The sequence below is a fragment of the Rhamphochromis longiceps genome, linkage group LG2, assembly GCF_057381845.1.
Source record: "Rhamphochromis longiceps isolate RC_006_pf linkage group LG2, R_longiceps_female_GT1.1, whole genome shotgun sequence".
In the NCBI taxonomy this organism is placed as follows: Eukaryota; Metazoa; Chordata; class Actinopteri; order Cichliformes; family Cichlidae; genus Rhamphochromis; species Rhamphochromis longiceps.
This window is the reverse complement of record NC_140558.1, coordinates 10,250,316-10,322,404: the sequence shown is the minus strand read 5'-3', so window position 1 is coordinate 10,322,404 and position 72,089 is coordinate 10,250,316. Positions and strand designations below refer to the sequence as shown.

At 42.1% G+C, this 72,089-nt stretch overlaps 1 protein-coding gene and 2 long non-coding RNA genes across 5 annotated transcripts; 2 read left to right on the top strand and 1 right to left on the bottom strand.

Moving 5' to 3' along the window:
* The first annotated feature begins 12,386 nt into the window (after positions 1-12,386).
* LOC146676997 (uncharacterized) lies at positions 12,387-20,065 on the top strand. Its single transcript, XR_014907312.1, has 3 exons — positions 12,387-13,632; positions 17,723-17,836; positions 17,958-20,065. It is a non-coding gene; the product is annotated as an uncharacterized LOC146676997 (long non-coding RNA).
* Positions 20,066-29,242: 9,177 nt separating this feature from the next.
* LOC146676995 (TBC1 domain family member 2A-like) lies at positions 29,243-62,524 on the top strand. 3 transcript variants are annotated; one of them, XM_085417392.1, is made up of 18 exons: positions 29,243-29,508; positions 29,870-29,959; positions 35,196-36,201; positions 36,287-36,401; positions 44,562-44,682; positions 44,789-44,904; positions 47,965-48,224; positions 48,307-48,576; positions 50,084-50,212; positions 50,408-50,518; positions 50,646-50,818; positions 50,996-51,107; positions 59,393-59,593; positions 59,704-59,891; positions 59,979-60,099; positions 60,184-60,369; positions 60,994-61,115; positions 61,624-62,524. In XM_085417392.1, the coding sequence occupies exons 2-18, from the start codon at positions 29,928-29,930 to the stop codon at positions 61,823-61,825; spliced, it is 3,465 nt and encodes a 1,154-aa protein (XP_085273518.1). In that variant the 5' UTR covers positions 29,243-29,508; positions 29,870-29,927; the 3' UTR covers positions 61,826-62,524. The 3 variants fall into 3 exon arrangements, with proteins under 3 accessions (XP_085273518.1, XP_085273519.1, XP_085273520.1); XM_085417393.1 differs by lacking the exon at positions 29,870-29,959 and having other exon boundaries at positions 61,624-62,523; XM_085417394.1 differs by lacking the exons at positions 60,994-61,115; positions 61,624-62,524 and having other exon boundaries at positions 60,188-60,333.
* On the bottom strand, positions 37,607-38,418 carry LOC146676996 (uncharacterized). The gene is made up of 3 exons (XR_014913135.1): positions 38,069-38,418; positions 37,865-37,982; positions 37,607-37,733 (listed from the first exon to the last, which is right to left on the bottom strand). It is a non-coding gene; the product is annotated as an uncharacterized LOC146676996 (long non-coding RNA).
* Positions 62,525-72,089: the final 9,565 nt, after the last annotated feature.

Here is a 72,089-nt window from a genome sequence, read left to right as displayed (position 1 = left end):
AGACTTGCAGATGCTGGAAAGTATAATCCTGGCCTGAGCTGAAGGTGTTGGGGATACTGTGTTGAGAGCTCAGAGTCTATCGGAGATGAGCGTCCTTCTGTTCATCCCTGCTTTTATAACATTGCTGCTCAAATTCGTGACAATCCAAAATTACCCTCAAGCCACCAGGAAATGTCCTGATTGGCCAGCCTGCCACTGAAGATGACTTACCTGTTTGAATTTTTCATGTTCCCAACGGTTACTTGGCTTGCCAGCTCTTGAAGTCGCTAAACTTCACTGACGTGTCACAGTCTCTGGTTGCATCACTGCCGATCGTTTCTTCCTGACCACAGAAGGTCTCGTTTTTTGAAAGTCTCTTTTCCTGTCACAAATCCATCCACTGAAAGCATCACAGCTACAATCCAAAAGTGTTTTTTTAATTTTAAGTGTTTAAGCTCTCTGGATTTTTGTTTCCTTTGTAAAGCTTCGACCCATCCACATTGATCAACTTTCATATTAATGCACTTGTAGCTAGATTTAGAAATAAAGACTTGAGTTATAGAGAGGATAACATCCTTCATGCAACTGCCTGACTGACGAGGAAAAACTGTCCTGGTAGTGCAGGACCCAGGTGGGAAGACAGGTGAACAGGTGGATGGATTTCTGGTTTCTGTGCAGTGAATTGTAGGATTTTCTTTGGATTGGATTCTTTGCATAATTAGCAGGTGTTTTTAACTTTGCACTCCATCTTGTTGTGGACATGGTCACTTCTGCCTTAAAAAAGAAAGCAGTTCAGAGGTGGCCAACGTCACAATTCAAGCTTCACAAACCAATGGATGGCTTCATCCATCTTTTATATACAGTCTGTGCTCATGACCCCTTCTTTCCCTCTTGTGATTCCTTGTCCTTTTAATGCTTCCCTAAAGTTCTTCTTCCTCTCACAGGGACAGTAACGATGCCATTAAGATGCATTTTAATGGTGGGAGTGATTGTTAAATTGAGGATTTAAATGAGCTAACATGTTAGTTACATGGGTGCGTATCCTCCTCCTCCTCCTCGGTCTGTAAACCGCTCTGACTCTGCTTCTCGTCCTCTAACAGCCAGTTAAAAAGCTTCGACACACTTGAAGCTTCTCAGTATCCTCAGTGAGGAGTTAACAAGCTGACCCCCCACCCTCCTCGGCCTGAAAGGAGGAGAGTCTGTCGGTTCGAGTGCTCCCTCTTTATCCTCCGTCCTTCCACTGATCACTGGAGTGTGATGTCAGCAGGACGTCGCCTGCGCTCATTGTGTGGGACACTTTTTTTTATTGGATAAGTGGAGCGGCTTCCTTTGTGCCTTGGAGCCTGAGGTGGCCTGTTGGGCTCTTAATCACCGGCCCTCTGAGGTGCGCTGCGTTCAGGGGGCAGCAGATAAAGGAGTGCCGCCTCATTCAGGCCGAGCTGTTGATCTACCAGCTCATTGTCCTCTCCTCCACACCTCGGCCGGCCAAAGGTAAACAAATGGCAAACAAAAGGCGGAGCTTCAGAGCCCAGCCGCCGCTGAGGGAGCCCCCCATGGCTACGAGTTCCCTTGAGTCTACTTTCAGAAGTTCTGTTTCTCTCCTTTGTTCATTTTGAATCCTTTTAAAGGTAGAAAACACAAAGCTCAACGGCCGTCTTTGGATTCCTGCTTATCGAGTCTTTGTTGTGAAGCCGAGCAGCGCTCTGATGTCAGCACAACCTCCACTTAGCACGTTCTGCTAAAACAGTCCTGTTTGCAGGAAAGACTTAAGCCTTCAAACTGCCTCTGCATCACCTCTTCTGGACTTTGACTATCAGAGTCACACACGTTTAACTGATATCACTTTGAAATGAGGTGAGGAGGTCTCAGTTGGTTAAAATGCCTGTTGCCTCATCTCCTCTCTTCTCGTGGCTCGTCCTCCTTTCAGATCTTTAGGAGGAACAAACGTGAAGAGAGGAGGCAAGGACACAAATGGAGGATGTATGAACTGAGAAATGAGAGAAACTAGCTACAGTTACAGAGAGGGAGAGAAGAGGCAGACCAGCTCTGCGGGAAAGCACCTGATGCCCACCTGATGAATCTCCTTAGTGACACCTCTCTGTCTTTACCCCCCAAACCTTCTCCTCCATCTGTCTGCCTTACTCTTCCTGGCAACAATAACACACTCAGAGCTTAACTTCATTATAAATCAATGTTTCGTTCATACATTGTTACTACAAACCAGTTTGTTGTAGACACTTTAGATTCAAAGTTCACAAAATAGTTTCTAATTCAATGAAAACATTTAGACTTAAATTTAATTTTTAATTACAAGGCATTCAGCTTCTCACAGTGTTTCAACCAAAGGGTTACGACCCAACTTGGGGTCAGCTGATAAACAAAAAGGGTCCTGCCTGCTTTCTAGTATGTTGATAGCTGCTTTAAAAACTTGAACCTGTCACTTTGGTTTGGGCTTTTTCTCGTTTTTAATCATCATTTGACCCCTGGGATTATTGTGGGACCTTCAGGGGGGTCCTGACCCCAAAGCTGGGATCCATGGATCTAAAGAGTTTGAGAGGATTAACTCAAATCCTGGCAAGACTTTATCTCCTTTTTCTCTCTCCTTCTGTCTTTTTTGTTGTTTTCCTGCTTTTCTTTGTTTACTTCTTCACCTGCTCATTAAAAAAATATTTAACATGTTGAACTAACCAGTCTCTCTGTGGACTTTGCTTCACCTGAGCACATTTTACAGCATCTTTAGTTTAGTTTTTACATTTTTTTCTCATTTGTTGCATCTTTTTTTCCCTGTTGAATCTTTCCAAACTTTCCCAGACATCTAATTTCTTTCTCATTCTGTGTATTTAAAACCAGATTCGCCCCCCTCACCCTCTCTTCTCACCCCTACATGCCTTTAATCCCCTCTCTATAGTCTCCCCACACTCCCTCTCTTTAACTCTATTCTTTCTCAGCCTCGCTTACTCTTTGGGGATCGGATCAGATTAGCGGTGTGATGATGAGCCATCGCTGCCGTCGTGTGACCAAACTGCAGCTTTGCTGTCGGATCGTGTGTTTAATTCAACAAGTCACATTTCTATGTTTGAAAGGTTAAAGACATTTAAAGTATCCTGATTCGACACCTTCACCTTCTGTAGCCAACAGAATACATTTTCTTTCATTGAGTAATTGCTGACTTTTGGGTCTTGCTGCTGGGAACTATTTATTGTAACTCTGATTAATTTGGAAGAGGAAAGTTTCATTTATGTGTGCTGGGATTAATAACATTTTCATCAAACGTGACTTCACTTTCAAAGAATGTAAAGTAGCAGAAATATTGATGAAAATTATCTGGCAATTCAAATATTAGTTGTCGTGTTGTTTGTAACTGGAGGAAACTATTTGTCTCAAATGTATGTGCTTGTCTTGTGTGATTGTTTTTCTTCACAGCTGTGACACTGACTTTTGTAACACAAACTAGTATTTCCTCCCCCCCCCCCCCCCCCCCCCCCCGGTCTCACTTCTGTACAGATGTGATATTTGATGTTTATTATTGTTGGTTTGTGTCACAGTATGCAGAAGCAGACTGTATGAATTGTGAATAGTAGACCCAAATGCAGACACAAAAGAATGAGGCAGCATGAGGTAATGAGGCAGATTTTTAAAAAGTGCAATCAAAAGGCAAGCAAACTGATGCAAAACTAAACATTAACCTAAACTGGGAGAACTAAAAAAACAATATGAAGAACCTGGACGAACCTGGACATGAAACTTGGAAACATGGCAAGAAACAACAGACAACCTGACAAGGAATGAATGAAAACAAACAGACTAAATACAGTGGGGCAAAAAAGTATTTAGTCAGCCACCGATTGTGCAAGTTCCCCCACTTAAAATGATGACAGAGGTCAGTAATTTGCACCAGAGGTACACTTCAACTGTGAGAGACAGAATGTGAAAAAAAAATCCATGAATCCACATGGTAGGATTTGTAAAGAATTTATTCGTAAATTAGGGTGGAAAATAAGTATTTGGTCACCTCAAACAAGGAAAATCTCTGGCTCTCACAGACCTGTAACGTCTTCTGTAAGAAGCTTTTCTGTCCCCCACTCGTTACCTGTATGAATGGCACCTGTTTGAACTCATCATCTGTATAAAAGACACCTGTCCACAGCCTCAAACAGTCAGACCCCAAACTCCGCCATGGCCAAGACCAAAGAGCTTTCGAAGGACACCAGGAAAAGTATTGTAGACCTGCACCAGACTGGGAAGAGTGAATCTACAATAGGCAAGCAGCTTGGTGTGAAAAAATCAACTGTGGGAGCAATCATCAGAAAATGGAAGACATACAAGACCACTGATAATCTCCCTCGATCTGGGGCTCCACGCAAGATCTCATCCCGTGGGGTCAAAATGATCATGAGAACGGTGAGCAAAGATCCCAGAACCACACGGGGGGACCTGGTGAATGACCTGCAGAGAGCTGGGACCAAAGTAACAAAGGTCACCATCAGTAACACACTACAACGGCAGGGAATCAAATCCCGCAGTGCCAGACGTGTTCCGCTGCTGAAGCCAGTGCATGTCCAGGCCCGTCTGAAGTTTGCCAGAGAGCACATGGATGATACAGCAGAGGATTGGGAGAATGTCATGTGGTCAGATGAAACCAAAGTAGAACTTTTTGGTATAAACTCAACTCGTCGTGTTTGGAGGAAGAAGAATACTGAGTTGCATCCCAAGAACACCATACCTACTGTGAAGCATGGGGGTGGAAACATCATGCTATGGGGCTGTTTTTCTGCCAAGGGGACAGGACGACTGATCCGTGTTAAGGACAGAATGAATGGGGCCATGTATCGTGAGATTTTGAGCCAAAACCTCCTTCCATCAGTGAGAACTTTGAAGATGAAACGAGGCTGGGTCTTCCAACATGACAATGATCCAAAACACACCGCCCGGGCAACAAAGGAGTGGCTCCGTAAGAAGCATTTGAAAGTCCTGGAGTGGCCTAGCCAGTCTCCAGACCTCAGCCCCATAGAAAATCTGTGGCGGGAGTTGAAAGTCCGTGTTGCTCGGCGACAGCCCCAAAGCATCACTGCTCTCAAGAAGATCTGCATGGAGGAATGGGCCAAAATACCAGCTACTGTGTGTGCAAACCTGGTAAAGACCTATAGTAAACGTTTGACCTCTGTTATTGCCAACAAAGGTTATGTTACAAAGTATTGAGTTGTATTTTTGTTATTGACCAAATACTTATTTTCCACCCTGATTTACGAATAAATTCTTTACAAATCCTACCATGTGGATTCATGGATTTTTTTTTTCACATTCTGTCTCTCACAGTTGAAGTGTACCTCTGGTGCAAATTACTGACCTCTGTCATCATTTTAAGTGGGGGAACTTGCACAATCGGTGGCTGACTAAATACTTTTTTGCCCCACTGTACACACAGGAGGTGATCAGCGGAAGTAGAAACACATGGTGAAACAGCTGACACAAATGAACATGAAAACGTCACCGGGGAAGAGTAAAACTAAACACAGAAACACAAGACTTTCAAAATATAACAGGAAACATGGAGCGATGAAGACACGACAAACAAGTTTGATAACATGAAACACGCAGACAAGAAACACGACATATTGACACTGAGAAGACAAGAGAAAGACTTATAAATCAGGAGTTATAAAAGTAGTAAAATTAGAATGAAACTAACAGTGGCAACACAAGAACTCAACATATTTCCAACAATATCAGGAAACAGAAATACAAAACAAACTGAAACTGCTGTGTCCCAGCCCCTGACAGATTTGTGTCTGCTGAATAAAATTAACTGCAGATAAACATGTTTGGAAAAAAGACAAAGAAATATATTTTTAAAAAAAAACTGATTTAAAGACATTCACATGAGGCACGTCAGGCAGCTGGTGAGTGCTGAGACTCTTTCAGAGTCATCGGGTAGAACAGCAATGGAAATAACTATTTCACATTTCACTGCATGTATCTCTTGGGTATTAATGTCTCAGTTTTAGATGGGAGTTGTTTCAAAACCAGGTGTATTCCAAACTAATAGTATGTGGCACCTATGATGAATTAAAACAAAGATAATAATGACCAAAAATGATTCCCACACTCATGATTATGTAAGCTATTGTATGTGGAATATACATAATGTGCCTAAATCAAAGACAGGTAAACAAATATAAGCTTGTGACACGAACATTTCAGTGGTTTGTGTCCAAATGATGAGTTTCTGATCTCTTAATTCATCACAGAGTACATACTAGAGATGGACCGATCCGATATTACGTATCGGTATGGGTCCGATACTGACCTAAATTACTGGATCGGATATCGGAGAAAAATAAAAAATGTAATCCGATCCATTAAATATCACGAAAGCACCTCACAAAACTTGCAACACGCCGTAACTCGCCTCAGAACGTTAGCACGTCGGAGCAGTATGCATCACGTGATAGAGCGGCTGTGGCATGCGGGACCTGTCGGTGGTCTGGATAGCATGTGGAGCTTCGCTAGCAGCCCGGCATTTCATCTCCGACAAAGTTATCCCGAGAGAAGTAAAGCAAGTGTGTAAGTCCATCTCTGAATGTTTGTAAAGCATTCCTGCGTTAAGCTTAACAAACGATATATGGAGCGACTGCCTCTTCTTGCAGCTACTTCATTCATGAAACTGCTTAACGATCAGCTGATCGGCTTTTCTGTCACGAGTCCGTCTGTCTTGTTTGTTTTTGGCCCACTTTGCACCAGAAAGAGGAAACCAGTGGATAAACAACAGCAGCACGTTTAAGCTTGATAAGCTGTTATTAGCATTTATTTAATATTAATTTCTACACCAGGATCTTTTTCTACGTAGCTGACGCTGGTAACTGTGCAGGGGCGGATCTAGCAAAGTTTAGCCAGGGGGGCCGATAGGGCATTAACAGGGAAAAGGGGGCACAAAGACATACTTTTCTTTCTTATTCTCATTTAAAATGTCTAGCTTTTAATAAATAATTATCTGACACCCAAAGTTTTAATTTGATGTAAAATATATAGAAGTCCATTACTGTATATAGTAACTATTAAGTCTAATATATATACCTAACTAATATATAAGCTATAGTACTAATATGTAAGCTATAGTACTTTTTCCTTTGGGAAGGTACCATCTGTGCAGTCTGCAATTTTGTTGAAGAAAGATGTTGAATCTATTTAATATTTTAATATATTGAAAAATAATTGATTTCTGTGCATTTTTTTTCACACTGCATCAAATTAAGGTTGATTACGTCGATTAAGCATCATGAGGTGGAGCGTGAGGGGTGGTTCCCTATTTTTTATTTATTTATTTTTGTTGCTGGGAGTTGGAACCCTATTAGTTAGGTTGCTTAATATTTACACTAAGTACTCTTCAAAATACCAGAATAGGGAGGATGGTGTAGGTTTGAGTTTATTAGATTGATCAGTATTGCTGAACTATGAAATTTTTTTTTGCATACAGGTATAACAGAATAGCTTTAGTGTAGTTGTTGTTTTAAACTTGAGTATGAACTTATACAAAATGCAGCAAGATATTTAAAAAACAGTTTTGTTGATTAAAAAAACACTATATCGGATTCATATCGGTATCGGCAGATATCCAAATTTATGATATCGGTATCGGACATAAAAAAGTGGTATCGTGCCATCTCTAATACATACTATTGAAAGTTAACTGGTACATTTATATTATTTGGCTAATAACAACAACAAAACTGCATTAATACTGTGTAAAAAATGTTTTATGAGCACCTTTGTCCTGCAGCTGTTATTCTGTTACACTAAGTGAACTTTAGACAACATTCATTCATCTTCAGGCTCAGAACATTCAGTCAAAACAAAACAGAGATTACACCAAAGAACTGTTTCAATTCAGCACATGCATGAATGCAGAAGAGTACAATAATATTGAATGGGTTGCATTGTTGTATTTTGTCATGTTTCTCAGGTCTTTGTCTGAATTTCTACGAACATTATTGCTAAGGATTGTCTTATTGCATTGGAGTCACACTGGGTTAAATATGTACACTTGGGTTTTAAGGGGTATTTATTATTTTCTTCTTTTTTTTGGGTTGTATGGAAGCCCCAAACGCAATTTCATTGTTCTTGACAATGACAATAAATAAATAAATACTAATACTGTCATGCGGCGGCTGTGTGAAGGCAAGAGAGGACCCAAATGCACGGCTCTAGACACACGGGGATGAACTCAAAGGCCGGTCTTTATTAACAGGAACATAAGAAGTCATACAAAACTATATTGGGAGCAACTAAAAGCTGAGGCGCTGGGAAGACACGGAAAATGCACACAACCTAGAGGGACGACGCAACACAGAACAAAGGGACACTCTGACATAAATACACAGAAGGTAACGAGGGAAGTGGGAACACACGGGGAACACAGCTGAAGACAATTACTCATGGCCGAGCAGGGAGGACACGAAACTGACGATACTGACACCAAGATGTGGACCTTAAACACAACACAGTACACAGAGATGAGCACGGAGAGAGAGAGGCAGAGAGAGAGGCAGAGAAGAAGGATGAATACGAGGGGATGAGGAGAACACAGAACACATAGGATGGGAACACGGTACCAGAGCAAACACCACAATAAAAACATGGACACAGGGGGAATCCAAATACCAAACCAAACAATCCAATGGACATAAGAAACAAAATACAAAACTACAGAAAAACTAAGAACACTGGGTCAAAATGACCCAGGACCATGACAAATACTAAATACTAAGAGTCATGTACGGACAAGAAAGTGTCATCTCCAAAAAAGGCCACTCTCATATTTAATCGGAAATTGAAGACCTGCCATTAAAAATAACATCAATATATGTTATAATCAGCTGAGTTTATTTTTTGCATACTGCAGCTTGGTGTTGCTTTCAGCGGACAGTATGGAGATATTTCATAATGATGCATTCGTGGTTCAGGTGTAAATAAAGTTTTTTAAGTTTACTGTGATCCACTATGTTGGACTGGTGCAGAGCAGACATGGTGTCCATGGTCAGTGTTAGGTTACACCAGGGGTAACACACATCAGTTTACAATGAAGCTCATGATGCTGATTAGCTTTACTCACCAAAGTCTTCCTTTTATCCTTTTTTTAAGCCAGCCGTGACAGTTTTTGTGACTATTTCTTGGCGATTCTTTTCTCCACAATGCACCGTAACACTTGATCCTATGGGTTCCCTCATCTCCCACTTTAACCCCTGTAATTAATCTACAGAAGCCATCATGTTGAGCTGCGCCGAGTCGATGTTTCACTTCTGCAGGATGTTCTGATTAAGACATGGAATAAGTGCTTTAAGTTGAAGAAGTTTGTGTTGATGTGAGGATATTATAATTACAGACCGACTTCAGGACTCTTCATGTTATCAAAGGCGTATGAAACTGAAATGCAAATCCAAAGTGCATGTGACACAAAAATTAAAGATTCAAACCACAATTAATGTATTTTTATTTTTAAAACATTGATGTAATTAACTCTAATTATCAAATGGGCTCTGTGATTTTGTTGTTTTTTAATAATCCTTGAGTGCTGTACTTTTTTTCTTTATCCTTCGTTTTCATTCAAGAGAACATTTCCTATGATTAAAATCATGTGACCTGCTGGGGTTCACCCCCTCCCATTTGCACATGTTGCACATTCATTTAACTGTGTCTGCTTTAATCCATAATGGGGCATTTATACGTCTAGATGAGGTGTGAATGACAGTTTAAGTGATGCTCTGTCTGATGTGTTGTTTCTCTGCAGCAGAGTTGAGTCAGTGCTGCAGAGTAATGAGCAGTGAGCATGTTTTGTTCAATAGATTTAACCAGAGAATTATCACAACAAATAAATGGTTACACACACACACACACACACACACACACACACACACACACACACACACACACACACACACACACACACACACACACACACACACATTTGACCTGAAAAACACCATGATGACAAACTGCACACACTGAGCCATCTGCCGCTCAGATACATCAGCACTGTTTCCAAATGTGGTCGGAGGGCCACACGAGGCCCCGCTGAGGGCTGCCTGGGGTCCTTCACACAACAAAACACACAACGGTGATGCTGAAATACAAAACCGCATGAGAGAATCATTCGAAGAAGAATTAATAGCCTTGTTGGAAAGAGACTTCCTTTGTTTTGGCTGAGTGAATTTAAGAAAGAACCAAAAACACAAAAAGACTCATTTTCAGTCATGAGCAGATTAGAAATGTCATCATCATAACAAAAACTGATATAAAAAACAGTAACAATAACAAACACACAAAAGGTTTAAAACTGCCTCCACACCAAGCCCTGGACCAGAAGGACATGTGGACCCAGATTAGTTTGTAATATTTTCAGTTTTTCTCATAAAATTGTTTTGTACTTATGAAGATGTGATGCAAATTTTGCCTGGTCTTAAAACAGTAAACAGACATTCTTCCTGACATTCCTGGACCCAGATCTGGACTGACTTCCAAGGTTGTGCCAAGCCCCACCCCTGGGAGCATTTTCATGCAAATCTGTCCTTATGTTGTAGATAAATGTTAACAAACAGGCAACCAACAGAACAAATCACAAAACTTAAAGTTAAATATAAGTTTCAGCTCGATACATCACAATTAAATATGAAACAAAACCATAGACACCACCCAGTAGTTTCTCTCCTCTGCATTTTTAAGCCTATGCCTTAGTGTTTTGATACAAACACGACTAAATTCACAGCCCAAGAAAACGGCTTTATTTATCTCTAACTAGCATAAGCTTTTCTGAGATTTCTGATCAGCAACTCAACACAATGGAAAACTGAATGCACTGAATGCCTTGTTGATACCAGCTCCAAGTTTGTATATAATAAAGTTTCAATTGACACTTTGCGCCAGCGCCTCTGTTCCTGACTGTCTGCATGGCTTCTCAATGAGATTTAGATATCGAGGAAGTTTTAAAAAGCTAGTTAAGTGCTATTCAGCTGCCCTCAAAGGGAAAGCATTGAAAAAGCCAAAACGAGAGTGTAAAGAGCGTCGCGGCGGGGGTTTGTGGAGAAGCGAAACATCGGCATTATGGCACGGATGCCATCTCCTGAGCCGCACAGAAAGCCCTCCCCAGCTGGCAGCGCAGAGTCCGTCGGCTGAAGGCTTTCACTCTGGGACAAAAGCTATCTAATTGAGAACAAACTGTCAGTGAAAGAGACGAGACCGTGACCGGAGAGGGGGCCGCTCCGGGCCGCAGGCCAGCTCCGGAGGCCCCGGGCTCAGTCTATCGCCGGGCCTCGGCCCCTTCGGGCTCCTCGGACCTCTTGTGACTGACACAAGAGGCCACGGAGGATAACACGCGCAGCGGCCCGACACAAAGGCCTTTCAGAGCAGACACAGTCCAAACTCAGCCGACTGTCAAGCGTGAAGAGGAGGAGGAGGAGGAGAGGCTGAAAGGACGTGGATACAGATAAGTGTGAGGTCTTAGGAAAAGGAGGGAGCATGCATCTCTGCAGGGTCCTGAAATCAGAGCGACTCTGCACATCTGCAGCTCATCCTCATTAAAGGAAGTAGTTTCAAGTCGATAGTGAAGGTCATACATGAAAAACCCTCAGTGATTTTTAGAGCCTGCCATAGTTTTTGTTTGAACGTTGTCCAAGAACAAAATAACTCTGGATTTTAAAAAACAAAAACACAAGGTGGTTTTATTTTGATGATTTTTTCCTCGACTGGGAGTGTGCTGAAAATAAAACAGTTTTCTGGAATGTGTGTCCAGAATAATTTGGGTTCCTGAAATTAAATATGACTCTTTTTGAACCTTAAAAACACATTTGTAATTGTATAGAGAATATTTGTAGCTCTGAAAATAACAATATTGAATTTAATGCCTGAATCGGAATCATGATAAATTGTTGTTTTAGCTCTTTTACAAACTAGACTCAACATCAAGGGTATCTGGCTAATTCTTCTTACTGTTCATTTGGGGAAAAGGGTAAATTTAACCTGTGTTTGGACACTTGTGTGACTGCAGGATTGTATTATTCAACAGGTGAATGTTCCACAGGTTTGATTCCCTGCAGTCTTGCGGTGACCCTTCTGCATTTTTACCCGTTCCTCTCCAGCTCCTTGCTGTCCTTTTACCCATGTTTTTGTGGAGGATCTTCTCTCTAGCCTCATGCTCCACTGCTGCAATGTTTGGCGTGTGAGATGAAAAGCCGCTCCACCACCAACAGAGCTGAATGGTCATTGTGAGGTTCACAAAGGCGGCTGCAGGGGAACACAAGACTCACTCGTCTCAATGGTTCACTTTGGGAGCTCAGACAAAGGCGTAAAAAACACAGATAGAGGCTCCAAAAGAGAAGCACCACTCGAATCTGAGGGACTCATCTGGGATTGTGCTCTCTGTTAAAGACGCCATCAATCACCCCATCAGTCGTGCTCCGGCTGACTTGATTTACATGTTCACACAGAAGCATCAATCATCCCAAACCTGCAGAAGTGTTCCCAAAAAGCTGAGAGGGAAAGTTTACCTCACCTGACCTGCCACCTTCACTTAGCATCATGAGGTTGTGGTGCGTTTAGGCGCTAAAATGTTGTCAGGAGCGAAGCGGACATGTCGTTCAGGATGAAAACAAATCCCACACTTTGAGTCTTGGTCAGTGTTTGCAGGAGACGGCTTGGTTAGACCTGTTGTGCATGAAAATTACAAATCTGACAGGATAAATGACAATATTTAAAAAAAAATACAATCACAATAGATAAGGGTGGTATTTCTTATCTCCTTATGTTTTCCAGCAGAGCCCTGATGACTTCATAAGCACAGGAGACATGCACATGGAAATTTCAGGGCTGAAGAACACATTTAAGCTCCGTTTGAAACTCAAACCAAATCAATTTTACACCCACTCCAAGTCGTCTTCTTCTTCTGTTGGCTACTCTCTTTAGAGGTCGCTACAGTGGGTCATCCAGCTCACCATATCCCAGCATCCTCCTCTGTCACTCAGGCTTTCAAGCTTTTTTTAAACAATCAGCTCTGAGTGTCAGTATTACAGGATCTATCATAGCTTCAGTTAAATGCTCCAGTTTAATGTCTGTGGTGTCGTTGAACAGAAACAAACATTGATATCCTGCAAGTTTGATCTGTTTCTGATCGTTCTCTGAAGAAAACTTTAAAAAGTGCATTTTGGGTAAATTTTCAAGGCTCGTATTATCATGTTGCATAAGTAGTTGCCCACAAGAGGTTAGAGCATATGAAAGGCCTCCCTTTCACCTACATTTAGACACCAAGATCATCTAAATCCTTCTAGCTCAAAGCAATTTTCTAATAGAGTCGTTTTATGGATCATTCAGTGTCTGAGTTTGACCTATGAAAGTTGACCAAAAAGTTACATGTTTCTGCATGTGTTTGAACCCAGACTGAGATGAGATATCCCTGCTTTGGGTAGATCTCTAATGCAGTGGCTTTCGTTTTATTTCCGGAGCAGTCCCACTCAAAAAGCTGACATGATGAGTGGAGAGCGAGCAGGCAGAGGAGGGGCTGGGTGGAAACCTGCAGACAGACAAACGAGGAGCACGAGTAGAGCCAGGAGGAAAGAAAAGTGTTGCCTGTGTTCAGTGAGCACATGTGCCGATCTTCAAATACTGCAGGTAAAAGACGCGCCTCACAAACACAGAGGAAGCTAACCTGTGACACACTGGCCGACAGTCAAAGAAAAGTGGTTCAGGAATAAACTTTTAAAAGAAAATGTCCAGTTAAACTAAAGAAGAATCTTAAAATTTTAAATTCAGCTAAATTTTGGCTAAGTTACATGAAATTTGTGAATTAATTGGTGACACTTAAATCCCACATGCTTTGGTCTGTTAGTTTTGTTAGTTTGCTACTGGAGCTGTGTCTGTTAAGTGATGTGAAGCCAAGCGCACTTTAACCGAGCGCATGGTTCACTATTGAAGTTCAAACATTTGACCGGTGTGCTGTGGTGAGACCAACTCGACCATGTTGTGCTGAAGTTAGTGTGAAAATGGTGCAAAACGTTTTTCCAGATTTTACTACGTTTCATGTGGCATGCAACAACCCGTGAGCTACACTTTTCTCTTCTTCTGTGGTGTATGTAAACTTACATTAATTAGGCGTTGTATGTATGACATCCTATCCACAATTATAATATATTTGAAAACAGAAAAGAATTTAAAGTTTTTATTTATTTATTTTGCTTTAGTTGTGAAGGCACCATGTGACTATCCTCCTCACTGCTGCTGATATAATGATGCTTTGCAGTGAGACTTACTGAACACATCCATGTGGTTTCAGTCCTGAACAGGTGAATCAGGTTTTGAATATTAATCAGACACTGATAATTATAATAATAAAAAATGTGAACATTTCTGAGTAGCCTTGTGACAAACCCGTCATACCGAAGACTGGAATGAATATAAAGTAAAACTAATAAACTAAGACATATTAGTAAAAACACACTGAGGAGTAAATTGAGGACAGAGGACTAAATAGAAATTATAAACAGAGACACAGGCGCACATCGATCCAACAGACAGGAAGTAAAAACTGAAAGAAGATGCACAAGAGAAAACCAACTTTGAGAGTATAACAAGTAATAGAAGCACAGAGACAGAGGGACACTGGGTAGAGGAGAGAATAAGATCCCAAAACTCAAAGCCAGGAAAAAAAAGAGTAAAATCAAAACCAGGACCACATTTTAAATTTTTAACAAAAACCCAGAAACTCATTCGTAAAGAGGTCAGACCATGAGTCGGCATGAGGGAATGAGAGTGTGTGATAAACCTGCAAACACAGGCACAGCAAAACGCATGGATAAGACCTGAGAGATCATTTTAGTTCAGCACAAAACGTTTTGTGTGTAATTATCTGAAAGAACGCGAATCTGAGGGACTCTTGGAGATTGCTCTGCTCCAGCCTGAAGTATGTTGATGTCCACCGCTTGCAGAAGCAGCGGTCGTTTGTTTTGGAAACAAACAGCACATTTTTCTTGTGCGTCCTGTCAGCAAGGACGGACGGACGGAGGAGAAGGACGAAGCAGTGATTATTCCTCCCTCAGAGTCCTCCCATCTGTCCCCGTTTCTGCTGGCCTCAGCCTCTTTCACTGCGACTGACAGGAGGGGGGTCCACCTCACCTCTCTTCCACCCCCCCCCCCCTCCCCCCCATACACACACAAACACACACACACGCATATACACACCTCATCCCACCAAACCCCACCCCGCAGACCCCCGATTGTGTTCCTGTGCACCAAAGCACTCTTCTATAGCTTTTTGATTGGCTTTCAATCCCCACACCACTGACAAGGTTCTGTATGGGAGGAGTGTGTGTGTGTGTGTGTGTGTGTGTGTGTGTGTGTGTGTGTGTGTGTGTGTGTGTGGTGGGCTTACTAAGGAGATTTAGTGAAGGGCAAGGGGGGCACAGAGGTGATTTTTCAGGGGGAGGAGGAGGACGAAAGTAAAAACTGGGACAGATGGGGCTGATTGTTGCTCTTTACGCAAATTAAGGAGCGAGACATCTGCAGAGAGACGGAGTGGCCGACCAAGGCAATTAAGACAGAGGAGAGAGAGTCCGTTCCACAAGTGAGAATACGTTCAGTTCACAGTCAAACCCTGAAACAAGAAAACAGCAAATTTATGCAAAAATTTAAAAAACAGCCCTGACAATTCTGAAAATGCCTTATTTGAGAGTGGCTCTGAGCTTAGCTGCCTTTGACCCTTCGCAGTTTTCCTCGCTGTCCAAATAACTCATTTAGCAAAGTCTGAAATGGAATTCATTAGTGTGTGTGCAGCTTTCTTCTTCAAAGAGTCCAGAATAAAAAGAGTTTAGAGTAAAACGTCCAACTAATGGGAAAACTTCAGAGATCACCTTAAACGACTTCCTTCAGATCACACACTTTTTTATGTGGCATCGTCCTTTTCATCACATCTAACAATCTTTTAATCATTTGTGTATCATTTTTAAAAGTTTCTTGTATAATTTTTCACTTTTAATTGCATTAAATTTAATAACCATGAAACTTGAAACACAGATTTTAAAGGTGCTTTATGATTAAATGTATTATTATAATAACTCGATCATTTTGATATTAGATGCAATGCTTTTCTGCCCCTTTGTGTTCTTGGTGCGTGCGCACACACACACACTCCTCCATTGTAATGTGAGCCTGATTGAATCTCTGCATCTCTCACACTTGTTGACGTTGTTCTTGCGCAATGTCTGCATGTCCTTTTTTTAAACCACAGCAACAGAAAATCCTGCTCTGTGATTGGCCGGGAGCAACAGCATCTCCTCCAGCTCAATCCAGTGAAAGGATTCAGATTCATTCATTTCATTTCAGTTTTCACAAACACACAAGCTTTGCTTCCAAGAAGAAAGCATCACAAGCTGAAATCTTGAGTTACATTTTATAAATCTTGAATGTATAAACGTGTGAAACCATGGCACCTTTTGAGCAGATTTGATAAATTAAAAACCTGCAGGAGGTTTAAGCTCAGCGTAAATCCGCAACCAAGTCGGTCTCTAAAAAGAAATTCTCAGAGCGTACAGCAGGAAATTTGTGAAAACTTTCCTTTTAACTTTTTCTGAAGCTCTGATCTCAAATTTGGGGTAAAGCTGGTGAAAACAGGATGTCCACTGAGAGATACAAAGTTGCAGCTGGCCTCAGAGCCTTCTGGAGGTGCATCTAAAGATGACCTTGATGAGGTATGATTATAATTCATAATTTTAAAGGACCTTAAAATAACTTTCAAGTTAACTCTATCGCCCAGAAAATAAATGGAGTAAAATAAGTGGTCAAAAAAAAACAAGCTGGAAGTGGTGGAGAGCGGAACTCCAGAAGACAATGGGAGACGAGAAAAAGGGAAGCAAGGAAAGTGATACACCAAAGCACCTGGCAAAAATGAAACACAAGACAACACAAGAAAAGAATTACTAAAAATAAAAATACCAATCAAATCTCAACGACAAGACCTTGAGATCACAGTAACTACAGAAGTTTGCCTGCTGTGTGTCAGGTGTGAGACAGGAAAACCGCCACAATGCTGTCCAGCAACAGAGTTAACATTTTTAACCGTGCTAAGTAACATCCCAATAAAATCCCAGAATTTCAACCACAAAAACTGGAGCTCAGACTTTTTGAATGATTTGTCAATACAATTAACCTCCCAGCAGCCGTATTACTGGTCAGATAAAAGGCTCCAACAGCACAAAGGGGTCCAGAGGTCCAGTTCAGGGACTGCAATTAGCTGAGGTGAAGCCAGCAGACAGCTAGCAGCTACAGCTGGCTGTCAGTCAAAGAGGCCACGCCCCTAATATTGCAACCATTAATTGGACTCTTCCAGCTACAGTAAGTGCAGCAGAGCTGAAGCAGGAAGTTAGTGATGGTTTAATTTCCCTTTAAAGTCATGTGGTTAGACCTGCTGGTTTGTTCCTGACCTTCTTGTGAGTTCTTGTGACTCTTTCCTGTTGAACTTCCTGTTTTGTGTCAGAAAAGATGACCAAACTACTAAAAAAAGAGCTGCAAAGCTAAATGAATCAACCTGCATGTCTTGTGAAAAGAAAAGCAGAAGAGGCAGGAGGAGAGTGATGGAAGAGAGGAGCAGCTCAGCTCTCTGCAGCGATCAGTCGCAGCATAGGCGAGCAGTGTGCTGGATTTAATGTGAGCTTTCTTCCCTTTTTGTCTCTGCTTGTTTTGTTTGTTCCACTGGCGCACACACTTGGAGACCTTGTGTGACAAAGCAAGGTCATCGGCAGGATTACAGCCGTCGGACGCTGCTCTTATTGGACCGTTTGGAGCTGCAGCAGCAGCGGAAGAAGAAGAAAACCTTAGCCATAGGGTAATCTTCAAAATAAAGTTTAAGCCATCAGTTATTCTGCGTGTTTTGTAATGACACTGTTTTTGTTGTAAAGTGGGTCCGACAGTCTGAACTCATGAATTCTCCTTTGTTTCATATGTAGGTTTGCAGACTGACACACGAGCGTGAACAAAGACTGAATCTCTGCTGCTGAATCGTTAATCCCAAACAAGGCCTGAGCCTCTTCATTCACTGTCAGCAGAGCAACAATACAACAGCCCCCTCCACCCCCAGAATGTCTAAACACGCACACACACTCACTTCTAAAAACACTGTAAATCATCAACTACAGCATGCCCCAGCTTTATTAGGTGCTGAGTTTTCACAATGTTGCTCTCCTAATGGGATTTTTACCATCAATCTGAACATGTAATCTAGTTACACTGGCTGTAAGGGTCACATTTTGAATGACTCTTTGACTTTTCATTTTTAACATGGCCTGTAAGTGTGATATAGACTCTCTGCTGCAGGAAGCATGCTATATTTGCAACCTGTTGCCCTTCATTTTATTAAAACAACCAAATGAAGCCCAGCTGTGAAGTTACGGCATCTCAAAATGCCTCATTCTGTCGAGGAAATCTGAACGCATTCAGATGGTGATGCACAAAAATCGGGTTATAATCGGCTGCTAACTCATATGTAGTCAGTAAATGTTTTTTCTTTTTAATCCAGTAACAAATTGAAGCAATTTCCCCGTCTCCTTCATTAGATCATCAAACAGTGACAGAGCTGAATGTAACGAGAGTCACAAACTGCAGTGTGCTTGGATTGTGAGATAAGAAAGAGACAAAGTGCAGGACGGACAGTTTCCAAAAAAGAAGAGCCAGACATAAATCTGATAAGCAAAGATTCAAAGACACGAGGAAGCCAGAAACACTACCGTATCCCTGTAGTGTACCCCAATGATAGGTGACAATCCATAAGTAAAAACCATGTTTTTTACATTATTTTTAAATATTTTAAACCATTAAACCCCTCCCACATTCTTGTAAACCCTCTCTGCACTCTTAAACACTTTTGAGACACATCCTTATGAAAAGTTATCATCCAAGTCAAGAGCCTCGACCAGGTTTCTGCTCATCACTGATTCAGATGAACCGTGGCTTTAGTTTTTGTTCGCGCTCCTGCCACCCATGCACATACCCAACGGCCCCATCTTTGCCACAATACCCTCCCGGGGAGCTCTGCTTTACCCTCAAACTCTGTTATCTGTAACTGTCACATACAGAGTAGCCCAAAGCTTTCAGTTGTTGATCAGACACAAGTGAAATGTGAAAATGGTGCATGATACTCTGCCATTCGTACTTCCTGAAAAGGCTGCAGCTGGAAAGTGATGAATGTTTGCAGATATCCAGAACTTCCTTCGCATGATCTGGATCACGATACCAAGCGCCCCCCTTCTCTCTTCCAATCTGGTGGCTTGAGCACCTCGTCTGACACATCTTTTCCCAGCAGGTCAGTCACCTCCGAGCGTGGGGACACAAAACACAAACCCTGGAGTCAAAAGGGTGTCGAGAGAGACAGAAAGAAAGGAGAGAATTCCTCCTCAGTCCAGAGATAAGAGCCCTTTGTTATCTCCGTGTTGCCTCACAGGAAGCTTTTGTGAACGGACTCAGAGGTGATATTAACTCTCCGAGCTAGGATCACTTCTCTCTCCAGACACTGTGCCATTAATCCAGAATCACAGAGAAAGATCTGGAATAAGAGCGAGCCGAGTGCAACCAAATCCGGTGGTTCACTTCTGAGTTCAGGAAACACATGAGCCCCGAATGCCTTTAACCTTTTTATTAGTTACACCTGTGAGTTTGATAGTGCAGCAGGTAATGAAAAATCATCTGCTAACACAAATTAAAAGGCTTCATTCCTGTTTACGATTAAATCTCATTGCTAAATATTTCAGTCCAGCACCGGATGCACTCAGTAATTAGCTTACTTCATGGTGATTGATAATCTATCCACTAAATAAATAATTTCAACAGATTAAACTACAAAATGTTTGTATTCTGCTGTAGATTTCTCAGTGCTTAAATAGTTTGCTAGATTTCTTAATACATTTTTTAATGCTAGACTTATTGATTAATAAAAAATACAAAATTCTTGATAGATTCAATTGACTGATTTATTAAAAAACTTCATAGACTCCTTGATCAATACACTTAAATAGATTTCTTCATAGGTGATTTTACAACAGGTTTTTTAACTAGCTTGATTTGACAATAGATCCCTTCATGCATCTTGATAGACATCTCGATCTTGATAGATTTCTTCATCGCCTTCTCGGTCGATTTCTTGATAATTAAACTTTTTGATGAACTAATTGATCAACTGGTTTCTTTGTGTGTTTATTCTTTATTTGATATTTGATAAATCAGTCTACCTATATATAAATGGATGCTTTTATATGTTAACTCTCTGAAGGTCAGTTTTTTATACTGATCCCTAAGTTTCAGTTTTTTTAAACTTTACACCTCATTCTTCTACCTGTATTGAGAACAAACCTTTTCCATTTTCAATTCTCAAAGCATTTTTTCGTCATATGAACAAAGCTTTTGCCCCAAATTAACTGTAAATTACCAGTTTGACATGTTAAAGCCCGGGAGAGGAAAACTGATAAACCAAGCAGGTGTTTTACCACCAACGAGGTCTCTGCAGAAATGTGCTGTGGTTTAAAGAGATGAGGGGACTTTCTGGAAGCTAAATCAGCTTCACTCTGCTCAGCAGCAGCTTTAATGAATCCTTCTGGGATCCTTTCACACTTGTAAAGGAGCCGGTGGGAGCGAGGAGGTTTTAACAAGCTCTGTTTGTTCATGAAGGAGGCTCCGGCGTGATGATCTGCTCTCAGCTCGGAGATAATACCGAGGGCAAACGGCACACAGAAAGGACCGGCCTGATTGGGAGTGAAGAGCTGTTAATGAGATGGAGGCTGCTGGTGGAGAGTCGGCGTATTGTGCTGAAGGGTGGTCCGAGGACACGGAGCCGGGTTCAAGAGGCCAAGACCGTCTCACTGAGAAACCATTTTTTTATGACCAGGAAAAACTGAACAGGTTCTACAGCAGAGACAAAGAGTAGCATCACGTCGAAGCAAAACTCTGATGGCTTAAAGAACATTTTCAAAGTCATGCTCCTCAGACGGCAAACAGCTGAGGTCACTGACGAGCTTCAGGTGCTTGGACAACTGATGGAATCAAAGAAAGAAAGACATTTACCAGAAAACCAAATAACATTAAGATAAGAAATGATTCAGGTTTACGTATATTTGATCTTCATTTAGCTCATTCTTGGAGGATTTTTGAAATCACAGAAATCTGGTGTGTAGCAGACGAGAACATGAAGAAAAATAAAGACAAATAAACCTCAAATCCATCAGAAAGCAAAGACACTGCTGATGAACTTTAAGCACTCGCACTGATCCTACTTTTAAAGACAGTGAATACATTATAATTACATTCTAAATATGTTGTTATATAACGGAGGAGTGGCCTCTTTGGCTGACAGCTGGATGGTCACGCAAGCGGCTGTAGCTGCTTGGCTTCAACTAAGCCAATTGGAGTCCCTGAACTGGACCTCTGAACCGTGTTTGTGCTGTTGGAGCCTTTTGATGCGATTATCTGACCAATAATGTGCCTGCTGGGCAGTTAATTGTACAAATAAACGTTTAAGAAGTCTGGGCTCCAGTTTTGGTGAAATTCCAGGATTTTACTTGGAGGTTACTCAGCATTTAGCATGGTGTAAAATGGTAACGCTAAGGCTAAAAATATAGAAAAATAGTGGATGGTGTTATGGTGGCTACATAGGTATTCAAATGACTACTTTTGGGATATTTTCACAGTTTTCCTTTCTCACATGTGACACACAGCACAGAAAGTCTGTAGCTGTCACAGTTTTGGGTTCTTTGGTAGAGTTTATAGAGAAATTTATTTAGATTTTAGATTTTAATTAATATTCTTTCTCGTGTTTCCTTGTTCATTTTTTCCTGGTACCTCTGGTATTTCCCTGTTTGCCTCCCACTATTTTCCATATTTCTGCCTTTTACCCCTCCACCACCTCCAGCTTGATTTTCTCACCACTTGCTTTGGTGAGTGAAATTCTAGGATTTTATTTGGATGTTACTGATGCTTAGTAACAGCATCACTCCACCCTTGCATCACTTCTGACAACAAAAATCTTACATGGTGATGTCACAAGCTCCATAGTCAAGGGTTCTGAATGTGAAGTGTCCATCTTTGATATACAGTCTGTGGGAACAGTGCACCTACTTTTTCTGGTTCTGGTTGAAATTTTGAGTTATGGATGGCAAAAACATGTTTTTTTTTTTCAGAGGTGGAAACAAGTTTCCATACTTTTCTCCCATATAAGAGTAGAGCAGAAGGTCCGGTAGCGCTTCTCCATCTTCAGTGAACCTGCTGCAAACTCTGCTGAACCTGTGAACGCAGCCGGGTGTGGACGTGAAGACGAAGCAGATTCAGTTTCAGTTTTGGCTGCAGTCTGACGCCTCAGGATGTTTCAGGGTTCACTGGACTGGATCTCTCTCTCTCTCTCTCACACACACACACACACACACACACACACACACACACACACACACACACACACACACACACGAGTGCAGGATCTCCATCCTTATGAGGTCTTTCCATTGACTGGGCTCAGTCCTGAGGCCCCCCCCCCCACGTATGTGTGTGTTTGAATTAATGTGCGCGTGAGCGAAGTGTGTTTGTGCAGATGCTTTTTCATTCAGGCTGGCAGTGAGAATGAACTTAATCCTCTAAGCTCTTGTCGGGGCTTGTCCTCGTTCTCTTCAATAAAGCAAGAAGAGAAAAAAAAACTAAAGCAGTGAAACTTTAAAAACAAAATCCCCAAAACATTTCCACAACTTTCTGAGTTACAGGCTGTTTACTGAAGGCGTGAAAGAAGACTCGAAAAGGAAATGTTGCACCTTCAGTAGCACTGAACTTAAAGTTATGGATGTCCACAAAGTCCTGTTTGGCAGCCATCTTGGAACAAATCCAGGAGGTTATTTTGAAGCCTCAGTTTAAATGCAAGCAAGTTAAGTGCAAAGTGGTTCATACTTATAGTAATAACACTCTAACACCTTGTAAAGGCTGTAACCCTGTTACTGCTGGTTTGGTTAGAAAGAGATCAGCTTTTGCTTTAATGCAAATGTAATTTCATCTCTTTGGACTCTTCTGGAGAAAAATAAACCACTACCATCCTCCCTGAACCCAAACAAGACCTGCTGGAGTCTGAGCAGAGCCAGGAAAACTGGTCCAGAGAGGTGCAGAAGTGGCGGTTCCTCTGCAACCCCCATCATAGGGGCAGACCGTGTTTGTCCAGTACTGATCGTCTGGTAACTTCAGCATACACTAAAATCTAAAGATCAAATTAATGTTTTACCTGTTTTATTTTTGTATTTGCCCAAATACACAATGTCTTCCGATCCTACAACTTTAAATCTAGGAGAAACAGTGCAGATTTTAACTCTTTTGGTCCTCAAAAACAAAGGCATTATCACTTTTAGGTTCTTAGGAGGTACATTTAACCTGCGGGGATAGAAATGTGTAGCACATGTGTGCCTGTGTTTCTGAGACCTGTTAGCTGATTTCCAGGATCTGATTAGAAGGGAAAACTAATGAAGCACACTGTCAGTAAAAATTTCACACATTCATTCATTAAATATGTTCTTCCTCACTTTTGGAGAAAAGACACAAAGCTTTGAATTTTTACCTACATTTATAAACCAGGATCATCTTCAAGAGCTAAAATGTCAGTCCTGAAAATGACACGCATACATCTCAAGGCTAAAAAAATGATGGAAAAATGATTTGAGTTAAAAAACTCTAAATTAACGTTGTTACTGTTGAAATTACTGAAAGTGTGGTGGAAACATTTATTGTATGGTTTCATTAAATTTACTACTCAGCTGACTGTGAGGGGGTCTGGTGGGTGGCACTGAGTTCTGATGGACCACCATTGGTTTCCCAACATGTCCTTACTCTGTTTTAGTCTCGTAAAAGCTGAAACTCAGTCTGTCTGTGTTTGACATTTGAAATGAAAAGCCTGTAAACGTGCGTTCCAGCCTCCTGACTTTGCTGACACTCGGTCATCATACTTGCTCTTGGACTTGTGTTGAACTCGACTGAGGTGGTCTGATCAGACACAGCGCTGCTCTTCGCTGCAGCTGTCCACACATCACAGACAAAGTCAGGAGTGTTTCTACCTCATCCAGCTGCCTCACAGTGTGTGTGTGTGTCACCTCAGGGCATTTTGTCACTTAAGAGTGGGACATTTGGCTGATCGGTTTTCCTCCCCCTGAAGTGCACGCTTCAAAGGCCGGATGAGCAGATTAGAGGTCAGGATGGGCTCAGGACTAACTGATTTAGGAAGGTTTAGGCTTCAGTCCGAAATCCATCCTCTTTGTTTGGCCTCATCGCCCCGCCGGCTCTGTTCCTGTTGGCAGCTTCTTCTTGCCTCTTTAATTCGTTTTTCTCTGCTTCAGTAAGCTACAGGGGCCTACACGGGACAATAATTGATCCTCATGTTCGCATGAGATCAGTAAATACATGCAGCGAAGCCCAGAGGACACAGGTAACCAATACAGGAGACTTTTCCTGCCCTGCAGAGAGAAAGTTGATTTCTTCAGTTTTACTTCTTGTTGGGGTTTTTGTTTTTACTGTGAAGATTTTAGATGTTTGACTTTTAATTCTCATACTCCTGTTTAAAGTACTGAGGTTGTTATTCTTGCACCTGTGGACAGGATCGTCTGTTGTTCTGGAGAAGCAAACCTAAAGACGCTCTGCAGAGAAACGTAAAAGTCTGCTGCCACCTGTTGTTCACTCAGAGCATCGCATCCTGTAATATCTCTTACAGGGAGATGTCATGGTTTCACAACATATAAATAACCGTTAATACAAAACAGTTATCACTAAATGGTTGTATGTTTAGTTTAGTTTCCAGAATGAGTTTTAGTTCAGTTTTTATTTGTTTCTTTATTTGTTTTATTTGTTTGTTACGAGTTTAAGTGTTCTGTAAAAACATTTGAGACAACGTAAAATCCCATTCTTAAAAATCCTTACATTTTCTTTTTTCTATTTTATTTAAGTTAATTGAAGATTTTCACACTGTTTTATAATAATGGGTTGTATTTATATAGCACTTTTCAGGACCCTCAAAGCGCTTTACAATTCCACTATTCATTCACTCTCACATTGGTGGAGGCTACAGTTGTAGCCACAGCTGCCCAGGGGCAGACTGACAGAAGTGAGGCTGCCATATCGCGCCATCAGCCAACACCAGTAGGCTGTAGGTGAAGTGTCTTGCCCAAGGACACAATGACCAAGACAGACAGAGTTGGGGATCAAACCGGCAACCTTCCGGTTACAAGATGAGCATCCCAAGCCCCTGAACCATGGTCGCCCTTAGTGCAATTTTAAATTACTTTTCATCCATCCATCCATTCGCTACCGCTTATCCTTTTCAGGGTCGCGGGGGGTGCTGGAGCCAATCCCAGCTGTCATGGGGCGAGAGGCGGGGTACACCCTGGACAGGTCGCCAGTCTGTCGCAGGGCTAACACACAAGGACAGACAACCATTCATACTCACATTCACTCGCACATTCACACCTAGTGGCAATTTGGATTATCCAATTAACCTATCCCCACAAGCTGCATGTCTTTGGATGGTGGGAGGAAGCCGGAGTACCCGGAGGGAACCCACACAAACACGGGGAGAACATGCAAACTCCACACAGAAAGACCCCGGCCTGATGGTGGAATTGAACTCAGGACCTTCTTGCTGTGCGGCAACAGTGCTAACCACCGTGCCACCGTGCTGCCGAATTACTTTTCATTTGTTAGAAAATCAGGTAATTCCATCATAACTACAAAAGCACAGGAGATAGCTCTATTAAAAACTACAGCCAAACTTATTTGAAGCAAATCCAAATGATCCATGCCCTTCAAGTAGTTGGAAAACATTCTTGCATGCAAAGGTTGTTTGATCAATATGATCTGTCCAGAATATTATACAGAACATGTGAATATCTCTGGTGTTTCTCTATTTCACAATAATAATAAGATTTGCATGTATCTAGAAAAGGGTGGAGTGCCCCAAGTGGAGAAGTTTAAGAATCTCAGGGTCTTGTTCACAAGTGACGGGAGAAGGGAGCGGGAGATCAACAGACAGATTGGTGCAGCGGCTGCAGTGAGGCAGACGCTGTACCGGTCTGTTATGGTGAAGAGAGAGCAGAGTGTAAAAGCAAAGCTCTCAATTTACCAGTTGATCTACGTCCCTACCCTCACCTATGGTCACGAGCTGTGGGTAGTGACCAAAAGAATGAGATCACGGATACAAGAGGCAGAAATGGCTTCCTCCAAAGGATGGCTAGCCTCTCCCTTAGAGATAGGGTGAGTTCAGCCATCCGGGAGGGGCTCAGAGTAGAGCCGCTGCTCCTTCACATCGAAAGGAGCCAGTTGAGGTGGTTCAGGCATCTGACAAGGATGACTCCTGGGTGAAGTGTTCCGGGCATGTCCCACAGGACACGGTGGAGAGCATCTCTCGGCTGGCCTGGGAACGCCTTGGTGTTCCCCCAGACAAACTGAAGGAGGTGGCCGGGAAGAAGGAGGTCTGCGCTTCTCTGCTTAGGCTGCTGCCCCCACGACCTGGCCCCGCATAAGCAGACGAAGATGGATGGATGAAAATATGACTCAGAGCTAAAAGATAATCCTCGTGTAAAAAGGAGACCCATCATATGCTCTGACTTGTTTTGAGCTGCCATATATCTCACATGTTGATATGAGCATAGAACATTTACCTGAAAATGCACTTTCTGAAGTTTTCTTCAGTAAATCATCAGAAAATAGATCAAACATCTGGAGTACAGAGTACAGAAAAAGTGAGCATTTTGTCTTGGAATGAATGCAAAATTTACTTTCTTGCTGATTTTTAATAAAAAATAATTGTGTTTTCATGTAAAATGAAGATAAAGGTAAAATTTTGTATGTCTTCATTAAATTTCTAATGCTACTGAAACAAAATTGTAGTTTGTTACTCTTGATTTTCCTGATGTAGGTGTGTTAATGTGGCGCTGTTCAGACTGAAATCAGAATCCTGTCTCAGAGTGATGCCGCAAAACCAGCTCATGCATCACTTGGACTACAGTAATTAGTTTTATGACAAAGGCAGTAAAATGCATGAGGGAGGACGTGACAAAGAACAGAGCGAGACACAGACGGAGACTAGAGCAGAATGGACGCACCTGGGAGCACAGCTGAACACAACTAACTGATGAGATAGGGGAGGCAGAGCTGAACATCACACACACGAGCCGAGGGATTGTAAAAAGTAGCACACACACACTGAGGCGTGTGAACTTGACACAGGGACCGACAACAAACAGACATGACAGACAAAGGTATGACACACAGAGAAATGATCCCGGGAACACAACTGACTTCCAAAAGAGATGCTGATGACAAGACAGAGACGAGACAAGAACTAGAAATGTGAATAACCAAATTATTCTTCCCACTGATTCTTCATGGCCACACTGGTGCTGGTGCTTTAATTCCAGGTCCAGCAGACTGAAAAGTGTGCCACCGCTTTTATTCTTCAACACAACACACTAAAACTTTGGCTGTGAATGATGAAGGTGGAGTGATCTGAATGTGGGGCTCGGACATGGACAGAAGTCATGGATAGTTAGTCATGGACTCCCTCCTCTGTGCCCTCTGTAGAACAGAATGAGCTGCTCATGCATCCTTCATCCATCATCATCAAAACCAAATAGAAACAAATCATCTAACAGCTTCCATGCAGAGGAGAAGAGCTGTTTATGCTTAAGGCTCATATCTAAGAAAACACACTTACAATGAAGAACAAAATAAATTCATGCAGCTTTGGTGCAGATGAGATCACTTCTCACTTTGTCACAGGTCTTTATACAGACAAACTAAAAACATCTCCTGATTCAGTAGCTTGTAGGACCTCCTTTAAAACCAGCAGATTGAAAGGAGATCACAGGTGTCTCAGTTACTGCCAGAACTGGATCCTGATTCCAGACTATTTTATTTTATCATTCACATGTTTGTTTCTTAAGTTTTCTTGTGTTCCATAAAATTATGCCTGGCTCCCCATCCTCTACTGGGAAAATGGGATCTAGATAAGACTGCTTTGTGGATGCGATCCCCCACACTGTTGTTTTTCCTGCTGCCAGCAGATGGAGACAAACTTTAACTTCATGTTCTCTGTTTTTAGTCAGGCTTAGTTTCTGTAGTGGAAATAATAAGTGTGATTATATGCTATGACTATGACATGTATGCACATATGATTCGTTCGGTAAAATAAATTAAACAGTGTTCATGTTGTACCTCTCTCCTAACCCACTCCATACTTACTGGTGATTTGAACAAAATTTTTTAAAATTGGATTCATTGCTCCATCAGACCCGTTGCCACTGATCTTCAGATGAGTTTGTTGTGGAATTTGACATACTGCAGCCCCTTCTCCCTTTTCCCTTTCATTAAGAATGACTTCCTGACAGCCTGATGAGACTTCAGTGATCAGTAGATGGATTACCTGAAGGTCAAGATGCTTCTCTCAAGTCCTGTGTCAATCTTTTTAAAGACACACTGCACACCATGCTGAGATATGCCAGTGTAACAGGGCGGCCCTTAGCGGCTGGAAACACAGTGAGATGGACCAATAAATATAGTAAGGGTGTCCTCTTCCTTACAGCCAGCTAATAGTTTTTTAGGATTCGCCTTGTCGTTTCAAAAATACAATTTTATGCTGTCAAACTGTCTAATCTTTGATATTTTTCATAGATGTAACCAAAGGAATGGAACAAATGATATATTTTATGACAGGCTGCCTAAAGACACAGTTTAAAATTAGCTCTTTGCTAAGTTGTGTGTAGACACAACACTGATTCATCTCGTTATCTGCCTTTTTTATGTTTGAATGACTCATAGGTGAGCATTGAAGTTGCTTATAAACAAACCAAAAACATTGCTCTAAAATGGTCTAGTACAGGAGGTGTACTGAAAATGAATGAAAGAGGAGCCAATGTCCAAAGAAAAGCATTGACAGTTCTTCAGAAAGTATGAAGAAATACTGCTCAAGAAGGTCTGGACGCTTGGAAGCAAAAAATAAAAAAAATGATGGGCGGCTTAAAACTTTTTAAACAGTTCTGTAATTAGTGAAGTTAAAAAAGTGAAATAAAATATTTCAAGTGCAAGTGTTCCTAAAAAGTTCCTCGTCTAGCTATTAAGTAGCGTGAATTCTTTTGATGTTACAAAAGTACACATTATTTTGAAGATCACAGGAACTTTTCCAAAACTGGTCTTATTTTGAAATGTCTTACCGGAAGTTACGTCTTCGCTCCGTGTTGTTGGGCCGTGGCGCTGAAAGGAGCGCTCCCAGCCGCAGGGGTGGATGGCAAGGAGCCGGAAGAAAGAGAAGTCAGAATAAAAGGACGTAAAGCAGAAAAGAAGAAGAAGACTAGGAGGAGGAGAGGAACGAGGAGAGGGAGAAGTCCAGAAGAGGAGAAGAAGTGAGGAGCTGGTGGAGTGACTCAGTGTGATTTCTTTAACAGCTGCAGCGGCTGTCAGTCAAACACGAACAGACCCGCCAGGTGGGCTCAGGCCCCGCCCCTTCAGGTAAACCCTCAACTGTTTCTGCTGTTACAGAAGTCCTTAAATATCAAAGTAATAATAAGTAATCAAAGTAACAGTGGAGTTCCGCTGAGTGGAAAAATTACTTTAATGTGTGTGTAAGTATGAGCGGGAGTAGACACGTGTAGAGACTTTGTACTGAGAGGAAGGACGATTTAAAAGTATTTTTTACAGTTTTGTATGAAGTACTGCAGTAATTACCAGTGAGTGTGTGTGTGTGTGTGTGTGTGTGTGTGTGTGTGTGTGTGTGTGTTTGTGTGAGAGAGAGAGAGAGAGAGAGAGAATGGGATCAGTGAGCATAAGCAGCTTTCCTAAAAGCATGAAGTATTTGCTCACTTCCTATCAGGCTGCCGGTGTTGTGCTGCATTCTGTGACCGGATCAACTGCGTTCCTGCCTGCTGCTCATGTTTCCATCACTTCATGCTCAAAAAGCAAAGTCAGTGATGCTCTTCATCAGTCAGAGATCCACCTCCAAAACGAACAAGAAAAACACATCTGATTTCAGTTATGACGAGCTGTTTGTACTAACGTCATAAAACAAAAAGTCTTTCTAGAAGACAAATGAAACAAATGTCCCGAAGTCAGAGCCAGTGTTGTGTCAAAAAGTGATTGTCTGCCAAAAACTGATTGTTTGTATTTAAACTGCTATAAATAACTTGTTGGTCTATAATATGTGAAACATATGTCAAATGTATCCCTCATGAATGATATCAAGGCATCTTAAGCAACAAACAACATTCCTGTAACAAGGTAGAAGCCGCAATCAGTTTTTGGCAGTGACTTTTTTGTATCCTTTATTTATGCAGTTAAAAAAATTCTTGTTGACTTTAAAAAGATCTCTTTCAAGAGTAATCGGGCCAAGGGGACAGCTGAAATTGCAACAAATGCAAAAATAGTTCTGTAAACATATTTTAAGTGGACAAAAGGGAGCTGATTGATTATAATGTAAGTACAATAACACAGGTATTTTTTTTATTTCATATACACCCCTTTGTAATACCTGTTCACCAAAGTCTATTTAGCAACATATATAATGATATTACACATAAAAAAAAAAACACACGGAAACATTGGAAATCAGTTTTTGGCACAACACCTGTCTGCAGAGCATCTCAGTTGAGCATGGCTAAAAACCAGGAAACAGGCAGAATTATATTAATAAATCAACCAGCAGAGGGTGCTCTATAGGTTGGCTAAGTTTGTAGTTTTGCATTAAATTAGACAAGAGCCACTAGCACTTCTTCCTGGTGCCTTACAGTGGTTGCTAGAGGTTGCTGGCCGTTTTGGGGTGATATTGGTTGCAAACAGGGTGCTGCACCAGAAAAACTCCTTTTAATTGCTGTGGTTACTAGGAAGTTGCCATAGTCACCCATATTTTGCGTGCAAGGTTGCCACTTGTCTGCAAACACTCACTAACTAACCACTAGCAGTAGTGCAAACCAAACAGGAAACAGATAACTTTCAAAGTAAAGGTTGGGCCTCATTGCCAGACACATTCCACAAGACATGAATGACTTTTACTTTGAAGGCACAGTCTTTGTTTTAACTAACTTAGCTAGCAGCTGTCAAATGTTTGCAAACAAGATGGCATCTTCCACCCAAACTACAGGCAACTGCAGCAATCTGTCAGCAACCAAAGCAGTTTCACCTTGCAACAGCAACTTTCTGCAACCACTTGTAAATCAATCAGAGAATATTGATTTTTCCTTTGCAGCCTGGGATTGCCATGGCGTAACTGTTCACGCTGATGGATAAACATCATATACATGACTTCCACACAGAGAGGTGACAGTGTCTGTTGTTTCTGTTAGATGAAATAACATGGAGTCACTCATAAATATCTCACAGTTGTAAGTCATTACCAAAGGATAGAGCAACAGGAGTAAAATAAGCTTAATGAGTAGTAGGCTCAAACTGTCATAAACCTCTGACGTGCTTGAGGGTTTGGCTTTGGGTTGGGCCTTCGGGGGCAGTGCAGTGAGCTGTGAGAATGCCAAAACTTTTCCAAGTCAAACAAACATTTAGATAACAAGACATATTGGCCAAAGCTGCTGCCGCAAACATGAATCATTTCATGCTCACTCAGATGACAAGCAGTATGCTGTGGGACCGACACGGTGAACTCTAAAAGCGGTCACACCTGCAGCGGAGCAGCCCCAACTGAAACAAGTCACGTGCAGACCATCGCTTGTTTTTTCTTCAGCACTTAAAATGCTTGCATTACGTTCCTGGAAGCAGCGCTTAGGCTTTTAAATCAGCACTGTCTCAGCTTTTCCAGTTAGCACGCTCTGAACACACACCAATACTTAAATAGCATGAGAGGAAATACAGGCATGAGACACACCACTGCTGAAAGGAGTTTGTCCTAGGTGAAGAATTTCCCATGAACGTCTTCTTTAGCATTGCTTGGATCCTTTCCCCCCCTGTTGAACACTTAATTTGATTTCAAGCAATTTTCTTTTCTCACCCTTTAGTGTCATGCAGATCTAACCTTTTCAGCTTTCTTACTCTTCCTGCCAGTCTAATATTAGCCTGGTAGTTTCATCTGGAACTGGATCCAAAACCTGACATGTACAAAACAGCATTGAGGGAAAAGCTCCCCCCAGAAGCTAAATGTCTTTTAAAATGGCCACAGAGCACTCTTGCTTTAAATCTGTGGTTTTTAAGGGTTTCCAACCCATCTCACACTTTAGTGTTAGCCATTGTCCCATGATGACGATTGCATCAAGCACACTCTGAATCAGCGCAGTTAGATCAGTTTCCGTACAATGACCCACAAAATCCCAAGCAGGTGTTCATAAACAGCTGACACTAAGTGTGACAACACAATAGAATTTGTTTTAAAAAAAGATCTTCAGTCTGTCACAGTGATTCTCAGAAAGTTATGATAAAAAACAAACACACTATTCTGAAGCATTTTAAAAATATTACACATTAAACAAAGTGAAGTAACTTAAATGAATGGTAAGTCAACAAAAGTGAAAGTTGGGAGAATCAGGATTGTGAGAGGTGCAAGGAAGAAAAACAAAGAACTAACTCAGAGCAAGTACTAGCAACAGCTTTATAGACTGGAAAACCCAGTCAGCCCTGCCCTCCAGGTAGCTGAAACACCTACAGAGGAAAGGGAAGGCATTAAATGATGGGATCGGTCAGACTAAATTAAAGGAAAGGAAAATCTCCGAACTTAGTGCTTCTTTGAATGAATTCAAGTCTCTGGAGTGTGAATCAGCGCTGACACCAAATGCCGCACCACTGCTTACACAAACTAAATGTCAAATACCTCGAACTGGAAGCACATGCTCTACAAACACTGTCAGACAAAGGCAGAATGTGGGGAACCTTTACCATCTTCCCCTTTCAGCTGTTTGAATAAAATGAGTCTAGTAGTCAATAGAAAATTAAAGGGCAGCTGGTTTTCCTATCTGAAACCCGTTTAACTGAAAGCCAACAGTCCATACAGGACGCGGCCTCCTTCCAAACTCATTGAAGGCTGTCTGGAAAAATCCATGAATATAACAGCAGTCAGTAACATGCATGATCTGCACAGCACAGGTCTGCAGTTAAGCTGAACTGGATATTCCACAAATACGTGTGGGCTGACCTGCCACATGAGAAGGTCATGCCACGCTTACCAGTCAAGAGCCGCTACTCTAGTTTGGCTTTCCCCCTTCATATCTGTGTGTATAGAGATGCAGAGATATGGATTGTCATTTAGATGTTTTGCTTCCCTGGACCTGAACCACTTCCTGTAATTAGGTCCCATTACTTTAGAACTCATCAGATTTGTGCTTATTTTGGTGCTTTTCTTCAGTAGAAGAAGGATTCAGGTCCTCCACTGCGGGAAAAAAACACTAAAACGTGTTTTTAGAGCTTCACGCATCATGGTGCTCTGCTCCTGGACCACCAACGGGTGAATAAAGAGTCGAACACACATTTTAGACTATATACAAACACGTGACTTCAGTAAAAGAAGAAAGAATGGAAAAATAATTATTTACAGGTTTGGTCCTATTTGATTTTTATTTCTCAGTAGAGAAAAAACTTTTAGCATTCTCAGCTGAATTTTAAAATGATGATCCACAGACTGTATACCTTCATATACATATACAGTAGGCACTATACTGTACATTAAGACACTGACTACGCTTGCCATTGCACGCACAACAAAATCCACACCCAAAGCAAAGCTGATGTTTCTCTAAACAGGAAAATGTTCAACTGTCAGCCCAGCACTTAGAAATAACAATACAACTCTCTTTTTTTTCTGTCCGCTTGCAGCACGCTCTTACTATTTATGGATTCTTTTCTCTTTAAATGGTTTTTAGTTTTACAAATTAAAGCATGAACTTCGAAATAGAACCAATAGAATTTCATCACCAACCCCAGGGCTTTAAAAAAAGACAGAAAAAAAATGCAGTTCTTCTAATGTCCACTAGAGGCTACAGCATAGACTCCCATGTTATTCTTGATTACAGCGTGCTTCAAAAGGGGTGTGGCCTCTTTGGCTGACCTGCAGAAAGGCTGTATCCCAATTCAGGGTCTGCAGCCTTAAAGGCCGCATTTTAAGGCCAATTACGTCACCGCGACGCGATGAAGGCTGTCCCAATTCGAAGGCTGCTCGAAATGCGTCCCTTAAATGAGATATAGCCATAGTTCACAGAAGTGGCTGCAGCTGCTAGCTGTCTGCTAGGCTTCACCTCAGCTAATTGGAGACCTCAGGGCCATGTTTGTGCTGTTAGAGCCTTTTGTTGTCATTTTAATAATTATTATTATTATCTAGCCAACAATATGGCTGCTGTGTGCGTAATCGTACTAACAGACCATTCAGTAAGTCCATTTCTAAACTTAAACTTTTATTTAGATGTTACTGTGCAGTAATTAGCAGGTATGTGTCTGTGTGATGCTGTTGTACTGTTTGTGAATGCAGCTTGACAGTCAAGCTAGCTAGCATAACATAACACTCCACCCTGTCATACAGATATGGTCTATATCAGGGGTGCTCAATCCCAGTCCTCGAGAGCTACTGTCCTGCAGCTTTTAGATGCATCCTTGTTCCGACACAGCTGAATCAAACGAATGGCTTGTTATCAGGCCTTCTCCAAACTTGATGGCATGCTGAAGAGGTGATCAAACATTTGATTCAGCTGTGTTGTAGTAGGGATGCATCTAAAAGCTGCAGGACAGTAGCTCTCGAGGACTGGGATTGAGCACCCCTGGTCTATATGCTATCTCTGAGGTTGAAGACAGATACTAAAACTAATGAGTGGCATTAAGGTGGGTATAGTCATCTTTTATTTACAGTCTATATAAGGTAAACACTCAGAAAGTAAGCAAATCAATTTAAAAAAATCATTTAATAAATAAATGAGTTTGAGGAACCTTGGCTGTCCACATGATTTTACTGCATACAGGTGATATTGCATATTTCAACACAAACTGATGTGTATCTGAATGTGTAACTGGTTTACTTTGAATTTGTGTCCCTGCATTTCTTCTCCTGCTGGCTATGTTTTCTTTTTTCCAAATGCAGCCTTTATTTATACTCCTTGTCTGGAAAAAGGCACTTAGCCTGGATTTGAAATTCTCAGAATCCAGTTTGATGGTTTACCGCCAAACGTCTCCTCACAAACATCATTAAACTCAATTTCCTTCCTCCGTCTTTCTTTTTGCAGGATGAATGGAAGCGGCTCAGCAGGAAATCCCAGCTCTGCCTCGTCTTGCTCACTTCCTGCCCACGCTAACGAGGGGACGCTGAAGACAGAGTCTCCGAAGAAGGACCACCAGAGCACAGAGTCTGCCAGTGTGCCTGGGTCACAGAAGAACCAGAGGCCAGGAGGGAACAAACAGGCTAAAGAGAAAACAGACCGGCGGGATCCTCACACGGAGAAAACCTCAGAAAATACTCCAGAGACAAACAGGCTAAAGGCTAAAGATTCAACTTCTTCAAAAAATGAATCAAAACCAGATCGACCACAACCAGAAAACCTCTTTCCAGACCAAACCGAACTAGATCCTCTTCCTGAATCAACAGATTCTGGTTTGGGGGCAGATCAGAGGAACCTTGGAGATTCTGTCAGACCAAAACATGAACAAGAACCGGGTGACTCTCAGGACTGTCAAAACCACAAAGATCTTTTTTGTGCAGATCAGAAAACTAAAGATGAGAAAAGAAACTCATTTATAACTTTGCTAACAGATGAAAAGGATGTCCAGAATAAGCTCCATATTTCTGAGTCCATAGAGGAGAAAAAACCTGAGAGGCTTCAGCATTTCCAAGATCCTCCTCACCTAAACACCCACAAGTCTCCTCCCCCTTCTCCTGCAGACCAGAAAAGACACTTGGATCCTCCAGCTAAAAGATCCGCCCTGGCTCCACCAGCTCCACCTCTCACCATTGAGGCTTTCTGTGACCAGATGCAGCCCGGCCCTGCAGGTTTTCCTTCCGGGGAGCCCAAACTGTGCGGCTTCCTGATGAAGCAGGGTGGGCCTCTGAGGGCCTGGAAGCAGCGCTGGTTCACTTACGAGGAGAAGAAGAACCAGCTGTTCTACTACCGCACACCAAATGACGTGATGCCGCTCGGGTGGGTGGAGCTCAGCGGTGCCACCTTCACCTACCCACTGAAGTCAGAGCCGGGTACCTTCCAAATTAAGACACCTGAACGGACTTTCATACTGAAGGTAGGAGGCCAAATGTTGCTTAAAGCATTTTTGGATTTGAGTCGCAAGTGTTTGGAGTCTCTTAATCCACCTGCACCCTCTCCAGGCTGTGACCGAGGAGCTGATGCTCTATTGGCTGCAGCAACTACAGGTGAAGCGCTGGCAGCACCGAATGATGTCCATGTGCTCAGACCCAACAAACAACAACAACAACACTGCAGGTGAGAAACCAGCGCGAGCTGCTGCTCGAGCTTCTACATGGAACGCTGAGACATGAACTTAACTGTTTTAAAGTTTCTCCAGGATGTAGTTACAGCGAGCAACAATAAAAGTTTATTTAAAACAAAAGCCCTGAACACTGACAGAAGATCTGCTTCGTCTAATCTTATTTTGAAAATATCAGTAAATTACAGTTTGGTGAGCTTCAACCACCGTCCACTAGAGGCTCCAGCAGACCCCATAGTGCAGGGGTGGGCAACTCCAGGCCTTGAGGGCCGGTGTCCCTGCAGGTTTTAGATGTGTCCTTGAACCAACACAGCTGATTTAAATGGCTAAATTAGCTCCTGCAGTTCTCCAGAGGCCTGGTAATGAACTAATCATGTGATTCAGGTGTGTTGACCCAAGGTGAGATCTAAAACCTGCAGGACACCGGCCCTCGGGGCCTGGAATTGCCCACCCCTGCCATAGTGAGTCACTCCTGAAAGAAAAACATGTTTACAGCCTGATTTTTAAAAAGGGGGCGTATCCGTTTATGACTGCCAGGTGGCTGTAGCTAGTAGTATTCACCTCAGCTAATTGGAGTCCCTGAACTGGACCTGTGGACTGCGTTTGTGCTGTGGGAGCCTTTTTAATGCTAACAGATATTATTAATTTCGTTAACTCATAATTTGCATCATAACTTTCGTCAGGACGAATTTGGCAGCGATCCAATCTGAATCAACTTTTGATTTAGTCTCCTAGTCTGATGATGTTCAGTTGACTAAAACTAGTGATGGGCAGATGAAGCCTCATGAAGCATTGAAGCTTTTCATCCAATTGGTTCACCCCAGCGCAAAGCTTCTTGAAGCTTCATTTGCTCTAGTAGGACACCTACTGGACGTAAAAATATTAGTTGGCATGAATTTGAAGAGTGTGGCCTTTTGCACACAGCCTGTAAATGTCAACAACAAAAGGAGTGTGTAAAACATGTATATTGTATTGATGGCAGTATACTGTGTATATTTATACTGGCAGTATGGAAAATGATCATTTGGAAATGCTTAAAATGGAAATGATCATTTACTGTGAGGTGAGGTGTGGTTGGGGTGTGGACAGTGGTTGTGCTTTTGTAACGTTGAGGTATGGACAGCTACACACTGAGGCCTCAGTCCTGCCCATATTTTATTCAGTAAAAACTAAATTTTCACTGCTTTTATAACCTTTAGTGGGGAGAACATAGCTAGGATTTAATGATTTAACAAATCTTTTGAATCCTTTGTCCTCCACAATGCTAAATGGCTGGGAGTCCTCAATCACCATGCTAACCAGGTCTTCATCTATTGGAGATTGTTCTCCTGAGGAAAGACAATAAAGACAAAGCACAAATATAAATATCACACACGTAACTTATTACAGCTGTATAATATTGTTATATCATTTAGTAACATTACTGCATGCTATATTATCATGACATTTGATGGCTCACCTGGTCTTGCTCCACAATCGGTGTTCCCCTTATTCTCATGCAAAGCTCTGTTGTGCCTAAGCATGGATGAGGTGTTGTTGTTATATCCCAGCTCCCTGGCACAGAGCAAACACTTCACCTTGTACAAAAGTAAAGACAGCTTAACATATATTGTATTGCACCATCAGTATTATGAAAATACATCTTCTGTAGAAATTTACATACCTTGTTGGGAGGAATAAGATCAAAATGTTCCCACACAGGGGAGGACATCATCCTCTTCTTAGCTGGCTCCATTCTCTCCTGACTTTCTCTCCTCACTCTCATAAACCTCCAAACTGTCTCCAAACTCTCACTAACTGCAACTCTCCATCAAACACCCACATTTTGAATGAAGTCTGAGGGGTTTATATCGCTGTCATATCTCGCGGCAAAGTTCGAACCACTTCATGAACCAGTCACGTGGTACAGCCGGGCAGCGAGGCTTCGGACGTCATCATTTTCAGCTCCTCCCATAAATGAAGCAAGCCTCGATACGCGCATCGCGGAAACGCTCCCTCCATTACTCGACACAAGCTTCGAAGCCTCGATACAGAACGTCACATCACTAACTAAAACTAAACTTTCAGCATTTGCTGTCCAAATGAGTTGTGGTCCCAGAAGAAGTCTGATCTCTGTGTCTGTGTGATGCACCTGTACAGTGTATGCCTCTCATCCACACGTGGTCACTTCTAGCTCTATTAATGTTGAGGCTTCAGAATGCAGAAGCTACAAAGCTGTGAGTTTCCCATCTCATTTTTATACCCAGTCTGTGGTTGAAACAGACTTTCAGTCTCTAACTTGCTTTTCCCGTGACTCTCACCAGAAGCTTCTTCAGACCTTTTGTCTTTATCGGCCCTCTCATGTTCATGTTTGGTCTCTCATGTTCAGGAAGTGAGTGACTGCTGTGGTTTATCTTCCTCTTCCTCCTTTGTGTCCCAGCAAGAATTGGGAAATCCTTCCATGAGGCATGGGAGGGGCTCAGACTGACTCACTGTTCCCTGAAAGTCTAAAATTGCGTCAGAATAAAGGATCGAGCGAGTCATTTAGCATGCACTGACTGGTTTTGTTCCTCTTTTCATAGAAATATTTCAGGTTATACTTTTGTCACAGAGAAGAAGCTGCTTTTCCTTTCATTGTGTCTTCATATATGTGGCTGTTTTTCTTTTGTTTAGGTCAGCATGAAGGAGTTTACAGGGTCTCTCTCTGTGCTTCTTACACCCTTATCATCCTAATTAGGACCTGAGTTTGGAGATGGAGATCATCAAAATCCCAGCAGGGCCATTAAAAATTAAGCAGAGGAGCAGGTGGGGAAATTCACCGCTCCCTCCCCACTGAAAGGCACTAAACATGAATCCAGTCTGGTTTTATTTCTCTGTGCATTATGTCGGGATTCACTGATCAGCTTTTAGTTGAACATCCTCTTGTACAGACAGCCTACGGTCAGTTATCCGTCAGTGTTAAGCAGGCAGAGACTAGCTGAAGCTAAGCACAGCATTCCTATGACAGCAGTGGTAAACACAGTCATGCTGTGTTTAGGTGCAATGCTGGACAGCCTCCAACTGACAGATGAGGTTAAAATTGGTGACAGTGTTCACTGACTCAAACTAATTGAAAATATTAAGCACTCTGATGAGCTCTTTCAGCCTTTTGAGTTTCTGTGTTTGATCAAATAAACCATTTTTAAATGGCCTGCATTTGTATAGCGCTTTACTTAGTCCCTAAGGATCCCAAAGCGCTTTACACTACATTCAGTCATTCACCCATTCACACACACATTCACAATGGCAAGCTACATTGTAGCCACAGCTGCCCTGGGGCGCACTGACAGAGGTGAGGCTGCCGGACACTGGCGCCACCAGGCCCTCTGAGATCACCAGTAGGCAACGGATGAAGTGTCTTGCCCAAGGACACAACGACCGAGACTGTCCAAGCCGGGGCTCGAACTGGCAATCTTCCGATTACAAAACGAACTCCCAACTCTTGAGCCACAATCGCCCATGGCTTAATCTTAAATTATACTTTTGCGGATGAAGTAAAAAGTGTGATTTTACTTCTGTTGTGTGCCTCTACTGTTGTCTATTAACAAGTAAGCGCATTAGAGGGTTAAAAAGGTTAAAAATTTAATCTTCACTTAGCAAAAATTATGCAAATGTCATTAAATGAAATCATGAATGAAGCTTGTACTAAAAAGTGTTATCAGTCCAAGTACTTCATGTAGCATGCAGTCAAATACTTCACCTCTGAAAATATTTGACTTTTAAGAGGCCATCACGGCTCATTTCACCAAATATTGGTGGTGCTCGATATGCTCTGTGATGTCGCCCTGTGGAGCTGAGGATCATTTCCTGTTATGGTTCAGTTACATCATCATCTGGACAGGAAGCGATTCTGACTGCAGATCAGCTGCATGCGACTGAATGAGAGGAAACCCCCACAGACTAAATATAAACTGGTGAGCAAACACCTGCTGGAAGGAAAAAAAAACAGAGTGGCACAGCTCAGAGCTTCATTCTTTCATTTTTTTATCGTGAGATAAAATTTGTATAAAACAAGCATTGAACCTCCTCTGTTTATCAGTCTGACTACTGGAGCAGCTCACCTGGCTCTCAGGTATTCAGTACATGTCCCAGCTTGTTCAGCACTTTTACGTCTCAGCTCAGCTCACAGAGACTGCTCCATTGTTTGTTTGTTTTTAATTATCCTTCATGTAGGTGTTCAGAGCCTAATCTGACAGCGTGGAGATCTTTCAGTGCCCCCTGCAGGGTCTTTATGACATGGCCTGGAGATCCTCCCAGACTCATCCCAATATATACAGTGAAAATCGCAAAATTTCTTAATTTTTAAAAGAATCATTTTTTAAAATTGTTTTTATCTACGTTTGTGTTGTTTAGGCATCAGAATTACTCAACTACTTCAGTAAATCATTCCTATTATATTATAAAACACCTTTCAGGCACACACATTTCTGGATTATACCTTTTTGTAGCTGTTTCTTTTATTTATAGTCTAAACATTATTTATTACTACAATCTGCAACTCTTTCACAATTTTAGTCTTGCTTTCTACTTTTCTTTAACTTAAACGTATTTTTATTTTTTTGTTTTGTTTTATCACTGTTGTGCATATAATACCTATTTGTCGAGCTATCTTATCCATCTAACTAACTAGCTATCGTTTTATCTATCTAGCAATCTAGCTAACTATCTAGAATTCACATTAATCACATTATTGGACCTCTAGTATGGAAAATTTTAAAAGAAAAAGATAATGGAGGTAGAAGTGCAAATAATTTTACATAAGGGGGACAAAAAATACACTGAACAAAAATATAAATGCAACACTTTTGTTTTTGCTCCAATTTTTCATGAGCTGAACTTAAAGATCTGAAATATTTTCTACATACACAAAGGACCCATTACTATCAAATATTGTTCACAAATCTGTCTAAACTGTGTTAGTGAGAACATCTCGTTTGCTCAGATAATCCATCCCACCTCACAGGTGTGGCATGTCAAGGTGCTGATTAGACAGCATGAATATTGCACAGGTGTGCCTTAGACTGCCCACAATAAAAAGCCACTCTGAAATATGCAGTTTAATCACACAGCACAATGATACAGAAGTCGCAAAACCCGTCAGTATCTGGTGTGGCCACCATTTGTCTCACACAGTGCAACATATAGATGTGTTGCACTGTGTGAGGCAAATGGTGCGCAATGGGCATAGAGTTGATCAGGTTGTTGATTGTGGGCTGTTGGTCCACTCTTCTTCAATACTTGTGTAAAGTTGCTGAACATTAGCAGGAACTGGAACACACTTTCATGTGACAAACTGCTGTCATGTGACGACCTGCAGTCAGGTCCAGTCCCCGATAAGGACGACGGGCATGCAGATGAGCTTCCCTGAGATGGTTTCGGACAGTTTTCGCAAAAATTCTTTTTTATGCAAACTGATTGTTGCTGCAGCTGTCTGGGTGGCTGGTCTCCACCTGGTCGACCATCCTAGAGGTGAACGTGCTGGATGTGGAGGTTCTGGGCTGGTGTGGTTACATGTGGTCTGCGATTGTGAAGCCGGTTGGATGTACTGCCAAATTCTCTGAAACGCCTTTGAGGACGGCTTATGGCAGAGAAATTAACATTCATTTCACAGGCAAGAGTTCTGGTAGACATTCCTGCAGTCAGCATGCCAATTGCACGCTCCCTCAAAAGCTGCGACTTCTGTATCATTGTGCTGTGTGATCAAACTGCATATTTCAGAGTGTCCTTTTATTGTGGGCAATCTAAGGCACACATGTGCAATATTTATGCTGTCTAATCAGCACCTTGACATGCCACACCTGTGAGGTGGGATGGATTATCTCGGCAAACGAGAAGTTCTCACTAACACAGATTTAGGCTACGTCCACACGTACACGGATATTTTTGAAAACGCAAAAGTGAAGGAAAACGCTGCTAGGAACATGCCAAAGCAACAGGTGGCGATATATTCCTAAACGTGTAGAAATGTTGGCCAATCAGAAGTCTAGAAGCCTCGGTGGGAAATAGTAAACAAAGATGGCACAAAGAAGCAGAACCTATGTGTGCAGGGATAGTAACTGTGTGTGTATGTGTAAGCATTTAAACACTGCAGAGAGTACAGTTAACAGTATTTTGTCCCCCACTGTAGAAATTAATTTCACCGAAACAATAACATGGCGCACACCTTTGACGCTGCGTTTTCTCAGTTTTCCTCATCCACAAGTAAATGCAAAAATGGAGCTTTCGAAAATATCCACCCTGGCAGGCCTTTTTAAAAAATCTCCGTTTTCAGTGACCGAAAACGCCGTTTACGTGTGGACGAAAGGTGCAAACGCACAGCAAAATCTGCGTTTTCAAAAATACCCGGGTACGTGTGGACGTAGCCTCAGACAGATTTGTGAACAATATTTGATAGTAATGGGTCCTTTGTGTATGTAGCAAATGTTTCAGATCTTTAAGTTCAGCTCATGAAAAATGGGAGCAACAAAAGTGTTGCGTTTATATTTTTGTTCAGTGTAATAATTAAACAATTTAAGACCCGTCAGTGAAGTGTGCTAAGGTTCAGACTCGTAAAACAATTAGCCTGAGCTTTTTTTCAACAGTTTTAAAAAGAGTGAACATCTTTATATTCCTGTCACCTTTCTTTTTTTGCCTGGACGCAAGAGTCATAGCTGAGCCAGTGTTGATGTGTTTTGATCTTTCCATACAACAGAACCCTTTACCAGAGATTTGGAAGTGTGCCTTTTTTTTTACTCCCCTACTGAAAACTGGTGATTCTTCAATGGTCAATAACTACAGTACAGACCAGTTTCCAAACTCTGGATCTTAGTCTGGTAAATAATCAACTTAGAGTTTCTTGGATTATAGTAGTTTTTCTTTATCTCCTTCTCTGTCTGGCTTTAGGAAATTGCAATGCTATGAAACTGCTTTCTTAAAAGTTCTTAATGATGTTTATTGAGCCTTGAAAGCCCTTTCAAAGAACTACTGCGCTGCTCTTTTTATTGGTTTTTCAAAAGCCTTTAGCACTATTGACCATGGCATTTTATGCCAGAGGCTACTGGTCGTAGGCCTTTCAGACCAAGCAGTTTGGTGTATTACTAATGACTTTTCTGACCATCAGCAGTGCATGTAGCTCAGTGGCCTCTCTTCCAGAGAGTGCCCCAGGGTTATGTAGTGGGGCCTGCACTATTTACTATTTATGTTAATGGCTGTGGACAAAATCTTAATGCTTCGGTTAATTTTTACACAGATGATACAATTATTTATTGTGTTTTGAATTTATACAGTCACAGCTGTGTCAGCTCAGACTGCTTTTGAATGCAGGAAAAAAAACTAGTTTATGTGAAAATTACTGAAACTGAGGCTGAAGTTGGGCTTCTTTTTCCAAAAATCAATCGTGTTTCTCTTTCACAGCAAGGAAAAGGCTCGTTGTTACCACCTGTTAACCCCTCCTGGATTACAGCGATAAAATTTAGATGAATGCCTCTGCTCTTTCTCTCCATTTCATGGACTGTTTATCACAGGGCACTAAGATTTACAAGCAGCTGTAAACCTTTGGCACGCCACTGTACTTATATTCTCTGGTTGACTGGCTCTCACTGGCCATATGCAGGATGGTTCATTGGTATAATTTTATCTGTAAATCTATGTATGGTTTACTCCCTTCTTATTTATCAGAGTACACATCATGCAAACAGTTTAGTCATAGTCTGCAGTCTCAGGATTTTATTACAGTCACCATCAGTTCATACAGAACTCAGAAAGAAGGCATTCCTCTTTTTCTGCCCCATCTTTGTGGGATACACGATATGACATCAGCTGATGTCACTTGTAGACTTTAAAAGACGTACAAATGACTTTGTGAAATCATCCCTGGGAACTTGTTCCTGTTTTTGACATGAATGTGTAAACGTTAGACAATTTTAGCTATTCTATTGTTTCTTCTATTGCTGCGATTTTAATGTTTGTCTGACACAGGTCACTCTTGTAAATGAGACACCGAGTCTTAATGAGACTATATAAGAGAGTGTATAAGTAAAGGTCAAATAAAAAGTATTTAAACATCAAACACACATTCATTGAAAATAAGCAGCTAGAAGAAAACACACAGGCTTTGTGTGTGTGTCTGAGGTGTTGAATGTCTGTGTGTGTTTGTGCAGATGACTTCCTGCCAGTGTTGAAGAGCCCCATCGGTCTGGTCGGGGAGGGGGCCGCCAGTGTGCCGATGACGCGAATTCCCCTCGCCAACGTGTCGCTCAAGCATCCGCTCATCGAGATCCAGTGAGTCCCCTCGGCCACAAATCTGAGACATTTAAACGGCTCAGACAGTCTGATGTCTTCCACTTGTTTTGTTGTTGGTCTTCATGTTTCTTCTTTCTGAGTACAGAAACTCAGTCCACTGTCTGCGTAAGAGGTCATCCCAGGACTGGAGTCAGAGCGTGTTTCATGTAGAAGCTCCTCCCTGGATTCCCCCGAACATTGCCGACACAGTCAACACCCCCAGTATGTATATACAGTACTACAGCAGTACTACAGTAACTAGCTAGAGCTTAGAGTACACCAGTAATACCATTTTTATTCATCTATGAAACCACATGACGCAAATCAGTTAAACTACAGTCATAACTTAAAGACTTGAATGATGTTAAATTTTCTCCTTTTAAATTCACACAAACTGAAGTTTTTTATTGTACGCGGTCCTAAAAACCTCAGAAACTTGGTGTCCAACCAGATCCTTATTCTGAATGGTGTTACCTTTGCCTCCAGCAGCCCTGTGAGGAGTCTCGGAGTCACTTATGTCCGTCAGTGCGCACATTAGACAAATATGTAGGCCTTTTTTGTTTCATATATGCAACATCAACAAAATTAAGAACATGGCCTCAAAGTGATGCTGAAATATTAGTTCACAGATTTCCTACTTCTAGGCTGGACTGTTGGAATTCATTGTCAGGTTGTTCTTAAAGCTCGTTGAAAAGCCTTCAGCTGTTTGAAATTCTGCAGAATATAACAGACGAGCTCCCCAGTTTGGATTCAGGAACACTCTCTACTTTTCCTATTAGATTTCTCTTTTTAATAAACCTTGTAGTTAGTGTTGTGTAGGTGACAGGTGACAGTGAACCAAACCATGTTATGAATGTTTCCACCCATATTTGGTCGAGACAGATTGCTGCCCCACTCTGATCCTGCTTCTGTTGAAGGCATCTTCTGTCATAAAGTGCTCCACATGGAGGATCATGTAATCACTGAAGTCTCTCTAATACTGTAAGGCCTTTACTTTGAGATAATAAGGCAGCATTTTTGTGATTTGGGGTTATATAGAAATAAAGTTGAGGCCTGCGGTGCCCATCAGATGTGGAAGGAAGAAGATGCATCTATAGTTACCTGTGACTTTAAATTGGACTTGAACTGGGACTTTTTCATTTTGACTTCAGACTAAACACATAAACATCAGCCTGAACTGTGACTCACCTGTACTGAGTATTTTGTACCTGATTTGGGCCATGGTCCGCTTCAGTCCTCGGGTTTTTATTAAGAGCTTGTTAGTCTGTGTTTGTCCTGTAAATTACCACCATCAGTTTCTTTACAATTCAATTTTATTTATATAGCGCCAAATCACAACAAAAGTCGCCTCAAGGCGCTTCATAGATACAGAGAAAAACCCAACAATCATATGACCCCCTATGAGCAAGCACTTTGGCGACAGTGGGAAGGAAAAACTCCCTTCTAACAAGAAGAAACCTCCGGCAGAACCAGGCTCAGGGAGGGGCGGGGCCATCTGCTGCGACCAGTTGGGGTGAGAGAAGGAAGACTGAATAAAAGACATGCTGTGGAAGAGAGACAGAGGTTAATAACGGATGACTCAATGCAGAGAGGTCTGTTAATACATAGTGAGTGAGAAAGGTGACTGGAAAGGAAAAACTCAATGCATCATGGGAATCCCCGGCAGCCTACGTCTATTGCAGCATAACTAAGGGAGGATTCAGGGTCACCTGGTCCAGCCCTAACTATATGCTTTAGCAAAAAGGAAAGTTTTAAGCTTAATCTTAAAAGTAGAGATAGTGTCTGTCTCCCGAATCCAAACTGAAGGCTGGTTCCACAGAAGAGGGGCCTGAAAACTGAAGGCTCTCCCTCCCATTCTACTTTTAAATACTCTAGGAACAACAAGTAAGCCTGCAGAGCGAGAGCGAAGTCCTCTAATAGGGTGATATGGTACTACAAGGTCATTAAGATAAGATGGGGCCTGATTATTTAAGACCTTGTATGTGAGGAGCAGGATTTTGAATTCAATTCTGGATTTAACAGGAAGCCAATGAAGGGAAGCCAAAACAGGAGAAATATGCTCTCTCTTTCTAGTCCCTGTCAGTACTCTTGCTGCAGCATTTTGGATCAGCTGAAGGCTTTTCAGCGAGTTTTTAGGACTTCCTGATAATAATGAATTGCAGTAGTCCAGCCTGGAAGTAATAACTAGTTTTTCAGCGTCACTCTGAGACAGGATATTTCTAACGTTAGAGATGTTGCGCAAATGGAAGAATGCAGTCTTACATATTTGTTTAATATGTGCGTTGAAGGACATGTCCTGGTCAAAAATCACACCAAGGTTCCTCACAGCGTTACTGGAGGCCAAGGTAATGCCATCCAGAGTAAGAATCTGGTTAGATACCATATTTCTAAGATTTTCAGGGCCGAGTACAATAACCTCAGTTTTATCTGAATTAAGAAGCAGAAAGTTAGCGGCCATCCAGGTCTTTATGTCTTTAAGACATTCCTGCAGTTTAACTAATTGGTGTGTGTTATCTGGCTTCATGGATAGATAGAGCTGGGTGTCATCTGCATAGCAGTGAAAATGTATGCTATGTCTTCTAATGATACTGCCTAAGGGAAGCATGTATAATGTAAACAGAATTGGTCCTAGCACTGAACCCTGTGGCACTAAGGTCTAGCAGGACAAGCACAGAGATGAGTTCACTGTCAGAGGCCATAAGAAGATCATTTGTAACCTTCACTAAAGCTGTTTCTGCGCTGTGATGAACTCTGAAACCTGACTGAAACTCTTCAAATAAACCATTCCTCTGCAGATGATCGGTTAGCTGTTTGACAACTACTCTTTCAAGGATGTTTGATATGAAAGGAAGGTTGGAGATTGCCCTATAATTAGCTAAGACTGCTGGGTCTAGAGATGGCTTTTTAAGTAAAGGTTTAACTACAGCCAGCTTGAAGGCCTGTGGTACACAGCCGATTATTAGAGATAGGTTGATCATATTTAAGACTGAATAATTAATAAATGGCAGGACTTCTTTAAGCAGTTTTGTAGGAATCGGGTCTAAAAGACACATTGATGGTTTGGAGGAAGTAATTATTGAAGTTAACTCAGAAAGATCAATTGGAGAAAAAGAGTCTAACTTAACATCAATGGTACTAAAAGTAGCTGTAGATAATATTACATCTGTAGGATGATTATTGGTAATTTTTTCTCTAATGATAAAAATTTTATTTGTGAAGAAGTTTACCCGCTTCAGCATCCAGGCGTGTGACTTCTTTTAATCCTTCTCTGTCACTTCTCAGCTTCTCCAACCCTCAGCACTCCCTCTGAATCCCCGAGCCTCTCCCCTCCCCTACCATTTCTCAATGCCGCTGATCAGGCGCCCCCTACAGATGGCAGGGAGTCACCATCACTGTTTGAGAGTTGCAGCCGCAGGGTGAAGGCTCGCAGCGCGTCCACCTTGCCTGTCCGCCGCAGAGACATGGCGTCTCAGTCCTCAGACCGGATAGGCCGCTTGCAGCAGGAGAAAGAGATGCTGATGGAGGAGGTCAAAGCTCAGAAGGTGATCAGTCGTTCAGTAATCATAAAGTTTTATTGATCTCTGCTGCCACTGAAAAAAGTGACAAACACAGCGCCTCCTGCAGGAGCTGGTGTGGATCCTCCACAAAGCGCTGGAGGCTTCTCAGCTGGAGAAGCGAACCTGTGCCGAGTTTTTGGCAGAGGAGGATGAGCAGGAACGTCTGGAGCTGCTCCGACACCGCGAGCGGCAGGCGGCCGACCTCCGGGGGCGGCTCGACGAGGCCAAGATGGAGGTGGAGGTGGTGAAGAAGAGTCTGGCTGAGAAGGCCATGCAGGTCGCCGAGCTGCAGCACAACAACAGGATGCTGAAGGAGAAGAACAACGCCAAACAGGAGGTGAGGACAAACCAGAGGTTGCTGTCAGACTGACCTCTGGTTGGTCACGTTAAAATAAACTGTGCACGTTTGTTTCCATGACTGAAAGTTTCTCTGAGATCTGGAGCTGTTCCTGGAGCTGCTGCTGGCTCAGGAAAAAAAAAAAAAAAAAAAAAAAAAAAAAGCACAAAACAAACCGAATGTGGGTGGATGTTGATTAGATCAGACAGAGGGCCTCTCCTGTGCATTCAACGCTTCACCTAAATGACCAGCCCAGATGATGGATGTGCCATGTGATTCGTTGGAAAACTGAGAATTGTAGCCAAAAGAACAAAAAAGGGGAACGTTTAAGGAAGATCACAGAGCAAAATGCTCATTGAGCGAGCTCCGTGTCTTCACTTTTAAAGAGCGGTTGGCAGGTTGGTGTTCTGTGATGTTACTTAGGTCTCTTCAGGGGGTGTTTTTTTTTTTTTTTTTTTAAATATTTTCTGATTCTTCAAGTTTGTGCCTCCTTATTTGGACCGTCCGCCTACCTTTGACCTGGATTTGAATTGTTGTACGCCACACTGAAACATCTCAATTCCTAAAATTCATCAGGAGGAGAGAGGAGGCTGCAGGAGTTATGACTGACGATAAAAAAAATTTAAAAAAAAACGTGCTGAGAGTAGGGTTCTTTAGGTAGCTCGTCCTTCATAATCATGAGTTGTTTCAGTTATTTAAAATGATCAGCTGTGTCAGTTTGAGTGCCACATACACTGCAGTTTGATCTCAAATTCGTGAAATTAGTTTACTGCAGATTTCTGAATCCAAGACAAATATTTAGAAAGAAATTATGTCTTTTTAAGTCCAAACACATTCTGAAAAGGTTCATGTTTAATATGCTGCGAGCTGCTTACGAAGTCTAAAACAGACAACTTCACTCAGTTTTCTGCTGTCGCAGGTTTAAATAGCATTTCGTTATCATTCAAGCACAGGAGCAGTCTTCTGCTCCTGTGCTGGCTTTCTCACACCGCGAGTAGGAGATGATTTTATTTTCCAGATATCTGAACTTTTAAATTTTCACTTCATTCAAAGCCACCCAAGACTGCACTGGGACCTTTGGTGGGCCTAATCCGGCCTCCGGGCTGCATATTTGACTCTGTCAGGGTTTCATTTTAATTCTGTTTTATGTGTGGCGTGCATTATGACCATATAGCTCAATCAACTGCTCCACCCAGTGGTCACGTATCGTATCTAGGCAGTAACTGGCTCTGTGACTCAGCTTCTTCTTCCTGCCTGAACCAAAACAGGACGCACCCACGCAACATGAGAACGGCTGAAATGAAGTTGAACGATTCTTTATTCTAGTTTTGTGTTGTTGAATCACCGCCTGCAGCTGGCAGACAAATAGAAAGTGCTTAGAGTTACAAGCACTTCTACTTGAGTAAATGTACTCATTTACTTTTTCTTGCTTCCTGTGAGCTTTGTGTGACAGTAAAACATGAAGTCTATCTGCAGCTGTACTCACTGTGCGACTGTTTCCTGTCAGGTGATCATAAAGCTGTCCGATCAGGTGACAGCGTGTCTGTCAGAACCGCGGCGCCCCGACTCGTCCTCTGCCGGCCGCATCAACTCTCAGACTCTCAGACAGCTTCGGCAGGAGAACAACAACCTCAAGGTGAAGCACAGTGATAACTTACAGCGAATTACAGTTTTACTTGAAGGTACAGAGTGTAAGTGATTGTGTTTTAAAGAAAGTTTAAAAACCTTCCAAAATGAGCTGAAGCTATCAACAGTAAAGAAACAGCCGATATTACGTTACTGAGTCTAAAACCTCTTAAACCTCCCAGGTTGTCTGTGTTTGTGTCTGCAGGATGACATCGAGGCATATAAGACTCAGAACAAGTTTCTGAACTCTGAGATCTACCAGCTGACCAAACTGTGGAGGAAAAGCTCAGAGCAGGAGAAAACCCTGATGGTGAAGGTCGGTCTGATGCCATTTCTGTTCATTTAAACACTCCACCACCACACAGAGCTGCTATGGGCCAGCTACAGCCCACAGCCTACAGCACAGTGATTAATGCCTTTTCCTGCCCTCTGATTGGCTGCAGTGTGCTTTCCTGGAGGCCACTAACTGTCAGGTGGAGAGCCGTTACCTGGGAGTCCTGCGGAGGCTGCAGGAGATCAAATCTCTGCATCCGGCCCAGCGGGAGGCCGTGCAGAAAATGATCGAGGACGCTCTGAAGGGAGAGCTGAAGAGAGTCACGAAGCTCAGTGTGCACAGGTACGAGCACCTGAACAGCAGGGTAGACAAAATAACAGACACAACCTGCTTCTTTCTCATTCAAGAGTCACTTGACATGACAATTAAAAACTCAGAAGAAGAAACTCTAAATAGATCAAATTTTTCACTGTTTACTCCAGACCTGATGAATGTGTTAAACATCTGCTGTGTCCTCAGGGATCATGATGAGTACGGCTTTAAGATCATCCCAGACTACGAGGTAGAGGACATGAAGCTGTTGGCAAAGATCCAGGCACTGGAGATTCGCTCCCACAACCTGCTGCACCAGGTCCGAGAAATCAAAGCTTACAGCCGCTCATCCGGGGGAGGTTAAATAAACTCAGTGCGACACCCCCCCAGCAGGCTAGCAGGGCCTGCTGTCACTAATCAGGGCTAAAAAATAAATAAATCAGCCCAAACCTTCTTTCAGCTGCTCCCTTTAAGGGGGTTGCCAGAGCCAATCATCTGTCTCCACCTGTCTGTAATGCGGTTAAAGGACCAGGGCGCCTGACTGCAGCCTCATAGACAATGAGCTATCAGAATAAGGTTCGACTGTGGAGCCTGAGGGGGTGTGAATAAAACACAGGAAATCAAAGTTGAGCTCAATATATATATATATATATATATATATATAGATAGATAGATAGATAGTGAGGGACCAAGCAGCCAAAGCAAAGAGGACACAGGCAAAAAAATATCTTCAAAAAGGGTTTTCTTTATTTTAACCCTCAAAAAGTCCAAAATTAACAAAATTCAAAACCATACTTAGCAGGCCCATAAAACAGGTCAACTAAATATAACTCTACAAAAAGTAATTTCCAGAAACTTAAACAAAACAAAGTGAGACACAACTTAACTCACAAACTGACCTAATTAAAAAGACACATGAGGGTAGCTTTTATAATGATTTGGCCAAACCATTTGAACACAATAGGGGGGAAAACAAAAACACACACTAATATTAACTAAGCACAGAATAACCTAACTAAGCCTAAAACACCCCTGCTCCTGGTAAGCCCATGGTTGGTCCTGCTGAGCAGGCATTTTGTCCCCAGAGTCCTCAGCCACGCCTTTTGCCCAGACAGGAAACAGCCACCGCCCAAACCCAGGTAACTCAAAGAAAGAGAAACATAATATAACAAAACATTTTAGAAAAACCACACAATGTTACTATGTGCGCGCCTCATAATACCAGTGTTAGGTTTAACCAAATGATTAATGAAGAAAACTGCAAAGCAAACTAATAAAGTGAAAAATGGACTAATTTACCCCTGTGTGGCTGATGCCATCACACACATATATATATATATATATATATATATATATAAAATGTTTGTTATGAGAAATGTATAGACGGATGTACAAAAAAAAAAAAAGAATATGCATATATATCACAACCAAAAATAATGTTGACAATACAAAACAGCTTATTAGGTTCCAAAAGGAGGTTGAATGAGGTGTAGTCCAGTATGTGATTTAGTTTAGTTCCATGGACCTGTGATAGGTCATGTGTCAACAGTTTGATTCAGTGATTCAGTCCATAGGTTCACAATTCCTACCGCAACGTAGCGGTGGTCGGGTGGCTCGCCATCTTGCGCTGATCAGGGCTGATCGCGGGAGAAAAAAAAAAAAACCTGACCTAAACAAGGTCAAAAACATAAATTATCATTCACAGAAGAAAATGAAACAGCATTCTACTGCTGTGACAAAATAAATACATATATCCATAAATAACAAAGACAAGTAATTAATGCCATGTTCCACACAACAATCAACAAACCATCATCTCTTATAATGAATTTCATTCAAAATACTATTATAGAAAAACATTCTCATGGGTCCCATCAAAGTATATCAGCCATAAAGCTAATAAACATTATCCAAAGTTAATCAAATATATTTACAAAACTCATTTAATCACAGGTGTTGCGCAACAGATTCAATAATCTAAATGGAATTTACCTCAATGCAAAATCTCATAGGCCGCTTTGGCATTTCATCAGAAAAGTAACAAAAAACATCCAAAACGGACAAAACTACAAAAATCAAATCACTCGTTCAACTCTAGATACGTTAAGTCAACATTCGGCCATAATGGAATAAACAAAAACAACAATATTCAATAAATAAAACTAGTAATTGCACTTACTGTCGCTAGCCTAGCATTAGCTTACCGGCGTTTTAGGATGTGCGATCGCGGCTCCGCATTTTCATTAATTGTGACAAAACAAACAAATAACTCACCGTTGAGTCGATTGTGAGGTAGTGTAAAGATGAATGAATCGGCCGGGTTATTGCACGCTGTCAACTGGTCTGTAGTGTAAAACTTGTCGATATCTGACAAGTACGCCAACCACAGGGACAACAGCAGCCAGAGGAGCAGGGACATGCAGCTGATTGACCCGGAACTTATACAGGGTTCATTCCCGCCACAATTAAGGGACTGGCGGAAGTGGGGTCAGAAGTTACCGTGGTTACACTCTCCCCCCCAATCTCATGGACGTCCTCGTACATGGACTAGGCTGGCACCGAATGACTGGTTGGCTGAGGTGTGAAGGCATCGTCTCCTCTTCTTCATCGTCTTGAAGAGCGAAGGAGAAGACAGAACTTAACCCATGCAGAAAGGTCTGAACGCTCTTTAACAGAAGCTTACCAGGCTTGATGTATTGCAGCCGATCAGGAGGATTCCTGGCGCGGGTTGAATGCCTCAAGAGTGGTTCTGCCTCAGGACTGAGAGGCTCTGATTCAGTAGGTGAGTGTTGTGACAAGTTACCTCTGGATGCTTCCGAATCAGAAGACAGACTTTCTTCATCGTGAGAAGTTTCTGCAAGATCAACTGGCTCAAAGCCAGCTTCCAAGGTTCCGTTAGCAATAACTTGTTCCTCTTCAACAGGTACAGGTTCCTCTGGGAGAATAGCATTCTCTTACTCTGTAGCCAATACTACGGGGACATCTGGCTGGTTGATAAGTGGAACAGGTTGCGGAGTATTGGGTAAGTCAATGGTTGTTGTGAAGGTGACCGGTTCAGCAGAGAAAGGAACAGGTAGGTATGAGACGAGTTCCTCTTCGTCATTGTCATCAGCATCATCAGCACGTACAGGAGACACGGGTAAGACAAGCATTTTTCTCTTCTGCTTAGTAAGCCTTTCCTTTTCAGAAGGTGGTAAATACCCACAGGGCAATAGGAGGTCTCGATGTAAAGTTCTCAGGGGCTTGTCTTGGCCTTCGGGTCGAACTGTATACACAGGAAGAGTGCCGGCTTTCTTCACTACAATGTACACAGATGACTCCCATTTATCTGCAAGCTTGTGTTTGCCTCTTAGCCGCACGTTCCTCACAAGAACTCTGTCTCCAACATTCAGCTGTGATGCAGTGGCATTTTTATCAAATCTGTTTTTGTTACGTTTCATCACCTTTTCAGAGTTTTCGATGGCCAGCTTGTAACTTTCTTCTAGGTGGGACTTTAGTTTTTCCACATATTGTCTGTGGGATGTTGATCCTTCTTTGGCAAGGGGTAGTCCAAAGGCCAAGTCCACCGGAAAGCGAGGTTGGCGGCCAAACATAAGCTCATATGGTGAGAAACCTGTAACATCATTTCTTGTGCAATTGTATGCATGCACCAGGGGTTTTACGAAATCTTTCCAATGGGATTTCTGTTGAGCTGTGAGTGTTCCTAGCATATCCAGTAATGTTCGGTTAAACCGTTCAACAGGATTGCTTCTTGGATGGTATGGAGTGGTTCTTATTTTGTGGATCCCAGCCATTTCACAAAGCTCTCGGATGATTCTGGATTCAAAGTCAGGGCCTTGGTCACTGTGCAAGTGTTCTGGGATACCATAATGCACAAGAAAGTTGTCCCATAAACATTTGGCAACAGTCCTGGCTTTCTGGTTTGGTGTTGGCACAGCAATGGCATATTTTGTGAAATGGTCAGTTATGACAAGTATGTCTTTGACTCCACGATCTGGTTCCACAGAGAGAAAATCCACACACACCAGTTCCATGGGATGAGAGGTGCGGCTCGTTCAGATAGAGATTTGCATCTCACGCATCTTTCACAGTGTCTTATTTTATTGACCACATCACTCGTCATCTTAGGCCAATAAAACCGGGAACGGACCAAGTCCAGCGTTCTGTCAATTCCCATGTGACCCATTTGATCATGTAGGTGGTGTAGTACAACTGGTCGATATTCCTCGGGTAGCACTAGCTGGTATGTGAAGTCACTTCCCACTTGTCTCTTCCTGACGAGAAGGGTGTTATGGAGCTTCAGTTTATTTACTTCTCGCAGTAATAGAGGTAGATCGGGAAGTTCTTCCCTCAGGAATGGTGGTGGTGACTCTCCTTGCTCATCCTGAGCTATGACATGCCGGATGACAGGGTCAAGGCGTTGTTTGGCTGCAAGGTCAGCTGTTGAGATTTGGGGGAGTACCATGGAGGTGAACTGGATGTCGTCCGTGAAACTGTCAGGCAGACTGTTGACATTGACAGACATGGATAACACCAGAGCAAGATCAGGATCAGTGCTTGAACTGTACACCAGATGACAGTCACAAACTGCTTTGATGGTATGCTGGTCAATAGAGACATGATCTGGTTCATTGAGATGTCGCCATGCAGATCTCCAGATTCGCTCACGTTCTTTCTGTGACAGAGGATCATCAGACAGTTCACCATGAGGTCGGCGAGACAAACCATCAGCATCCGAGTTCTGCTTTCCTGCTCTGTAGATTAATTTGAAGGTGAAAGTGGACAAAGCTGAAAGCCATCTGTAACCGGTAGCATCAAGTTTTGCTGATGATAAGAGGTATGTTAATGGGTTGCTGTCTGTCACAACTGTAAACTGAGCACCATAAAGATAGTCGTGGAATTTTTCAGTCACCGCCCATTTCAAAGCAAGAAACTCCAATTTGTGGGCGGGATACTTTGACTCACTCCGGGAAAGACCTCTGCTGGCATATGCTACGACTCTGTTTTTTCCATCCTGCTCTTGATACAGCACCGCACCAAGACCTGTGGCACTGGCATCAGTGTGGAGTGTGTATGGTTTCCGGGGATCAGCAAATGCCAGAACTGGCGCAGAAGTAAGTTTGTCAATAATGGACTCAAAAGCTTGTTGACACATTTGCGCCCATCGTCCTCCAAATGGCTCTTTGGGGTTGAGGTAATTCTCTGGCTTTGCAGTTCGTCTCAGTTTCCTCTGGGAAGGTGGATAACCAGCAGTGAGATCATGCAACGGCTTGACAATGGCCGAATATCCCTGGACAAAACGTCTGTAGTACCCAGCAAAACCAAGGAAAGATCTTAATTCCTTCAAGTTTTTTGGCACTGGCCAAGAAGTGAGTGTGGAACTCTTGTCCGGATCAGTTTCAACACCAGCCTGGGACACTACATGGCCCAGATACTTCACAGATGTCTGGAAGAACATGCATTTCTCAAGTGAAAGCTTCAAGCCAAACTCTTTGAGTCTGGTGAGAACTTTCAGCAGGCGAGCTTCATGTTCCTCAAGAGTTGGTGCAAAAACAATGAGATCGTCAATGAAAACCAGGACTTCTTTTAGATTTAATTCTCCCATGCATCAGCCGTTGGAATGTGCTTGGTGCATTGGTAATCCCTTGTGGCATCCGATTAAATTCCCAAAATCCTAATGGGCAGACAAAGGCAGTCTTTGTCTTATCCTTCTCCTCCATTTCAATTTGGTAGTAACCTGACTTGCGGTCTAGCACCGTGAACCACTTTGATCCTACAAGTGCGGAGAAGATGTCTTCCAGTTTAGGCAGAGCATAAGCATCTTTGATTGTTTGCAGATTGAGTTTGCGGTAGTCAATACAAAGACGTACACTCCCGTTCTTTTTGCGTGCAACCACAATTGGAGAGGCAAATGGTGAGTCGGATTCTCTGATAATGCCAGAGTCAAGAAGTTCTTGCAGGTGTTTCCTTACAGCATCAAGATCTTGAGGGTGAATTGGTCGGGGTCTTTGCTTGAAAGGAGTTGGATCGGACAATTTGATTTGGTGTTTAACTTTGTCGGTCCTGCCGAAATCCAGATCGTGTTTGGCAAATACTTCAGGAATACTGTTGAGTTTTTGAACAATGCGTTCTTTCCAGTCTGGAGTTAAAGGGGAATCTCCAAAGTTGTATTGTGGTTGAGATGGAGGTAACGACTCTATAGACTGGTCTGAATACTGGATATGTTGCTCTTTGGAAATGACTTCCTGGAAGGCACTGATTTCTGCAATAATAGCTCGAGCTGGATTGTGGATTTCATGGTCAGACTCATTACTCACTACAACAGGCAGAAAACATGGCTGATGTTTAGGTAAGTCCACAAGGCAGGTTTTTACTAGGAGTCCACCAGGCAGAGAACTGGAGGTGGGGTGTTCCAGAATAACTGCTTTCTCACCTTGGAATAGCCTTGTGACCAGGCATCCCTCAAGGACAGTGGTTTGGCCGGCAGTAATGGTATGTGGTTGGTCTGACTTCAAGGAGCATACTGGTCATTCGAATTCTGGACGTGGCGACACTGGAGGATTTTATAAACTGCAATGTAACCGGAACCAGTTGGCAGGAATGACTGCTCAGAGAGGGTATCACAGTGTTTGCTGTACGCAACGTCAAGAGTGTTGGTACCAACAAGTATCATTGGGGGTGATTGCTGGACGTCAGGCACGACAAGAGCAAGTGTATCAACATTAATGGATGAACCAAGAAAATCAGCTGGGAACGTCATGTTAATCTCAATGTATCCCGGGTAAGGTACGGCTTGTCCATTTGCTCCTTCTACTTCCAACAGATCATTCAGTGGTTTGATTGGATGGTCTGAAAGATAGTTGTTATAGAAGGAATAAGGAATGGTAGTAACCTGAGAGCCAGAATCAAGAAGACAGTTGAAATGGTTGCCCTTGATTTGAATTTGTCCTGTGCTTTTGGTCCCCACAAGCCCTTTTGGCAGCAATGGAAATTTTTTGTGGTTTCTGGGACTGTTAGTGCACGCAGCTCCTGTGTGTCCCACCGCAGAAGCTCCTTCTACTTTAAAGATGAAGTATTTCTAGCGTCCCACTCTTGCTGTTTTTTCCTTAATTGGTTCTTTTTCTGTTCAACAAGACTGGAGTTTGCTCTGTTGTTGCAGGTGGAAGAAACATGGCCATCTTCTCCACAGTTAAGACAGTACCATGGCTTGGGTTTGGTATTTGACTGAGGTGAAGAATGACTGGACTTGTTTTGTCATGGCTTAAACTTTGACTCGGTTGGACTTTTTCGGGACAAAAGTTGGGACATTTGCTGTTGGAGGGTTTGGAGTTGTTTTTTCATTTCTTTTAGCTCTTCATTGGCTGTAGAATGCCAACAAGAACAAGTGCTTTGGGATTGGATGTTGGCTTTTTGTTTTGATGAACCGATGTATTTTTTCATAAGTGACTCCTTAGCAATTTGTCTGTCTTCTTCTGTCCGTAACGACAACAATAAGTCAGAGAAAGGTGGTGGGTTGTCCTTTTGCCGTTCTAATTGTAACTTGGTTAGTATAGTGTTATCCCAACACCCACGACAAAACTGCTTCAGCAGATGTTTATTCATGTCAGCAGCTGCAAGTCCTCCTTGCTTTACAACACTGCTGAGGGTTAGCTGCAATCTTTGGAGGTAAGCGGATGGTCGTTCACCTGGATTTTGAAGAATATTTAAGTATTGAGCATACAATTCTTCACCATCTTGAACTGTTCCAAAAGCGGAGTCAAGTACACTTAGTATGACTGAAGGCAATGTGTTGGGACTTAGACCTTTAACCAAATCAGCAGCAGGTGACAACAGGCTCTCTATAATACGTCTGGCGACGTATAGAGCTGACAAACTGGGGTCGGCAAGCAGTAGATCAATTTGGGAACGCCATGATTCAAAATCTGCTTCACTACTTGGCTTAGGAATCCTTCCTGAAAAAGCATGGAGACGTAGTGAAGTTGTGGTGCCTATGTCTGGGTTTCGGACCACATGCTCAACAACAACCCTTTGTATTTGTGGTGGGTTGAGATCATGGGCTGTGAGTTATACTCTTGGAGTTGGTCCAGTCTGGCTTTGACGCGGTCGTGCCCCTTGCTGGTCAGTGGAAACCTGTCCGGCAGGAGGTGAAGACCTCGTCGATTGTAAGGTAGTGTAAAGATGGATGAATCGGCCGGGTTATTGCACGCTGTCAACTGGTCTGTAGTGTAAAATTTGTCGATATCTGACAAGTACGCCAACCACAGGGACAACAGCATCCAGAGGAGCAGGGACATGCAGCTGATTGACCCGGAACTTATACAGGGTTCATTCCCGCCACAATAAAGGGACTGGCGGAAGTGGGGTCAGAAGTTACCGTGGTTACATGTCCCCTATTAAAGATTTAGTCTTTATAGTCATAATCAACATTATTTTGTATGTTTAATGCTATTTATTAATTATGTTTTATATTATTTGCCCATCATGTCCTGTTCAGAGCCGACCGACAGTCCAAAACCGGGAAGCAGTTTCCTACAAAGAAACTTTTTCCAGTTTTGATCAAGAGCTACGATGTTCAGTAACTGGCGATCTCGTTTGTCCCTGTAGGAGTGTCTAGAGCACCCCCTGCTGAGCCGCTGGGCTCAGTACCTTGCAGGCAGGTCCAACGATGACTTCATCATCACACCTGAGCTCAAAATTCTGGTGCGTGAAGGCGTCCCTCGGGAGTATCGGCAGAGAGTGTGGCGCTGTTTGGTCCGAGCCAGAACTTTGACAAGCCAAGAGCGCCACCCGCAACGCTATCAGCAGGTACAGCTGTAGAGAGAGAGAGTGCTTTATCCGCACCTGAGCACAGGTGGCTCCTCCTTCTTCCTGTTGGGAATGCTGGCGAGCACTCAGTAATCCTGTTCTGTTTCCAGCTGTGTGAGAAGAGTCGGACAGCTCCTAATCCTGCCTCCAGGCAGGTCCAGCTGGACCTTCACCGAACCCTGACGACCAATCAGCACTTCTCTTCGCCGTCCAGCCCCGCCCTCCAGCAGCTCCGCCGCATCCTTCTGGCCTTCTCCTGGCATAACCCTGCCATTGGCTACTGCCAGGGACTAAACAGGTCAGAACAAAAATATAAATTTTATATCTGAGTTCTTATGTGGACCCGCCTTCCAGGCAGAACCTCACCTTCCATGAATGTCCACAGGTTAGCGGCCCTCGCTCTGCTGGTCCTCCAAAGTGAAGAAGATGCCTTCTGGTGTCTGGTGGCAGTGGTGGAAGCCATCATGCCTCAGGACTACTACACCAAGAATCTGGTGGCCTCTCAGGTCAGCAGACACACTCACCTGCTTGCCTGCTGTGATCTGTTTTAGTGATCAGTGAGGCTGATCTCTGTGAGTCTTTGTGCTCAGGCAGACCAGCGCGTGCTGAAGGACTTCATGGCGGAGAAGCTTCCTCGCCTGGCATCTCACTTTGAGGATCACAACATTGACGTCTCTCTGGTCACCTTCAACTGGTTCCTGGTGGTTTTTGTGGAGAGTCTGCCGAGCGACATCCTGATGCCTCTGTGGGACGCCTTCCTGTATGAGGGTACCAAGGTACCGTACACCCGAACACACCATGACAGAAATGCAGACAACACTTGAATGCACCACAGTAGTGTCCATGGAAACAAAAATGATTTTGTTTTGACCTTTAGATGTCTTTATTTACATTTTAGGAGTAATAAGACATTGTTTACTAAGCATGGGGAACTGTCATGTGACATGAAATAGGAGTGGGAAAGCAGATCATTCTAGTAACGACCTCACAGTCTACCACAAGCAGCGTAAATCCAGACGATGAGCGGGACAATGCCTTTGGGCTTGTTTCTGCAATGTGACAAATGCAGCACAGCTTTTACATCGTTTGTCTCAGGAAATAAAATCACAGTTCAGACACAGAAATATATACCACACAGGGATAAATGCTGACAACAGCTTCAGCCACGTAGATCCAACCCAAAAGTTTAATTTAAACTTAAAGCTCAACTACCAAGTAAGTTAATATTATCTGGCAACTGAGGAACCAAGTGGCTTATTGGAAATCGATCAGAGCTGTAATGAGTAAAGGGCCCAACTGCACCACAACTGAAAGAGTAATTTTATGACTCACCTCCTCAAAGTTTCCAATTAATTGTGTGGCGTGAGTGTCCTGTTATGAAATGCGTGTCTGTGCTGCAGGTGATCTTCAGATACACTCTGGCTCTGTTCAAATACAAAGAGGACGACATCCTGAAGATTCACGACAGCGTGGAGATCTACCAGTACCTACGCTTCTTCACAAAGACCGTCTCCAATGCCAGGTACGCACTCGCCTCCACCCGCCTTAATCTACGAGCTGTTACACTCTCAGAAGTGTAGCGGATGTAGCTGTTGAATCTTTGAGCTTCAAACCCTTTTTACTGAAATTTTGTGAGAAGTTTAAATTTGCGAGTGAATGTGAGTATGAATGGTTGTCTGTCCTTGTGTGTTAGCCCTGCGACAGACTGGCGACCTGTCCAGGGTGTACTTGCCCTATGACAGCTGGGATAGGCTCCAGCGCCCCCCGCGACCCTGAAAAGGATAAGCGGTAGCGAATGGATGGATGGATGGATGGAAGTTTAAATTTCCCTGATCACAGTAACAACGATTTAAAGATTTTTAAGTATCTGCAGCTCTCGGATACATGTGGTCCAGTCAGTCCAGTATTTCCTGCTCAAACTGCAGTACCTGAAGTATCAAGCAGCATAAAACAGAAACACTCAAGCTGATCAGTTTCCAGTTCCTCTGTGTTGGTGATCGAGTCCTTTCCACCTGCGTGTGTCCATGCAGGAAGCTGACCAGCATCGCCTTCAACGACATGAACCCATTCCCCAGCCGGCTGCTGAGGAACCGGCGAGTGCTCCACCTGGAGCGCCTGCAGGCGGAGCTGCGTGAGCTGGAGGAGCAGCAGAAGGAGTTCATCACCGAGAGCGTCGTACGGAAAGACAAAGAGCTCGACGTCATGGTGAGCGAGGACGACGAGGACCTCTGATCACACGGGACGCTTCAGCTGCTCACTTCGAGACGACGATGAGTTTTCCATGAGTTCAAGAGAATTTTACTAAACCGGCTGTTAACTGGTTTCCTTCACACCAAACACAGGATTGTGTCAGGTTCACCATCTCTACTAACACTACAAGGAAACAGACGCATACAGATTTAACTGCATCACATCTCTGAAACAAACTTGCAGTAAACAAATGTGTACTGTGTTCACGTGTGTAATAAGTCAGGCTGCAGAAATGTGCAGATGTATTTCAGTGAATTCATTTGGATTAATATGTGATAGCTTATTTATTTCATTGCATCTTTTGCTTTATACCTAAAAATGCGTGACATTTCTAAATGTAGTCACATCCCTATGAAACATGGTTGATTATCAGCTGTAGTCACAGCTGGTGATAAAGTAATTAAATGTCCAGCTATTCAAAAATAGGGCATTCTGCACAATGAGTACTTTTTGGTACTTGAAGTATATTTTGATGCTGATGCTTCAGGGCATTGTGCTGCATTGTCGAAGCTCTCTGGGCTTCCGGTTAGAACGACCTCACAGTGTTTTATTTTGATCTGGTGTAAAGTGCATTGTGCAGAAATGACAGCATGATAGTCACATGATAAAACTGACTTTTCTTTTCTTTTTTAATTTTACTGGGTGTGCATCTTGTTCAAATGTCTTTTTCAGCATTTTTACATAAATATTCTGTATATAAATATTTGATTTTCATTTATTTTACAGAGTCCTTTATTTTGTTTCACAAATATGACATTCATGTCAAATGACATCTGCAGACTTTATAATGACCAGCAGGGGGCAGTGTATTGCAGTCTATGAGAACATTTACTGAGACCTGTTTCATGCACTAGTTTCATGTCTCATTGAATCCAACATGATGTTGATTTTGTAAATTAAGGTCACATGTTCATCACATCTAATTTCAAAACACTGATCAATTTAAAAAAAAAATGAATTCCATACCAATTGCAGGAATAAAATAGGAATAAATAACAAACGAGAAATACATACAAAACAAGAGAAAGGCACACATGAGAGAACAGGTCACATGACAGCACAGCATTATCTACCCACAATTTGAACTAAATAACAGATAGCACAGGCAATGAAAACAAACGGAAATCAGAATAAATTTAAAAACTTTTATTGATGTTAACTTGAAGTGCTGAATTAGCCCTGTTGTCAGTTCAAATCACTTCAATCTATAGCGCACATTAAGGTCTTTAGACCTTGAAAAGGAATACACTGCAAGGTAAGCTTGCAGCATCTTACTTTAAGGTCAACTGTGAAACTTTGTGGAAAGCCTGAGACAAGTTGATGAGTCAGTGAAGCGCACTTCCTTCTGATGACGGCTATACTGAGGTGAGTTTTTAAGCATATCCTGAACTTTATTCATTATTAGACTTCTGACACCTGGCAAATAAACTCTCATGCGATATGAGAACATAACAGCAAAAAGCCAGTAGCTGGTACATGAATGGATAAAAATTGGATCCCTCAGGGAGGCGCCACCACTTGATCTTCTCCACCGTCGTGGTTGGTGTTCTTCGTCGTCGTTGGCCAAGGTTGAGTCGGAGATCCATCACAAGTAGCCGATGTTGAGGGCCAATATTGGTTGATGGTATGACTTTTACGTTCGTGAGTAGGCTGAGATGGGGTCTTCGGACTAGCCAGTAGTCGATTTGGGTGTCTCTGCCGCCGCTGGAGTACGTGATGAGGTGTGCCGGCTTCTTTTTGAAGAAGGTGTTGGTCACGGCAAGATCGTGGGCCTCTGCGTAGTCCAGTACCCGGCAACCGTCGTCGTTTCTGGTCCCAAATCCTTGGCCGCCATGGAATCGGTGATATCCGTCTCTCCCCTTGCCTACATGTCCATTTAGGTCGCCGCCTACCGCCACGTGTTCCTCAGGGCTAATCGTTTGCAGGTGGTCGTCGAGGGCGCGCCAGAATTCTGTCTTCCCCTTGTCGGGGCAGTTGGTCTGTGGTGCATAGCAGGAGATAATCCGTAGGACGGTCGGGTCGGCGTCGATCTTCACTGACATGATGCGATCCGATATGCGGGTAACTTCGACCACGTTGTGCCGGAGCTTTATTATTAGACTTCTGACACCTGGCAAATAAACTCTCACGCGATATGAGAACATAACAGCAAAAAGCCAGTAGCTGGTACATGAATGGATAAAAATTGGATCCCTCTTAGATTGAATTGGTTGCCCTCTTATATTACGTTGTTTTGAACCTAACCGCATCCACTGAATTAATGCAGTTTTCAGGACAGTAAAAACAGAGAACTCTGATATACACAATTTCTGATTGCTGATAGTGTTTCTTAATGCAAAATGGGCTTCCATTTAAAATGCAATTGCTTTATGTTCGATCTTTAGTGAAGAAGGGTCATTTTTGATTCTGTGGACAAGGGATGCAAATGGAATGTGAAGGCAACAGGTAGTAGGGTGAATCAGGGTTTCGTGTGGTCTTCAGTGCATGAATTTTATTGCCACTTTATTTCAACTTTTTATTAATGTACTCAAAAGAAAAACAAGAACCACAAAGGAGATTCTTGTGATTCTTGTTTGTGCTATCTGTTTGTGAAAGAAAGCACATTTTACCACATCATACTGTGTTTGCTGCCATTTATTTTACTCGTCCTGCCTGAGTGTCTGGGCTGCGTTTGTCTGTGCACCTTTGTTCTGGCCTTCTGCTGATGGGTTTCACATGCTGGGCTTTCCCTCTTGGTCCACACCCAGCAGCCTGCTGCTGACCACACACAGCCTACAAACTGATCCATCCATGCATCCATCCATGCATGCATGGCCTGGTTATTGTTGAGTTATCACCTCCAGCTCCTTGCTCATAACCAGGTAGATACTGGGCTGGGCCTGATCTCTGAGCTCAATAACAATGACAAAAATGCCAAACACTTTACTCTTCATGGTAAAAAATGTTTATAATACAGTAAAAACTGGATGTAGCCAAAATCAGTGTTTTATATACAGTGTAAGTGAACAACATTGCTACACTGCTGGTGTTTGATTGATAGAGGCTTTCTTTATAAGAACTATGATATCATTTCTTTTGCTGATTAACAGTTTTTATATAATTTTTATATCATATATAGCTTTCAAGAAGCCAAAGATCACTGGACGAAAAGACTACAGACCTGTGGCTCTGACATCTGGTCAGGAAGTCTTTTGAGCGCCTGGTTCTCTCCTATCTTAAGACCCTCACGGCCCCCCTCCTGGACCCCCTGCAGTTTGCATACAGAGCCAACAACCAGGTGCTGAATAAGTGTTATTTTCATTTACCACTGGCCCAAGTACATTTTTATTGGCTTGTGAACAAAGCTGTAGTTTTTGTATTTTTAAATATTAACGCAATTTAATTGAGACATTATTTATATTATTTCACTTTCAATGTGAAAAATGCTGTAAAAACGTTGAAAATAATGGTCACCCCTGTTCGCTGCAATGTAAAATAGTACAACTGCTGTCAGCCTTCATTAAGTTGCATCATTTAAACATTTGCATATTTTTATTCAACTTCTGCAGGATGCTTTGATGAAAGACTCCCTTTTCCCAAGTAGAGGCTTTACTAGAGGTCACAGGAACAGCGCTGCTGTTTTGGATGCGGAAAAATGTTGTCTTTCACTCTACCTGAGCTCAGTGTCCCAGTAAGGGCTCCGCCTCATTGTAGCTGACGCTGAAATGTTTGTGTGGGTTGCCATGACAACACCAGAAGTGCATCTGAGATCGTGTCCAAATTCATGGGCTGCATCCTCCTGAGGACTCGGTGTTCTGACAAAACGTCTTACTTTGGCAAAACGTCCTACCGTAAGTAGTTCATGCGTTCTCGGCGGCTCTAGTGACCCTCGAACTCTCGGCTAGCTATCGAGGTGGTGGATAACATACGTCTCCCCCACAAGAGCACGAATCTACAACTTTTCTACTACTGGTTTTACAAGGCGTACACGGTAAAAACATTATGCTGTTATTTGTTAAGCACTTGTGCACCTTGTGAAAAGAAATAAGTGGCTGAGATGGATGTCATATGTGCTATTGATATTATTTTACTCGTTTCTAGTTTTCACGGTGCTCCATGATTGTGAGAGGAATAAAAAAGAATTGTGGACATCAGTACGAAGCATGGATTCTTTTGACCAGAGTAGATACACTGGTCCCTTGAATATACTAATCTTTTTGAGGTGGGTGACTGTTCCTGTGTATTTACAGAAACAATGGTTGTGATAACCTCAGCTGTTTCAGAGGGTGACTGTTCGTTGCTTTGCGCACTTTTAAATCTGTATACAATGGTTTGTTCCCTTTTTGTGTTCTGAGGTTTAAACAAAGATGTACTAGATGTATTATACCGGTCCCTCGAATCTACAAATCTTTTAGATGTGGATGACTGTTCATTTTCATCTGTGTTTACAGAAACACTGGGTGTTGGAACCTCAGTAGTTTCTTTTTGGCTGACAGACTCTGGAGCTGTACAAGAGGAATAAAGAGCTGCAATGCTTTTGTGAACCTGACCTGGGAAGGGAGAGAAATATATTTTTGTTTTGTTTTTGTTTGTCTTCTTGTTTTATTTGATTCCTTGTGGGATTTGGATCCAACAAGTAAAGTATGCATATTATGCACACACACAAACACACATGCAGCTATTACCATTTCTTGTATTCTTGAATAAAGACATTGATCTGACACATTTAAAATGCAGCCAATTGTTTTTATTGTTATATTATTAAGAAAAAAGAAAAGGTGGGGGTGGGGGGATGTAAAGAAGAGCTTAAAGGAAAGGGCTAGAGGAGAGAAAACCCCAACAATTAGCAGGGCATTTTTTTACTTGGACAAATTGTTAATAAAGTTTCCATATCTGTAACAATGATGACAGTATAATTGTTTATAAACAATTATATTGACAATTATATGTGTCCAGTATGTTGGCTCATTTTCTTTTACTTTTTGCATTTGAAAATAAAAGTTGGGCTGATTTTGACACCATTACAAGAAGTGTTGTTAATGATTCTTTTTGAATTAAAATCAGGTTACCGCAAATTGTTTTTTAATTTAATTTCATTTGAAATGTTTGTCAGTGGGTAAACAATTCGTAATGCAAAGTCAGAAACATCGAGTTATTCTTGTACTGCATGCTTGCAATAAATAAGTTGTCCTAACAGTCAGTCAAAGGAGCTTGGAAAGAAAAGCGTCTGGACTTCTTTGAGTTGAAGTGACTGATATATATATTTTTTGTCTGTTTGTTTTGTTGGTTTTTGTTTTTTGCCCTTTATCACCATTCCTCTTCCCTGCTGTTTTTCTTTCCCTCTTTCTTTCTCCCCTTTCTTTCCCCCAGTCATGTCTGTCCTATGTGTAGCAAGTGAAAATAAAATAAACAATAAAAACAAAGGTGAATTAAATAGACCAATACGGCAAGGCCGGGATGGTCCATTTGGTAAAGTAAATCCGTTAGTTATATTTAACATAATGTTAAATGGTAACATTCTGTTTACAATGTTACCATTTTACATTGTGTTAAATGGTAACATTCTGTTTACAATGTTACCATTTTACATTGTGTTAAATTGTAACATTCTGTTTACAATGTTATCATTTCACATTGTGCTTAAATGGTAACATTCTGTTTACAATGTTACCATTTTACATTGTGTTAAATGGTAACATTCTGTTTACAATGTTACCATTTTACATTATGTTAAATGGTAACATTATGTTTACAATGTTACCATTTACATTATGTTAAATTGTAACATTATGTTTACGATGTTACCATTTCACATTGTGCTTAAATGGTAACATTCTGTTTACAATGTTACCATTTTACATTGTGTTAAATGGTAACATTCTGTTTACAATGTTACCATTTTACATTATGTTAAATGGTAACATTATGTTTACAATGTTACCATTTACATTATGTTAAATTGTAACATTATGTTTACGATGTTACCATTTTACATTATGTTAAATTGTCAGTAGGCCTGGTACCGGAACCGGTACTGGACCCCCTTTTACTTTCAGCCATCAGAAGAGGGTACACTGTGGTCATAACAATACTCAGACTGTAGCATTTAAAGGTCCCAAAGTGTACCAGGAAAATATCCCCCGCACGATTACACCAGCAGCCTGAATTGTGAATGTGAGGGAGGATGGATCCATGCTTTCATGTTGTTCACTCCAGGCTGATATAAAAATGATATAACTAATACTACTTCTACTAATAATGACAATAACAACAAAATAATAATAATAATGTCAAAAATACCAGTAATAATAATAACAATAACAACATAAACAACAACATTACTACTAATAATAATAAAGATAAACAAATGTATTAAAAAATTAATAATGATAATAATAATAATAAAACTGATCATAACAGTAACAATATCAATCATAACAACAACAGTACTAACAACAATAATAACAATAACAATGAAGGTGTTGCTGCAGATCTGAGTCCCGACTCTGCTGCCTTTCTAGTGCGGCAAAGAAAGTAAGAAATAGAAAAAGAAAAACACAAATAAACTGAGTGTGAGGGTTTTTCTACAAGTTACACTGAATATTTGCACAGACATGCTGACTGTTTGCTGGGAGACGTCACCTGTCTTTTATAGAATAGCAGGTAAGCTGTTCTCTGCCGCTGCTCACACACAGACTCACACGTGGTCTGGCAGACCAACTCGTCATCGTACGTGAGCCGGCTGTCTGTGACGTCGTCTCTTCCGCTCATCTGGTGAACGCCGTCACAGACGTAATGTCCTGAGAGGAGAAGGCGCACTTATTAACGTCTCATAAACTTTCAAAGCTGACCTGCATTCAGCACATGTGTCTGAAAGCACCCACTCACCGCTGTAAGCTGAGGAGCCCAAACGACTGATCACGCTGACCAACAAATAGCGAGCAGTTTACTGGGAGAGGGCAGCGGCACCACCCGTTAGCTTAGAAATGGGCTCCATCCATACTTGAAATGAACGGTGTGCCTTTTCCCTTACCTCTTCAGTAAAGGCTGTGTCCTGGCTGATCACCAGCTGCTGTGTCAGAACAATGGGGCTGTTCTTCTTCTCCACGGTGAACGATGGAGTGAACGTAAACCACTTCAGCTGGAGGATCAGCACACTGAAAGAGATGAGACAAAGAGGAGAGGCTCAAAGGAAGACGCAAGGAGGACATGACATGAACAAAACTGACACCGACTGAACTGTGGTGGTTTGAGGCCTTTGGGGACCGATTTGAGGTTACTCACTTTGGCAGGTTCAAGAACAGCAGCTCCTCTTTGATCTTCTTAGCTCCGCACTGGCATTCGTAGTCCAACAGGCCGCCCTGCAGCAGGGAGCAGGAGGAACAGGTGCATTAGAGTTAAACTCTTTTACAGATGAATTCACATATTCGTGGGAGCAAGCCTGTTCACAGAATAGAGTCTAAACGAGCTCTTACTTTCAGACTCCAGCCCCGCCCTTCAGCAGCATCCTGCTGGCTGGCACAACCTTGCCATTGGCTGCTGCCAGGGACTCAACAGGTTAGAACAAAAATATAAATATTATATCTGAGTTCTTATGTGGACCCGCCTTCCAGACACAACGTCACCTTCCATGAATGTCCACAGGTTAGCGGCCCTCGCTCTGCTGGTCCTCCAAAGTAAGAAAAAATGAGAAAAAATAAGGAGCAGACCAAGCAAAAGAGGGTATTTAAAGAGACAGTGTTCTTAAGGTGCATTTTTGGCGAGTTTTATTATCTAAATGTCATTGTGTCACTTTCTTATGAGGCTTCAGTGAACTGAAAAAGCTTCTGGGATGAGAAGCGAAACGTCTTCAAAAAAGTTAAAGAAGTCCGGTTGCTTTTTTCCCCCAAGCTCCTTAGAGTTCTCTGAAAATGGTCAGGTAGAAGGACTGGACTGAAAATGAGTAAAAAAGCAGCCAAAGCCCAAGGAAGTTGAAAGATTGGAAACTATTGCTGAGGTCATGTCAGTGTAAAAAGTTACCTACAAGTCTGGCACCTTGGAAGCAAAACATAAAGAAATAAGGTGTAAGGCCAAATGTTTGGTCCTGCAGCCAACCGGACCATGAAATATAGAGCACAGGTGAACAAAGTGAGGCAGCAGTTTGCTGATTTCCACCTTGTGCCTTTCATGTTGATCAGCTTAGTAGTTTGCCAGCTTTCTAGCTGTTAAAGACTTTTGGCGAGAGGTTATTCATATTTGAACTCTAATTGAACCCCTCTTTTTTACTGTTTTTTTGTTTGTTTGTTTTTGGGGTTTTTTGTTGTCTTAGATGGCCTGACTCAGCAGGTGGGGGCAGTTTCTGAGTTCACCTTCGTTCAAACAGTGCAGAAATGGTTTCGCTATGCTCCAGACCGGATGGGTGGTGCAGGACGCCCGATATCCAGCCCCGTCATGGAGTAAACTAAAAACAGTAAATAATACATTTAACAAACAAGCAAGCTCTAAATTCAAGAGGAGAGACTGCAGACGTAGCCGCACCATTCCAGGGATTTTTGGTTAGCATGAGGGGTCTAGCCAGGACCCTTACTGGATACTTGGTGGGAATTGAACGTGCGACTCCAAAGATGTGTAGTATTACCACTACACTATCCAGCTGCGCTACACTATCCAACAAAAAAAGTTTTTAGAAAATTTGATAAAGTCTGATGCTTAATATTGTAGGGATATTAATATCCCTACAATATTAATACGGATTAATAACACAGAGAAGTCATACTTCTGTTATGACAGAATTAATTGGGTAAATTATATTTACAATTGTAACATTGTAAACTTAATGTTATGATTTTACATTATATTAAATTGTAACATGATGTAAAATCGTAACATTGTAAACTTAACGTTACAATTTTACATTATGTTGCAATTTAACATAATGTGAAATTGTAACATTGTAAACATAATGTTACAATTGGAACATCAGTCCATCTATCCATGCATCTTCATCCGCTTTATCCGAGGCCGGGTCGCGGGGGCAGCAGCCTAAGCAAAGAGGCCCAGACCCAACACGCTGTGTACTCACCTTTGCTAAGTACATGTGAGATCTTGAATAAAAAAAACAAAACAAAACACACTTTTCTTTTCTGTTTTATTAAAAGCACTTTACAGAAAGTGTAATTGTTTGTAATGAAGAAAGAAGTAGGTAGGTTTGCATGTGTAATTAGTGTGTTATTGCAGAAGAAGCTTAATGTGTAGTTTGCAAAAACAATGGGAAAAAAAGATGGTTGAAGAAGAAAAGATAAATGTCCTTTTTTTTAAGTATTCCCTTGGCCGGTCGTTTGGCTTATGACATGTGGCGGGGACTCTGCTACAGAACTCCGCCAGTTTGAACCCCCCACGAACTCACCGCCACGGCCCTGCGCGGGGGGCGGGGAAACTCGCTCGCATTTCCTTTTTGCTTTTTCCTGCTCGAGCCAAGTCCTCCGCCCGCTCTACATCTCTCTCATTACCCCTTATTACCTTACACTCATGCCTTTGCCTTTCACCACTTCAAAACGAAGCCTACTTCAATATTACCTTCATACGCTCTCTTTGCTTTTGGCTTTCCTCATGCTGTGTACTCACCTTTGCTAAGTACATGTGAACAGATCTTGAATAAAAAAAACAAAACAAAACACACTTTTCTTTTCTGTCTTATTGAAAGCACTTTACAGAAAGTGTAATTGTTTGTAATGAAGAAAGAAGTAGGTAGGTTTCCATGTGTAATTAGTGTGTGATAATGCTGCAGAAGAAGCTTAATGTGTACTTTGGAAAACCGATGGGGGAAAAAGCTGGCTGAAGAAGAAATGATAAATGTCCTTTTTTTTCAAGCCTTCTCTCAGCCGGCAGTTTCAGTGCCCTCGCTTGGGGGGCGGGAAGACGTGTTTCCTTTTTGCTTTTTCCTGCTCTCGCCAAGTCCTCAGCCCGCTCTACATCTCTCTTATTAGCTTTTATTACCCGACAATCACAATCAAGAGATGTTGAATAAAAAAAAAGAAAAGAAAAGAAAAGCTACTTTTGTTTTGTGTTTTATTGAAAGCACTTTACAGAAAGTGTAATTGTTTGTAATGAAGAAAGAAGTAGGTAGGTTTGCATGTGTAATTAGTGTGTTATTGCAGAAGAAGCTTAATGTGTAGTTTGCAAAAACAATGGGAAAAAAAGGTGGCCTAAGAAGAAAAGATAAATGTCCTTTTTTTTAAGTATTCCCTTGGCCGGTCGTTTGGCTTATGACATGTGGCGGGGACTCTGC

Excerpts from the sequence above, each read along its gene's own strand:
- LOC146676995 (XM_085417392.1), top strand. The coding sequence starts at position 29,928 with ATGTTTCCATCACTTCATGCTCAAAAAGCAAA. Across the intron at positions 48,577-50,083 it reads AGAACAACGCCAAACAGGAG|GTGATCATAAAGCTGTCCGA; the intron begins GTGAGGACAAAC and ends GTTTCCTGTCAG. Across the intron at positions 60,370-60,993 it reads TCCTGTATGAGGGTACCAAG|GTGATCTTCAGATACACTCT; the intron begins GTACCGTACACC and ends TCTGTGCTGCAG.